The sequence below is a fragment of the Ceratotherium simum genome, chromosome 3 (genome assembly GCF_057802395.1).
Source record: "Ceratotherium simum simum isolate JZ-2026a chromosome 3, ASM5780239v1, whole genome shotgun sequence".
NCBI classification, from domain to species: domain Eukaryota; kingdom Metazoa; phylum Chordata; class Mammalia; order Perissodactyla; family Rhinocerotidae; genus Ceratotherium; species Ceratotherium simum.
In genome coordinates this window covers 10,712,781-10,778,135 of record NC_141902.1, presented here as the reverse complement: position 1 = coordinate 10,778,135, position 65,355 = coordinate 10,712,781, and the positions used below count along the sequence as shown (strand labels likewise).

Genomic DNA, 65,355 nt, shown 5'->3' with positions numbered 1-65,355 from the left:
TCTGATTTACCATACTTACTTTACTGTTAATTTTTTAAAATAAATTATTTTTTAATTGAGGTATGATTGACATATAACATTACATTAATTTCAGATGTACTTACTTTTTTATTTTTTTTTTATTTTTTCTAGCTTTATTGAGATATAATTGACATACAACATGTGTAAGTTTAAGGTGGACAATGTGATTATTTGATGCAAGTATATATTATGAAATGTTTACCACAGTAAAGTAAGTTAGTTAACACATTCTTTACATAATTATAAAAATTTTTGTTGTTGTTATTGTGGTGAGAACATATAAGATTTACTCTTTTATCAACTTTCTTTTTTTTTTTTTTTTTAATTGCAGTAACATTGGTTTATAACATTGCAAAAATTTCAGGTGTACATCATTGTACTTCTATTTCTGCATGGACTACATCATGTTCACCACCAAAATACTAATTACAACCCATCACCACACACATGTACCGAATTATCCCTTTAACCCTCCACCCTCCCCCCTTCCCCTCTGGTAACCACCAATCCAATCTCTGTCCCTATGTGTTTGTTTATTGTTGTTATTATCTACTACTTAATGAAGGAAATCATACGGTATTTGGCCTTCTCCCTCTGACTTATTTCACTTTGCATTATACCCTCAATGTCCATCCATGTTGTCACAAATGGCTGGATTTCGTCGTTTCTTATGGCTGAGTAGTATTCCATTGTGTATATATACCACAGCTTCTTTATCCATTCGTCCCCTGATGGGCACTTAGGTTGCTTCCAAGTCTTGGCTATCGTGAATAAGGCTGCAATGAACACAGGGGTGCATGTACCTTTGCAAATTGGTGTTTTCAAGTTCTTTGGATAAATACCCAACAGTGGAATAGCTGGATCATATGGTAGTTCTATCTTTGATTTTTTGAGGAATCTCCATACTGTTTTCCATAGTGGCTGCACCAGTTTGCACTCCCACCAGCAGTGTATGAGAGTTCCCTTCTCTCCACATCCTCTCCAACACATGTTGTTTCCTGTCTTGTTAATTATAGCCATTCTGACAGGCGTGAGGTGATATCTCATTGTAGTTTTGATTTGCATTTCCCTGATAGTTAGTGATTTTGAACATCTTTTCATGTGTCTGTTGGCCATCTGTATATCTTCTTTGGAGAAATGTCTGTTCAGGTCTTTTGCCCATTTTTTAATTGGATTGGTAGTTTTTTTGTTGTTGAGATGCATGAGTTCTTTATATATTTTGGAGATTAAGCCCTTATCAGATGTATGGTTTGCAAATATCTTCTCCCAATTGTTAGGTTGTCTTTTCGTTTTGTTGATGGTTTCCTTTGCTGTGCAGAAGCTTTTTAGTTTGATGTAGTCCCATTTGTTTATTTTTTCTATTGTTTCTCTTGCCCGGTCAGATGTGGTGTTTGAAAAGATGTTGCTAAGACCGATGTCGAAGAGCGTACTGCCTATGTTTTCTTCTAGAAGTGTCACAGTTTCAGGTCTTACATTCAAGTCTTTAATCCATTTGGAGTTAATTTTTGTGTATGGTGTAAGGTAAGGATCTACTTTCATTTTTTTGCATATGGCTATCCAGTTTTCCCAACACCATTTGTTGAAGAGACTTTCTTTTCCCCATTGTATGTTCTTGGCTCCTTTGTCAAAGATTAGCTGTCCATAGATGTGTGGGTTTATTTCTGGGCTTTCGATTCTATTCCATTGATCTGTGTGTCTGTTTTTGTGCCAGTACCATGCTGTTTTGGTTACTATAGCTTTGTAGTATATTTTGATATCAGGGAGTGTGATACCTCCAGCTTTGTTCTTTTTTCTCAGGATTCCTTTAGCTATTTGGGGTCTTTTGTTGTTCCATATGAATTTTAGGATTCTTTGTTCTATTTCTGTGAAAAATGTTGTTGGAACTTTGATAGGGATTGCATTGAATCTATAGATTGCTTTAGGAAGTATGGACATCTTAACTATGTTAATTCTTCCAATCCAAGAGCACGGAATATCTTTCCATTTCTTTGTGTCTTCTTCAATTTCTTTCAGAAATGTTTTATAGTTTTCGGTGTACAGATCTTTCACCTCTTTGGTTAAATTTATTCCTAGGTATTTTATTCTTTTTGTTGCAATTGTAAATGGGATGGTATTCTTAATTTCTCTTTCTGCTACTTCGTTGTTAGTGTACAGAAATGCAACTGATTTTTGTATGTTGATTTTGTATCCTGCAACTTTACCATATTCGTTTATTACTTCTAAAAGTTTTCTGGTGGATTCTTTAGGGTTTTCTATATATAAAATCATGTCATCTGCAAATAGTGACAGTTTCACTTCTTCCTTTCCAATTTGGATCCCTTTTATTTCTTTCTCTTGCCTGATTGCTCTGGCTAGGACTTCCAGTACTATGTTAAATAGGAGTGGTGAGAGTGGGCATCCTTGTCTGGTTCCTGTTCTTAGAGGGATAGCTTTCAGTTTTTCACCATTGAGGATGATATTAGCTGTGGGTTTCTCATATATGGTCTTTATTATGTTGAGGTACTTTCCTTCTATACCCATTTTATTCAGAGTTTTTATCATAAATGGATGCTGTATCTTGTCAAATGCTTTCTCTGCATCTATTGAGATGATCATGTGATTTTTGTTCTTCATTTTATTAATGTGGTGTATTATGTTGATTGATTTGCGAATGTTAAACCATCCCTGCATCCCTGGAATAAATCCCACTTGATCATGGTGTATAATCTTTTTAACGTATTGTTGTATGCGATTTGCTAGTATTTTGTTGAGGATTTTCGCATCGATGTTCATCAGTGATATTGGCCTGTAATTTTCTTTTTTTGTGTTGTCCTTGTCTGGTTTTGGTATCAGGGTAATGTCAGCTTCGTAGAATGAGTCAGGGAGCTTCCCCCCCTCCTCAATTTTTTGGAAGAGTTTGAGAAGGATAGGTATTAAGTCTTCTTTGAATGTTTGGTAGAATTCACCAGGGAAGCCGTCTGGTCCTGGACTTTTATTTTTGGGGAGGTTTGTGATTACTGTTTCGATCTCCTTACTGGTGATTGGTCTATTCAAATTCTCCACTTCTTCTTGATCCAATTTTGGAAGGTTGTGTGATTCTAAGAATTTATCCATTTCTTCCAGATTGTCGAATTGGTTGGCATATAGTTTTTCATAGTATTCTCTTATAATCTTTTGTATTTCTGAGGTGTCTGTTGTAACCTCTCCTCTTTCATTTCTGATTTTACTTATTTGTGCCTTCTCTCTTTTTTTCTTGGTGAGTCTAGCTAAAGGTTTGTCTATTTTGTTGATCTTTTCAAAGAACCAGCTCGTGGTTTTATTAATTTTTCTATTGTTTTTGGTCTCTATTTCATTTATTTCTGCTCTGATTTTTATTATTTCCCTTCTTCTACTGATTTTGGGCTTTGTTTGTTCTTCTTTTTCCAGTTCCTTTAGGTGCGTTTTTAGATTGTTTATTTGAGATTTTTCTTGTTTGTTGAGATAGGCCTGTATCGCTATAAACTTCCCTCTTAGAACCGCTTTTGCTGTATCCCATAAATTCTGGCATGTCGTATTTTCATTTTCATTTGTCTCCAGGTATTTTTTGATTTCTTCTTTGATTTCTTCGTTAACCCAGTCGTTGTTCAGTAGCATTTTGTTTAATCTCCATGTATTTGTGGCTTTTCTGATTTTCTTCCTATAGTTGATTTCTAGTTTCATACCGTTGTGGTCAGAAAAAGATGCTTGGTATTATTTCAATCTTCTTAAATTTATGGAGACTTGTTTTGTGGCCTAATATGTGATCAATCTTGGAGAATGTTCCATGTGCATTTGAAAAGAACGTGTATTCTTCGGTTTTTGGATGGAATGCTCTGTATATATCTACTAGGTCCATCTGTTCTAAGGTGTCGTTTAAGGCCAATGTTTCCTTATTGATCTTCTGTTTGGATGATCTATCTGTTGGTGTAAGTGGAGTGTTAAAGTCCCCTACTATTATTGTGTTACTGTCTATTTCTGTTTTTATGTCTGTTAATAATTGCTTTATATATTTAGGTGCACCTACATTGGGTGCGTAGATATTTACAAGTGTTATATCCTCTTGTTGGATTGTTCCCTTGATCATTATGTAATGCCCTTCTTTGTCTCTTTTTACAGTTTTTGTTTTAAAGTCTATTTTGTCTGATATGAGTACTGCTACCCCAGCTTTCTTTTCATTGCCATTTGCATGGAGTATCTTTTTCCATCCCTTCACTTTCAGTTTGTGAGTGTCTTTAGGTCTGAAGTGTGCCTCTTGGATGCAGCATATATATGGGTCTTGTTTTTTTATCCAGTCAGCCACCCTATGCCTTTTAATTGGGGCATTTAGTCCATTGACGTTTAAAGTAGCTATTGATAAGTATGTACTTACTGCCATTTCTTAACTTTTTTATTTTTTTTTCCTCAGTGTTTAAGTAGTCCTTCTCTGTTCCTTACTTCTTCTATACAGAATTGATGGTCACTTTAGTTTGACCTCTGTCTGAAAGCTGTACTCTTTAACTACCCTCCTCCCTCCTTTTATGTTTTTGATATCATATCTAACCTCTTTTTTCTGTATTTGTATCCATTACGTTCTAATCGTGGAAATAGACAATTTTTCCTATTTGTGGTCTTCTCTTTTCCCCTTAAATCAGTCCCTTTAACATTTCTTGTAACACTGGTTTCTTGGTGACAAACTCCTTTAATTTTTGCTTATCTGGGAAAATTTTGATCTCTCCTTCCATTTTGAACGATAACCTTGCCGGGTAGAGTATTCTTGGCTGTAAGTTTTTTCCTTTTAGCACTTTAAATATATCGTGCCATTCTCTTCTAGCCTGTAAGGTTTCTGCTGAGAAGTCAGCTGATAGCCTTATGGGGTTTCCTTTGTATGTAACTTGACATTCTCTTGCGGCTTTTAGGATTCTCTCTTTATCTTTAATTCTGGACATTTTGATTATGATGTGTCTTGGTGTGGGCCTCTTTGGGTTTATCTTGTTTGGGGCTCTCTGTGCCTCCTGTACCTGGATGTCTGTTTCCTTCCTTAGGTTAGGGAAGTTTTCATCTATTATTTCTTGAAATAGATTCTCTGCCCCCTTGTCTCGCTCTTCTCCTTCCGGGACACCTATAACACGGATGTTAGTGCGCTTGATGTTGTCCCAGAGGTCCCTCAGACTGTCCTCACTCTTTTTAATTCTTTTCTCTTTTACCTGTTCACCTTGGGTAATTTCTTCTAGTCTTTCGTCCAGCTCACAGATCCGTTCTTCTGTATCCTCTACTCTGCTTTTGAGTCCCTCTAATGAGTTTTTCATTTCCAGTATTGTATTCTTCATTTCTGATTGGTTCTTTTTTATATCTTCCATTTCTTTGTTGACATTCTCACTGAGTTCATCTATTCTTCTCCCCAGATCAGTGAGCATCCTTAACACTCTTAGTTTGAACTCTCTGTCAGGTAGGTTGCTCATTTCTGTTTCACTAAGTTCCTTTTCTGGGGTTTTGTCCTGTTCCCTTACTTGGAATGTATTCTTTTGCCTCCTCATTTTGCCTCTTTCCCTGTGCTTGTGTCTATGTATTAGGTAGGTCAGCTACGTCTCCTGCTCTTGGATAGGTGACCTTATGTAAGTGATGCCTTAGGAGGCTTCCAGTGTGCTTCCCTCAGTTCTCAATGTTCCAGGGGTGGCCCCTATGTGGGCTACGTGTGTCCCTCTATTGTGGCCTGTTAGCTCTCCCTGTAGGCGCCCAGGGAGGCTGAGTTATGCTCCTGGCCAGCTGTTGTAATGCTCAGCTGCTTGTAGTTGTTGTGGGCCCTTCAGTCTCTTTATCAGGTGTGGGGAGCCCCAGCACAGTTGGCTGTAAGTTCTAATACCACATTTGTGTTGCAGTATTTCTTTTAAGTGAGTAGGCCCCCAGTGTGGCAGGTTGTTAGGCTCAGGGCCTTAGAATTGCTGTAAACCTCTAGCCTATTAGGTCTCTTGTCAGCTCTCTGAGGATTGCAGCTGGGTGGGGCTGGCCTCAGGCACAGGAGCACCCAATTGTTTCAGGCTTTGGAAGGTGGGGCAAACCTCCTATGTGGGTCTTTGAGAAGCACAAGTCTTTTGCAGCTGACAAGCCCTGTTGCCCACAGGTCCACACACACAGTCAACACAGTCCTGCCCCGTGTGAGCGCCCCGACCTCCCCAAGCGGACCCAGTCTCTCCACGGCGGGAGCCCCACACACTCCGCCACCACCCCACACTCTCCACCCGCTCCTTGTGCACACCCTGCCCCGCTCAAGTCAGCTCAGTTGCCAGGCTGCAGAAAATCCAGTCACCAATCTATGCAGGCCCACACGTTGCCTGAGGGCTTGTTGTTAGGTGGGGCCAGTCTCTAGGGTGGGCTGCCTGCCTTGGCTGAGCTGGATTAAATCGGTGCTCTAGCGGGTGGAGCAGACCCTGGGCTAGCAGGTCTCAGGGAAAACTCCAATGGCGTCTGTGTCAGCACGCTCACACCAGGCCACAACAATGGCCGCCGCCAATGTCCCAGTCCCTGGAGAGGTCTCACCCCTCACCGAGATGCACTCAGGGCCTATTAGGTGAGTCTCTTGTCACCAAAGCACTGTGCACCTTTCTTTCTGGTGATTTTAGGATGCTTTCTGGAACGGGTGAGTTTGTGCGTGGGCCCTTTAAGAGCCAGTTTTAGTTTCTTTGTGAACCGGGTTTTCTGGGGGTGCTCCCCAATGCTTTAGTAGCAGGCAAGGTCAGATATTATGCCACTGGTGTCAATTGTGCTGGATCCACAAAATGCCCACAGAGGGGGCGCTCCCCGGCTCAGGGCCCCGCGCCTCCAGGGAGGCTGCGTACCTGTGAGCTGCTCCCGGCGGCCGTGACGCTGGCGGCTTGTGAAGGCGGCGTTTTTCCTCTCCGGAAGGGAGTCTCTGCCTGTTCCACCCCAGTTAGGATTGTCCGTTGTTGCAGGAGTTCCTCTCATCCAGTTTTCAGTTCTGTCTCAGGGGTAATTTTTCCACGAGTAGTTGTAAATTGGCTGTGTCCACGGGAGGAGGTGAGTTCAGAGTCTGCCTACGCCGCCATCTTGACTCTGCCTCTGTACTTACTTTTAAAAAGCATTTAATGTCTGCATATTTTTATTCTGAGTCATTTTGTTTTGAATGTTTCTTGGATAGATAGCTTATAGCTGGGTGTAATAAAGCAATATGAATTTCTATTCTTAATAGAAATTCTTAATAGGTGAACCCCAGGCCGCTGCAGCAGAGCACGCGCGCTTAATTGCTTGCGCCACCGGGCGGGCCTTCAGATTCCACTTCTTGATGGGAGGAGCTGCCACATCACATTGCAAGGGTGGAAATGCAGGGAGGGGAAAGATTTGTGACCATCTTGACAATCTGCCCAGAGTTGCTGACCCACCTGGCTGCACTAAGTGTGGTTCTCCTAAAAATAAGCTGAGCAGTTTCCAGGCCCTCTTCTCCCACCACTGTTTGCCACTTCAGAGCTTGGAGTAGCCCCAGCATCTCTCTTTGTTGTTTCGGCTTCTGTTTTGCTGTGTTTGGACCATGCTTTCCATCATACTTCCAACTCCAGCTGCCTTCTGTCTTTTAGGGTTTCTTTGTTATTTCAGATATACTGTGAGCACTTGTTCTTATTCTCTATACCTCATATGGATTTTTTATTTTTTTAAAATGAACTATTAAATATTAATTCTAGGTATATTTCAGACAGGAATAGGAATCAAGTGCATATTCTTGGCCTGCCTTCTTATTTGTCTTACTTTTATAAACAGAATTATAAATTTAAAATATAGACCTAAAGTGCTTTTACTGTTGTATCACCCATTTCTACTGTCTCCTCTGGGATGACCACCTACAGAGCTCACCTAAGACGACTGTGTTACACTATGAAAATTTTGTCTTAATTAAGAAATTTTATCTGAATAAGTAGAGTTTCCTTTGGAAGAATAAAAGGGCAAAAATTGAACACTTTAAAAACTGCCATATTGTATGGAGCGGATGAAAAGTTTGAAAATAATCAACCCCGAAAGGCTTTCACCTTCAGCTGCTTTTACCCCTGCTACCTAAAGCAGGTTTTTCACAAGAGGAAACAATTATTATTTCTATTTTTCATTCATCACATTAGCCATTGTAGTCTCCTTGGTCCTATGGTTTAATATTAAAAGTCTTTCCCTGAACGTACAGCCCTTTCAACATAAAATTGTTCTTTGAGAGTCAGAGAGATTGAATTTGCCTGGTAAACTGCTGTCCGATTGAGGGCTCATGACAAAAGTTCCGCTTGCTTATTCACTTCTCTGCGTTCGTAAACGGCGCCGTCACACAAATATCTTGGTTATCGAAACAATTTCCCACAGCATGTGCTTTTCCTAAAGAGTGTATGCTAGTCATTTTATTAGTTTCACTTGGTTCCCTAAACCCAAGAGAATGAGTGAATGGATGAGCTAAGAATAACAGCTGAGAATTGTCTGAATCCTGAGTTCTTCCCCGCCTATCAGCATTTAAATGTCCTCATCTGCTCATCTTTAAAGAGCCTCCCTGTATCTACCTCACCCTTCCAACAATTCCCCATCGCAATTGCACCTCTCTAAAGAACTACACCCTCTGGGGGCCGACCCTGTGGCCTAGCAGTTAAGTTTGGCAGGCTCCGCTTTGGTGGCCCAGGTTCAGTTCCTGGGTGGGGACCTACACCGCTCGTCTGTGGCCGGGCTGTGGCAGAGCCCCACATACAAAATAGAGGAAGATTGGCACAGATGTTAGCTCAGGGTGAATCTTCCTCAAGCAAAAAGAGGAAGATTGGCAACAGATGTTAATTCAGGGTGAATCTTCCTCAGCAAAAATAAAAAGAACTATACTCTGTGGGTCCATTTTCTCACTTCCCATCCTCTCCGATTAGGCTTCTTCATCAGAACTCTATTGAAATTGCTAGGTCACTCATCACCTGTTTGCCACTAAACCCAATGGGAAAATTTCAATCTTTTGTTATTCATCAAAGATTAGTAGAGTTCCTATTGTGTTCTGAGGACTGTTCTAGGTATTGGGATACAGTGTTGAACAAGACAGATAAAATTCCTGGTGTCATGGAGCTCACATGAACAAGAATATCAAGTAGTGATAGTGTTATGATGAAAATAAAAGAGGGAGGGGGAGGGGGGAGAGAGAGACAGAGAGAGAGAGCTTTGACACTTGAATGACAAGAAGGAGCCACTGTGGCTACTGCTGTGGTATCTCTGATGAAGGCCATGCTGAAGCTCTCCTGGGTGAGACGGGCAGTGGTGTTAGGTGATGAGAAGATGGGGGCTGGTGGGTGGCTGGGTGCTCCTTGAACAAGCATCCAAGAGGCCCAGGAGATGGTGAGGTGGAGCAAATATGGAGAGGTGCATAAACAGCCTAATGGAGTAACCATGAGAGTAGCCACCTATTATGGGTCTAATGCAGCAAAACAACTTCTCTTTCTTTACAGCTCAAAAGAAAAAAAAAGTCAAATATATGCGTTAATAGTCTGATTTTCAAGAACTTGAATAGCCTTACCAACGGTGTTAGGGCTCCATTTGATCTATGGTTTTTGCTATCACACCAATAATGCCCTTTGCTGGAGGTTTTGAAAGTCTTTGCTGTAAATTTTCTAAGGGATTGTGACTGTTTATTAGACATTTAGTTTGTCGTGGTGTTAGACCGACCAAGCAATTGCTCATGTTGGGATTTGTAGGTTATGATTTGATAAATTAGATGACTGCTGCTACATAGGGAGCAGTTCGTGTTTGCCTCTTCTTTGGTAATTCACTGGAAAACTGTGAATAATAATATTGCATATAAAAGAGACAAGGATTGATAAAGGTGTAAGGGAATAAATTTTCTCTGTAAGTAGCAAACAGCCATGAATCTCTTATTAAATTTTCCAGGCAGGGAGCCTGTCACTTGAAGCATGAGTTCTTATTGTAAGGAAAATTTAGACCAGTTATGGACTTATTGTTCGAAAGCAATCAAACAGAGTTGAAATGTTTTACTTTCTGACCACATTTTTTTGGGGGCTAGGGGCAGGGTCAAGGGTAAAATAAAAAGCCATTATTGAAATTTCTAAGCATACAAGTTCTTAGTTGTAAGCAACAGAAACCAAATTTGGCTGATTTGAGAAGAAAATTGTTTATTCAAAGGACATTGAGCTAGAGAACCAGTCTTGGGCCTATGTAGATGGCAACAACCATCCAAATCATGCTACAGAATGAGACATTGCAGATGCGGCTGCTAGGAACCGCAGCTTGCACTGTTGACATCCCTAGCAATGGACTCTGGAAGCTGCCATTAGCTCTGCTACCCCTGCTACCTAAAGAACTTGATTTTTGTGACAGCCACCTCCATCACCACAGATAATTTATTCCTTCTGCGCCTCACCTGACAAGGGGAGTGATACTTCCTTGGTCACAAGGGCCTGTCATGGGATTTGGTGTGTTTGGGGTACATATGACATCCAAATTCATCCATTTTCCCCCATTCCATATCTCAGTTTTGTTCTATGCCTTGACTTACACATAAGTGATCGCAGTGGGCTGTGAATTCAACTGACATTATAGCTTAGAGACCTGCAGGATCAAAGTTTGAGTTTGATTTTCAGTTATCTCAGCCCTGCGGCTGAAAGTGATGAGATTCTTTTAGCAGTCAGAGGAACTCAGGATTTCACTTCATGCCTTTAGCCAAGAATTTGTGATTTCAGCTTGTCATTCTTTTCCTTTCAACAGTGTGGCGCTGTTAGAAGCAGCTTCCACGCCCCACGGTTCTTGAATTCCTCACGCCTGTCATTCACTGCTGTGGTAGTGGGTTATGTGGTCCTTACTAGCCTTGCCTTCAATGAGGACTTCTTTAAGGTGATAATTCGGTAATTTGTGCCATGAGCTTCCAGATACCCATCTCTTAATACTGACTGGATTTCCATTGTTTTTATTTCCAACCAGGCCAGATATCCAACTCTATTTTTCTGATGGACCATTGCCTGCAGCTGCAACTGGTACCAATTTATGTGTTAGTTAGTGTTCTTAGTTAAAGCAACTCTATGCAGTGTAAGCAGAAAATGAATTAATTATTAGGACATTTGGTTGGTCAGAATATCCAGGGCTACAGAGCCAGGAACAATGCTCCAAATCATAAGGACACCATTGCTGCTGCTGCAGAGACTGGGTGCTGTACTTTGCATCGCTGACAGCAGTAATAATGGACCTTGGACTGGGGCCACTAGCACTGCTGCCATTGCCACCCTAGGAATATTACCACGCTCCATCGCTTGTCATTACCAGAGTAAATTGCTCACCTTCTCCTCTTCTTTGCATCACTGGTTCACAATTCAAAATCTAGAGTGGATACATCTGATTGGTGGAACTTAGGTCATGGGCCCATGTTTCAGCTGTGAGGGCCACTACGAAAGTGAGTATCTGGCATTTTCTTTTCTATAGTTTGTGGCAGGCTCTGCCACTTACCAATACTCCTAAGGTGGGGAATCTTCAAAATATAGGGAGTAGGTTGTGGTGAATACTATGGGTCGGCTCACTCAACACCTGTTCCAACCCTCTTCTACATAGTCTCTGTCTGGGAAGCGACAGATTACATTCCCAGGCTCATTGCCACCGTAGAGCACATGTACAAGACTGGGATAGAAAGTCAAATCATGTTAGATGGTGGCAGCATACAGGGAGACTTGACCTTCTACAAGCATGATTGTGAAGGAGGTGATTTTTTTCAGAGTGGCTATGGGGGAATTTTGGCATTCAAAACCAAATGTACTAACTTGTGAGTGGGGCTGTCAATGGAGTGTCTTAGGACAGACCCACAGGGTAGCTGTGCCTTGTTTCTTACTGTGTTGTTCTTGGCTTACTGATTCTGTCTGTGAACCTCCAAGCCTTGGTCTTTGGCCCTCTCAGGGATTCTGTGAGCTAGCTAATATTCTTCTATAAGTCCCTTTCTGCTAAAACTAGCTTGATTCAATACTATTGTTTGCAAGTGAAAGCCCTGACTAATAGAGAGTTTAAGGTGGTAGGTGGCCCAAAAGAATGATAAATACCCCTGATGCTAAAATATACGTGTAAACATTGGAGGTGTTGATCTTCACTCAGTATTTGTAAGAAAAAAAATTGATTAATATACCTAGAGGATGTGCAAAGCAAAGCATTCTACTAGACTAAATCAACTTGTGAGTTTCAAGTCTCAAATTCTATCATCAATAAAGATGTGAGTATATATTAGATGCATTGTAGATGCTGCGGCATTGTGATAATATTAATAACTAGCGTTTTTTGAGTGTTCGTCAGGTAATGCCACATGGATTATCTTACGTAATCCTCAAAATAAACTTTTGAAGTATTTACTATTGTCATCTCTATTTTACAGATGAGGAAATTGAGGTTTAGACTGGTTAAAATGCTTTCCCAAGGTCACTCAGCAAGGTAGGCAGGAGTGGAATTTGGACTTATAGCTGTCTGACTGTAGATTCCTCGTTGATGCCATTAAGTAACACTGCCTCTTGTCATTGAATGTAGATTTAACTGCTCTGCTCAGAGCATAGAATTTGATGAGGAAGTTACGATGGAGGATGCACATTTAACGAAGAAAGCCAGAGAAACAACATGAGTGCTCCATAAGGGAGTCATGGGCTAGAGGCTAATGAGTCTCCTGGGTGGATCTCTTCTATATAGGAATTAGGGAGATCTTCCTAAGACAGGTGAATTATGCTCATTATGCTGGAAAGCCTTGATCCTCCAAGTATGGTCCATGGACCAGCAGTGTTGGCATCATCTGGGAGCTTGTTAGAAGTGGCTTTGTTTGTGAAAGAATGAAATAGGAATAGCAAATGAACGATGTTGAGGAGCTCTCTGGATGAAGTCTTGCATATTATTGTATAGAAGAGGTTTTTGTGTCCTAATGGAAATACTTGTATGTCTAGGCAAGAGTGCAGTATAGACTAGATAAACAATTAAGTTTTTTCTAATGTATTTTCCTTCTGTTCTCTTCTTTTAATTACATTATAAGTAACAAGAATCATATATGTATACCTATATAAGTCAAAGATACTGGTACTAAAGGACCTCGCTATGAGCCCAGGTTTCCTCACTGCTGTCTCTTTAGTATTTACTGTGCTATTCGTTTATTCTTCCATGTTATTCAGATTCCAAGTAGTATTATAGAGTTTGCAAGACACATGGTACCTAAGAGATAGTTCAATCATAGCTATCACTGACTTGGACCAATATCTCGCCTTCTTTGTTCTTCTTTATCATGACTCCAGGTGTGGGCTTTCCCAGCAAAGATCACTTAAATTCTCATTTCAGGAGGCACCTGCCTGTCACAGATGGAGTCATGAGGAAAAAACCCATAACGTTTTCCTGCTGGAACCAAAAATCTTTCTGCAGCCCAGGTGGCTCTCATAGCCCTAACCAGATGTCTGTCCAGACCTATTAAGTCTTGGCACACATGCAGTTGGAAGAGGACTAAGACCATTTCACCCATGAAGAAGTGCTGAATGAATGGAAGTTTCCAGCTGTGTGCCCAGAAAGACTGTTTAATGAAGACAACAAATGTCTCTGAATGGTTTATCTTCCCTGTTGTTTTTAAGGCTGTAAACTTACTGATATACTTACTGATAAACACTGCTAAGGCACTAAGTATGCAAAGAAGGCATTTAAAATGATGAAACTTTTTCCATTTATTAGGATATTATCCTCATTTTCATCTTCTCATTTATTTTACTGTTAAATTTTTGGGAATGATTTATCAAGATTCATTTTTTCTGGGGCTGGCCCCGTGGCTTAGTGGTTAAGTGCTCGCTCTGCACTACTGGCAGCCCTAGTTCGGATTCCGGGCGCGCAGCGACTCAGCTTCTCCGGCCATGCTGAGGCGGCGTCCCACATACAGCAACTAGAAGGATGTGCAATTATGACATACAACTATCTACTGGGGCTTTTGGGGGTAAAAAAAAAAAGGAGGAGGATTGGCAATACATGTTAGCTCAGGGCTGGTCTTCCTCAGCAAAAAGAGGAGGATTGGCATGGATGTTAGCTCAGGGCTGATCTTCCTCACGAAAAAAATTAAAAAAAGATTCATTTTTTTTTATTATGTATTATTTTCCTCTTTTCCCAAATCAGTGGGAGGAAATCTACAACCCTTTACTTGTGAGTAAATATGATTGAGAAGGTTTCTCTAGTCTCATACCTAAAAATCAAAACAACAAAAAATAGGTATACAGTTGATATTGATGTCATACCGACCCTTCTGGGATCTGACTCCTGCGTCCCCCTCAGCACCATCTGTCACTCCTTCCCTCCTCATGTCCCATGCTCAGCTGTAGCGAACTAGATTTCCCTAACATGCCATGTTGTTTTATAGCTCTTCCTCTCGCTTCTTTTTTTACATAAAATGCCAGCCTCCCCTGTGTCCACATTTTGAATGCCTTCTCATTTTCAAAGGCATCCCATTTTCCTTCTGAATAGAGCCTTTCCTAATTTCCCTATAGGAAACTGACTTGGTGCCTATTCTGTACTCAAAATGCCCATAAAACAATTTTTACATGGATATTGAGTAAATAGTGACAAAGAATGAAACAATGAAAAGCAAAGAACCAAGAAGATTCCTTAACTCTTAAACCAGTGATGCAGGACCAGAAAATCACAGGCAAGAATAATTTTTTTCTTTTGCATATGTTTATGTCCTATTTGTCTATTGAAAACTCTATGGTGCAGAGTCCATGACTTATCTTTGTACATATCCAGTGTGCTCTCCAGTGGCAATTTTGATCATCTGCTTGATGATGCTATTTTTGGAGATTAAATGATCAAATAATGATTTCACTGAGAAACGTTACTTCATGGGCTTGGGACATTCATCATGACCTTAGATTCCTGAACTATACTGCCTCTATTGGATACCTGAGAAAATTTGTTTTTGTATAAAGGTTCTTCATAAATTTTCTTCCAATGTCAGGATTAAGAGCATAGGCACATTTATTCCTGAATTATAAGAATTTATCCTATTCTTCACTGATGATCAGTTTAGAATGTGTCTGTTCAGGCAGGAATAGACCGAGCAAATGATCTCTTTCTCCCATATGAGCTCTTGAATTTCACTTTTCCCTAGAATGAAAACTGTTCTTGTCAATAGAGGATTTTTTATACTGTGATCTTAAAAATGGATTTTCTTTTATCAAACCAATAACTTTCGTGTATGCATTGCTTTCTCGCATGTGGAACATTGAGATCAGCTTCCACAGATTCTGTTTTGTGGCAGGAGGTCACTTGTCCTGCTTTAGACTGAATAGTGCCCTTTCCTTCTTAAACCAAATAAGAAAAACAAACTCCTCTCTGCCCAAATAAGACAAATGTACTGGCGACACTTATTCTTTCCTGTGCTTTTCCGGTCCTGTATCACTGGCTTAAGAATTAAAGAATCTTCTTGGTACTTTACTTTCCATTGTTTCACAGCTCTTTGTCACTATTTACTCGGTCTCCATGTGAAGGTTGTTTTATAGGCGCTTTGGGAATCGAGCACAATTGTAAAGCACTTCAGGTCTGTCTGTGGTGCTATCTTACCTCTCTTTTCTGTGATGTTTTCCCTCCTTCTGACCCTTGACCAAGTACTTAGTGTCCTTATTCCCTGATGACTCAGTTTTCCCCACACCCTGCCTGCCCTCTTGGGCCAGTGTCCCAACAACAAAACCATCCTCCTTTCTCCTCCAACTAAAACACTTACCAGTTTGCTGTCAAACAGAAAATTGATCTGATTAACTCGCTCCCTCCAGGGAGCTATTGATCGTTAGTGGCCCCATGTCTTATTCTTCTAGGGTGAAAATGAGTATTGTGGAACAGATAAGAACTTCACAAAAAATTCATTAACCAAAAAATTCACAGAAGTGACTCTGTAATTGTGGTATTTCAGCAATCATGAGGTGGGATGCTGGGATGTCGCACGTCCAGGAAGGATGCATACGCTGTTGCCTACACCTCTTGTTTGTAAGATGGTACTGATGGTGGTGAAAGCAACCTAAGGATTTCCAGTTCTAAAACTGTGCATTTCTGTTCTTCTTCCATAGAGGAATCTAAATGCTATGTCATGATAACTGCCTTATGCATCATATAATATCATAGAAATTAAAGGTAATTTTATTTAATTAATTTTTTTTTGCTGAGGAAGATTCTCCTTGAGCTAACATCTCTTGCCAATCTTCCTCTATTTTGTATGTGAGCCGCTGCCACAGCATGGCCACTACGAGTGGTGTAGGTCTGTGCCTGGGAACCGAACCCAGGCTGCAGAAGTGGAGCATGCCAAACTTAACTACTAGGCCACCAGGGCAGCCCTATTTTGTTTTTTAAAAAACATTACTGGTGGAACATAAAAAATAGCAGCAATAAGGCTTGCTTCTGTTAACTGTTAATATAACTTCTCAATAGTTCGTGGATATCATTATTATACATTCTAAATTTTGGTGAAATCTCTGATCAGAGTGTTTAAAGGTGTGTGTATTTACATATCCATGACACAGATCAGATGTTCAAAAATAGTTTGCTTCCAATTATTCTCTGGGAACAAATCCACGGAGTAGACAGGATGTGCTTAGTCATCAAAGCATTTCTTACATTGTAGATATGACAATGATAAATATAAAAGAAAATTGAAGGAAAAAATTTGAAGTGTAAAGGATAAGTTTAAGGAAACTATAAAAACAGACAGCAGATGTCGCTGTTGCTTTTCCGTTACCCCTAACCTCATTTTTGGGCGGTTTTGTTCTTAGTTAATGACATTTTTCATTTTATTTGAGAATTCTAATAGGTTAAACAAGTTCACATATTTAAACTTATGTTTTGAATTTTGTATGTATTAAAGTTATGACTATAAATCTTGCATATAGTATTTATAAAGAAGATACTTGTTACATTTTATAGGCTTAGGCTCATTAATACAATATTGTAAGTTGACAAAATAAATTTTATAATTATCATCTGATTCAAAATGGATTCTTGTTAAAATGAGGCGTTATCTACTTTGAAGATAAACTCGTCCTGATTGTATTTTAAATGACCAATCGTATTGTTTGTTCTCTTCATGTAAGTACTCAAGCACGTAGCATCAAATCTTACCTGTGATGATGATTTAAGAAAATTTTTACCATGTTGACACACCAGCCAGTTTCATGTAGAAAATATCTGGGGAAAATGTTCCACATCAACTTTCAATATACTAATATTTTCTACATCCTGTATTCTCTCCTTCATCAGTTCAACTCTTGTTTCCTATTATTTCCTATCTTCTTCAAGCTACTGTCTAGGATGTACAAACCTCAATTTCTCATCTCCTCCTCAGTTGCCAGATCTTGTTGATTCTAGCTTCTGTGTATATTTCTTAAAATCAACCCTCTTCTTTCCATCACAAACTTTAAATGTCATAGTACACAACTGAAATATGTGACACACACACATTTTTGTAAGAAGAACTTGGATAATTTTACAGTTTCAATGAAAAGTTCCATTATTTCATCAGAAAGAAATGATGCAACCTTGGTTTTAATGTGGGAAAAATGCAGTGAGAAGTAGTAATGGTACAATTAAAACTTACAAAGATTTCTTTTTTACAAAATCTAATCTTATTGTCATCTTTTATGCAGAAAGCTGAAGCTTTACCATTATATTCTTAGACATGTTGAGCCTGTATTTTTTTAAACCTGTAGAATTAAGGAACTTGGATAAAATATTCCTAATGTGCTTTCCATTGATAAAATTCTATGATTCAATAGGAATTTCTGAAAAAAAAGATACTTAGAGCATTGCTTTTTATTTCTCTTATAAAAATCTTATCAGTAGGTAATTTTGGTAGCATTTGTGCTACTGATATATGTTCCATGCTTTCATAAAAATGCATCACAAGGTTACTATTTTCTAGAACTAAAATGAAAGTATATATTGAGCACTTATTGGGAAATTAAGATTTTTATAATCATAGTAATGAAAATGTAGTTCACTCTTTAGTTAGAATCTGCTATAACTGATTATCAATTCAAGGAATTTATGGGCCGGCCCCATGGCTTAGCGGTTAAGTGCGCACGCTCTGCTACTGGCGGCCCCAGTGCGGGTTTGGATCCCGGGCGCGCACGGAGGCACCGCTTCTCCCACCATGCTGAGGCCGTGTCCCACATACAGCAACTAGAAGGACGTGCAACTATGATGTACAACTATCTACTGGGGCTTTGGGGGGGAGGAAAAAAAGGAGGAGGATTGGCAACAGATGTTAGCTCAGAGCCGGTCTTCCTCAGCAAAAAAAAGAGGAGGATTAGCATGGATGTTAGCTCAGGGCTGGTCTTCCTCACACACACACACAAAAAAGTTAAAAAAAAAAAAAAAGGAATTTAATGACATTTATCTACAAATTCGAGGATAAGCCTATGAATGTGAATATGATGGGAATGTTAGAATAAATGACAACAAACAATTTATATTTTAGAATTTGTTATCTTGATTCTTTATTGAAAAATGTGATTAATGATAATATTGACAAGAATGAGGAGAGGAAGGAGATAGGCCATCAGAACACTGTTCTGAGTTCTAATGAGTCAGAACTGCAAACTGGTGCCATGTTCAAATAAACTATAAGGGATATATTTAGAATTGCTATCATAAATAATTTTAATCACCAGTGAATTGGAATGTGGTTCTTTGTTTCTGGTTCATGTATTATTTAGTTTGGCAAGGGTTCTGAAGAGGAATTTAGAAACAGGGTACTTTATTTACCGGTAAGAACTTAGGTGCTTAGAGACATATTATTGCTGTGGCCTATCCTGGAATATTATGTTTTGAACACACTGCATCTTCAATACAGACCTTGGTTTGAAACTTGACTTTTCCATTTTTAATCTATGTCACCTTGGTCGAAAATGTAGCCTTTCATAAATGCAGTTTCCTTATAAAGAGAGACTAATGCTATCTATATTTTTCAGGGTTGTTGTGAAGATTAGAGTTGATGCATTTAAAGTACTCAACACAAATATATGTGTAAGGTGTACCATAAATTATTCAAGCATATATATCGTCATAATCACTAATAGCAAATGTTTCTCAATGGCCTGTTGAGTACAAGGCTTTCTGTTGGTTCTGGGAATATAAAAGGGTAGGATTTGTAGTCTTCACACTGAGAAGCAATGCTGAAGTAATGTATTAACTAATTGGTAAAGTAATTCTTTACCTGACATCTTTAAAAATTGTTTTAAAATTTGTGTTAGGTTTTAATTTCAAAGTCTTATTAACTTTCCCTTAGTAGTAACTCCCTGACTATCCCTACTCTTTTACCAACCAGGCTAGTAAAGTTGAACCACCAGTTTTACTGTTCCACTTGCTTTTTATCTTTATACCTAGACACTCAAATGATGGAGGAGATGATGGGATTTCAGAGTTAACCTGCTCACCACTGACATTCTGGTTGGGGTATGAAGCGACCCAGGTGAGTGGATGGTGGGGGTGCTCCTCATAAAACACCAAGTTAGAAAGTGGACTGTACACCTGGTGCCTCTTGGCGTGACTTGCTTATAGCTTTTATTCTTGTAAAAAGGTAGATGTATGGCATGGAAATCGATAGTCATAAGTTTAGAATATGGATCCAAGCTGTCAGACCCTCCAGTGAGGGTGGGTAGGCTCCTCATTGGTCTTGTGGCATCTCACCTTCTCTGTTCTCTGGGCCCCCAATGCTTCATAAAACTACAGATGATTTACCCCTTGAATTCCTATCTCTGCCTTCCAACTCCTTCACCATTTTAGCTAATATGTTCTCTGCTATCATCTTGGACAGAATTCAGAAATGAAATGATCATGTATGTCATATATATGTACATTATTGTCTATAATCCATTCTCACTAGTATGAATAACTTCCTGGACAATAATCCGTACTCTGAATATTTTTGTAGCAATTCTGAACTGGAGGCGAAGTCATTATCAAGTACTGTATTGTGTGTTTGTGAGATGGAGGACTGTTGACATATGAGAATATTCCTCCTAATCACTCCCTACCACAATGTTCATGATTCCAACAAATTTGCTGAGCATTTACAATGTGCTAAATACTGATTTAAGTGATTTACATATAACAATTTTTATGATAATCTAGGTGGGTAATATTATCATCCCTATTTTGGGGATGAGAAAACTAAGGCACACAGGGTCCTATAGCTAGTCCCACCTGAGGCCGAAGGTCTCACAGCTAGGAAGTGGCAGAGATAGGTCTACAATCCATCTTCCAGGTACAGAGTCCAGGCTCTTGGTACTTATGCTGCTAGTCTTCTGGGAGGGTTTGGCTTTGCTATTTTGCATTGCTAGAAGAGAGTGGGACGGAAAAGATGACTTCCATGAATCATGCCAGGCTTTCAGAGTGAGAGAATTTTTTTCCCAGTGCATAGTTGTGAATGGGGCTTGTGAATCACGAAGCACCTTTGAGCAACTTGTAATTATGGTACAATAGTCCCAGTATGATTCCATATTTTGGATGAATGCTGTTCTTGTAATCTAACCTCAGGTTGGAAAATGAATTGGCACTATCAAACATTATAAGCTGTACACTGAAGGTTAGGAAACTAGAAGTAAGACCTGGAATTCTCTCTCTAGCTCAAGTTTGTTACTCACAAAATTCAATTCATATACGTTATAAACATCGGGAGTAATGCATGCCATTATCTGTCTTTAACTGAAGTCCTCAAGCAATGGCTCTCTCCTGTTTTTCTGCAGCACTTAGGCGTGATTCTGATCACCTCATTGAATGTCATGAAATTAATAAGATTAAAAGTTCCTACCATTACATAAAATACCGAAGATATGATGGCACTTTTTGTTGGGTGGGAATGAGGGTTATGGGTGTGATATAATTCCACAAAGAGTGTTAATAACTATGTAAGAATGTGGAGAATATTTTTATTTACTTTGCTATGTATCTATCTTCCTTAATGCCAAGTGTGAATAGATATTTGATAAGAATGGAAGAGAAACACGAGACTGAAGTTGAATAGGCCAGGTGAGGAGACTAACACAAATGGTGAGGTGGAAAGATTTGGTTTTTCCAGGAACAATGATCTGGGCTGGTGGGATATATTGTTGGGGGTGGAGCAGGGAGAGGAGGCTGAAATATGAGGAGAGAAAAAGACAGAAATATTCCTCTTTAGAATCAGTGCTGTCTGCCTAAAAGAACCACCTCAGTGTCTCAAGGCAGCAGCACGATGCCTTCTGGTCTAGCTTTAACGCAAGGGATCACGAAGCCAAGGATCACGCCATTTCTACCTCCTAGAACAGGGCTATGGGAATTTGATGGATGCCTAAGGATTTCACTGAATCAGCCAGGGTCCTGGCTTTGCACTGTGACTACTCCCCATCACCCCATCCTGTTGATGCAGTTTGGGGAAATACTTATCACCCTATGGCAATGGCCAGTGGTGTGGCATCCCACCGGCCAGCACACTGGCAATCCGAGTATTTTTGTCTTCTCTTCTATTCTCTGTACTTAGAGTTAAGGGAGTTCAAACACTATAAAGAGAAGATATAATACTTCCAGGCTTTTAAAATGTAAGTGACTATTTTTGGCATATATGGTGGAGAAAGCAGATAGTCATGTGACAAGAGACCAATGTCTCCTATGACACTAATAAGAAGGTATCTGGTGGTTTTTAAATTATTATTATTTCAATCCATAAAATCATGGAGTTGTATTAGGTAATCCTTCAGGTTTCTTTCATACCTGAAGTTTTAGAGTACTTCACACAGTGATTTTTTTTCTATATAGTCTGTGATTATCACTTCTTTTTACCCTTAGACATAAGCTTTTACAGTTGTCTTTGTAGTCTTTTTTGGTATTGATAGTTTAGACTGAATTTTTGGCTTCTGGCATTTGGTTCACATAATGATTTTTTTTCCATCTTGTGCCTTAAGAGCTTTCTTAAAATAAAATTCAGTCTCCCTTTTGTTTTCAGGATGATTGCATCTAATTATGTACTTAGTATAAATATATGCAATCAGAAGCAAGTAATAAATATTAGGTTCTTACTCTGTAAATTTTATTTTTGATAGTAAATGCCTCAGGGGCAGAGCTTTCTTATTTATGCCTGCCAATACCTTGCATAGTGTTGTGCATGCACCAGGAATTTAATAGTTACTTGTTGAATTAATGAAGTATTTTTAAGATGCTGTGCAAGTCTCATCTAAAAATATGCAAATTCTCTAAAAGACTAAAAGTATTTTTCAAAGTTATTTAAAGCCATATTATGTTTGGACCGTATATCAGTTTGGAATAAATTGATTTATCAAGCTGCTGGTTTTGGCACAGTGGTTGACTACTAGTACATTAGTTGTCTTTGGAAGAAAAATGATTTTTATAGGTCATAAGTTAGGTCAGTTAGTCATCATAGATCTACTGTGTTTCTGAGCTGTTTCCTTAGATTTGATCTGGCTTCTCTCTTGTATATTTGAAGTTAAGCTTATTTAGGAATGTGTCAGAACAAGCTGTCTCTCCAGCCTGAATTGTTAGCCTTGAGGGCAGGGATCACATTGTTATATTATGTTCAGAGCAGGGCACAGGAGAGAGATGCCCAGATAATAAAGGATGATGATGAGCTCAAGCGAGTGACCCAGCTCCTCTGTCTGCACACCACGGCTGGAGAGCACGTGCATCTTTCTCAAGGTTTTTTCCTTGACAACCCCTCTGAAGCTACTCTTCACCTTGAGATGAAGTCTTAATTATTTTACTTTCTTGGAAAAATACATGCCTGTAACATAACTTATCTACTTCCATTTTGCAGGCTTTTCAGTTTTATAAGCACTTAAAATCATCTTTTTTGTCATTATACTTAATACTTAGCAGAGTTCCTGCCATATATAGGAGTTTGATAAATGCATGTTGACTCAAGTTGAGTTGGTACCTTTGACAGTGGGTAATCAGGCAGTTGAGAGCAGATTAAGATCTAGAATTCAGATCTCCTGTTTCCTTTCAGGGGAATAGTGGATTCTGATGGCTTTTTGACCCTCACCCAGAATCCAGCTTGGTTTAGAGTTGCCATAGGTCTTAAAGCCGTGGGGTTGATAGAAACAACAGACTTGGAAAAGATAGTGAAGTTTATAATTGAGTTTGGTGTCACCTTGGGTTTGTAACGTTAGCAGTCTGGGGAATGCCTGGTTCTCCTCCACTTGGAGAAGTTTGTGTTGCTAAAGGGGTCCAGAGGAGCTGGGAAGCTGGGAGCAGGAACACTTATACTTCTTATTAAAAATGAACTTTCCTAGTGATGGCATGTTGAAACTTTATAAAATTAAAATTAAAGAGCCTTAAGAGCACCTATTTTGGTGCTTTTACTGGACTTGTTTAAACCGATATTGCTCAATGCCAATATAACGGGAATAAGAAACCGTGTTCTGACAGTAAAACATCCATTTGAAAAAGATGGTAAATTTATTGGGAACATTTCAGGGCTGAAGCATATTTGTAACTGTGAGATATGGCCTCAATTATTAATCATCATGAGAAACTGAATAGAACTGACTCTGATATGCTAGATTAATGGCACTTGATTTTATTACCCCAAACTGAAATCATCACCTACAAAGAGATTTGCAGTCTTCTCAGTGATTCAGTCCTGGCTGTGTTACAGCCCCAGAACTGTGGCTTTTAATTACTGCTGATTTCATTTTGCCTTCTCCTAGTGATGTCACTTTGAAGTGTGGTGAGAGGATTCAAATCACTCCAAATTTGACACTTTGAACTAAAGTTAAGCCAGAGCTGTGGTTAATTTCTTTGGTCTTTTTTTAGACCAGTATGAAATGGAGGAGGGAAGGTACTATTTTTTAAGCACTTAGTATGTTTTAGGAATATTAGCCAAATGTAGGTATTATTCCCATTTTACACGTGAGAAATCTGAGACCTAGAGTAGTTAAATGTTTTTCCCATGGCTGCACCATTTATATGGAGTCAGCCAGAATCCAAACCAGCCTGAATGACTTCCAAGTCCATATGCTTCTTTCTCCTTTATAGAGATTTCCCCTGAGTTTTGCACTTATTTAAGTCTTCACAGCAGTTTTTTCCTCATATGGCACTTATATTGGTATTACAGTTATGTCAAATTTTGTTTTATCTCATTAGTCTATGTTCTTCTTAATGAGTAGGTTGTGTCTTTGTATTTCCTAAGTGCCTGGCATAGTACCTCTTGAACTTAGTAGATGCTTTATAAATATTTATTGAATAAAATTATTTAATAATCTGACATTGTTTACTACTTGATATAGATTTAGGGTTCAAAACTATTCTTCCCCAAAATAATGCTAGTGGTTGGTAATTAAAATGTGAAATCTCAGTTGGAATATTATAATTTTCACTTCTATCAATGTTTTTTCTTTTTTTTTTAAAGAGAGAAAATAACAGCTTACGTCTAGTAATTTCTTTTTCCTAAAGGGTAGGAAAAAATAGTCAGAGGGGGTACAAATAAATAAGCTGAGGTCCCTATTCTTTGGGAGTTCACAGCCAAGTGGCAGTGATGGGACATATTCATGGTATTTAAAATATAGGGTAGAATGTTCTAATGCCTTAATAAAATATTTAAGCAGAGTTGTAAAAGTTTAGAGGAAAGATGATTTTTAATTTGTAAGGATCAGGGAAGTGTTAATGAAAGAGGGGACATTTGACCTGGAACTTAGAAAGATGAGACCATTTTGACAGATAGATTTCAGGGAAAGGGACTCCAGGCAGAGGAAACAATTTGAGAATAGTCGTGGAGGCATAAATGTCAAATAAATGATAATCAGTTTAATCTGACTAGAGTGTAGGACATGTTAAAGGTAGTGAAAAAGAGAAGGCAGGAAAGGATACTGGAGGATAGAGCTTGGGGTGTCTTGTACAAGATGAAACTTAAGTTCCTTTTTAACAATGTTATGATTCTATAGTTGTCTGAATGCCATGAGAAGGCATTTGGATTTTATGAAGTAAGCAATGTGAGTTTCAAGAATATTTTGAATTGTGACATCTTATCTTCATTTGATATTCTTACAAGTGTCATGGAGTGACACAATCAGAATTGTGCTTTGTAGGCGCAGAGTTAAGATTATTCTGGTGGCAATGTGTAGCATTGAATGAAATGGAAAAGGACTGAAGTTTAGAAGTTAGAAGGCTGTTGCAATAATATAGATTAAAAAATTGTATATACTATTAGACAGTAGTATAGATTAGAAGAAAGTATAGTGTAGATTAGAAAAAATTGTATAGATTAGAAACAAAGACCTGAACTATGATGGCATCAATGGAAGTAAAGAATTAGAGACAAATTTAAGGTGAGTTTTAGATCTATATTTGATAGGGCCGGGCAATTGATTGAAAGTGTCTATGTGTATTAGTAGTGTTGGAGAGGGAGAGCTTAAAGATAATTTCAGAGTTTGGAGGCTGGATTATAAGAAGATTAAGAACGTAATAGAACTAGAGGTATCAGCTGGTGAAGCCTATTTAAGGAAGAGGAGAAATTTTTGGTTGTGTTGAGCTAATGGCAAGGAATTTAGGGCAATGGATTAGGTTAGACATGGAGAAAGAAATAAAAAGGCTGATATTTCTATAGGTGCAAAGCTTTGGTGAGGAAGATTTAGGACAAAGTATAACAGGGAACATTATTTAATTTTCAATACATCTATTAATCATAGATCTTGAATGACTATAATTAATAAATAGATACACTCTAATAATAAACAGACACATAGACATAGAAACATATAAGCCCGTACAAATATTCCTGCACAGGTAAATCATAATAGTTACCACAATGAATTTAGAGTAGCCATCTCTGGTATTAGTAAAGAATGAGACAGCTGTAACATCAGAATTGATTTGGATAAAGTGGCCCCAGGAAATTCCATTATAGTGTTTCTGTTATTTGAAGTCCAAGACCCTTCCTCAGACTCCTTTGGTTGCTTAATTTTCTTATTGTTAACAATCTCTTATAAGGAGATGTGGCTAGAACAAGATTTGTGATATCTTGGGGCCATTTTTATCAATTGGTGCTTGAAGGAGACAGATTGATCTTCTAGAAGTTAGGTTTCATTTTATTAATTGACATCCACCAGCTCTAGAATTTGCTTAATTTCGGAGCACAGTTGTTAGGCCATTAACTCTTCAGCTACCTTTGTCTTCCATTAATCACATTGAAATTCAGTTTCTAAGATAGGTTTTTCAAAACTACCTATCTTCCTCCTTTTCTTTCCTCCTTCTCTTTCTTTTAAAGAAATGTATTTATTAAATGCCTATTTCATGCCAGACATTATGTTGCATGCTAGGAATGGATTGATTAATAAGTTCCTGTTTTTAGGGATCTCATAGGCTAGGGGAGTGGAATCATAAATGTTCTTATATAGGAGCACAGAAAAGGGAACTAAATCAGACCTGGAAGTGGAGGGGTAAATTAGAAATGGTTTCCTGGAAGTGGTGACATCTGAGCAAAGTTTTGCAGATAAGTAGGAAGTAACTAGACAAAAAAGGGAGTTTTGGGATGAAGGAGTCCCTTCTAGGCAGAGGCTTAAAGACACAGTCAAAGATTTAGCAATAGTTTGTGTAGTTAGAAAGAGGGGTCAAGTTTGGGCCTTGGAGCCTGATTTCATGGAGTAAGTGACAGACAGGGATAAACTCTCAAATATTTGGTTTGAATATTTGAGTCTTTAGTGGGATCATTCACTGAGGATACAGAAGTGAGATCTGATTTTGGGAAATAGAGATTTCAGATTTTGGCATGTGGGAGTTGAGATTCTCTTTGGTTATTCAAGAACTGTCCATTAGACAACTCAGCTGAATGTTTCGAGCAAGAGACATAGAGTATAGAGTTATCCTGTGAGCTGAGGTCATAGGCATGGATGCTGAAACGCAAAGGTGATAAGGTGAGGACAGAAGTTAGAGCTCTTGGGAAGACATTTAATTGATAATCAGAAGAACACATAGGGGAGAGAGAGAAGCAGGAGAAGTAAGAGGTAGGAGGGAAACCAGAGAGGAGCAATAATGGAAACAGAGACAGAATTTAAAGAAGGAGGAAATGTTGTTAGTGTCAAAACTGCAAACAGGTATACTAAGAACTACAGAAAATTTTTTATTGTATTTGGCATAAAGATATAATCAGTGACCTTTGACCTGAGGAGTTTCAGTAGAGCAGAATGGGCAAGGCTGAGTTTGGGACAGAATTGTGTCTAGTTATAATTGGAACAGCTGAGTTAGGAATGAAAAAATGAAATAGCAGGATGAGAACAGACAAAAGTCTGTTCAAAAGTCCTGGGAGCAAAACCAAGTTGGGGGCCAAAATGAGCAGCAGGTGTTCCCAGGCAGGAACAGGGAGGGAATGAACATGAAACTCATAAAGATTCTATTGAAATGTGATATGGTTTTAGCTGGCATGGCTTTAGTTGAGATACCTTAAATACCTATGCAATTTCTGACACCACGTTTCTGAGACGTGTTTTCTACTGACCAACCATTTCACATCCGGGGGCAAATCAGAAATCCTGACCAGTTATATGCAACTGCCCATCTGGTATTAAACAGCCGAAACCTGTTCCAACACAGTAAGGTAAAGTGTCCGTGGGAAGAAGAATCCTTTATCGTAGGCTACACAGACTCAGAAATCAATAAGTGCTTGACAATCTGGAAAGCATCCTTTTCATGATGGATCCAATGCCACTGGAAGTACTTAAACGCCTCAGCAATGTTTGTCGTTTATAAAAGAAAAACATGGTTGTAAACTAAATGCTCTGAGAAGGCTTGAAGCTTCTGCTTTGTTTTCAGGGTGGGCACGCCGTGGATATCACGTACCGCATTTTGAGGGATGCGAATCCAGCAGCCTTGGGGAGGTAGCTAAGGAAGGTGTTCCCAGGAATTCTAGTTTGTCGAGGGAAGGACTAGAGACAGAGCTGCTGTGTGTGGATGTCCAGCTGGGCAGACTGTTCGCTGTTCAAGGAGTTGCTTAACCTGATAAAAGTAGCTTTGGAGCAAAGGCAAACAGGCTGACCTCATACTTGGTTCACACTTGAGTCTGCTTCCCACCTACTTGCTCCCCTTAGTCACCCACTTTCTCTAGTTACTGATCTTCACCTTTGCTGTTGGCTATATCCCTGGATCCTACGCCACCTGGGTGTATTGTGTTTTCCAGTGAGTTATTGATAGCTGACTCTGTCTCATCTTCTTGGGTCATGCTATGTCTTATAAAGTATACTCACCTGGGCAGATATACAACATTGTTAAAACAGACTTGAATAAAGGGTTTCACCCATTCTAATCACCAGCATGTTGATTGTAAGAATCTTGAGGCTCTATCAATCTAGTTGTCTGTCTATAACAATATGAGGAGCTCTCTAATTCAGAACTTTATTAAGCAACAAAAGAATTTGCGGACAATGTCTGCTTCCCCATTCTGGAAGGATTACTTTAGTTCATATAGTTCAATACTACAAAGTATAAAACTGGACAATGGCTTTTGATATAAATTTCCAGTTTCTTGGTGAAAACCCTTATCCAGAGAAGTAGTTTTGGTTTGGTTTGTTCTGGTCTGGCTTGACTTTTCTTATGTTGTCCAAGTTTACTGACCCTCCTCTTCTGTGTGTCACACGCTATTTTTGCCCACTGTCTTCTGCCCAGGGATATAACTTCTTTGCTTAAAGATCAGTTTTAGAATGAATTTTTTTCCATTGATGCTGTGAAAAATGTATAATTCATTTTGTTCTGCAAAATGTTGGTACATGCTTTCTGCTTACCCCTGAAATGGCTGGTTGTGTTTGCCTGGTGTCTGCCTCTGCATTATCCCACTCATCTCTATCCTTGGGTCCTGGCTCACCTTTCCCGTGCAGCATTTGATCTGCTTTGATCTGCAATCTCTTCCCTGTGGTGATGGTTAATAGCTAAGACCTTGGAATGAGACAGGCTGGAGTTTAATTTTAGCACCATCTATTATTTGCTGTGTGGTATTGGACAAATCATTTGACATTTACATGCTTTAATTTTCTCATCTCTGAGTTGAAGTCATAATGGAACCTACCTCATACGTGTGTGGATTAAATGAGACAGTACATGCAGAGCACTTAGCACAGCATTGGCACATAGTAAGGGTTTCATTATTATTAGTGTTTACTGGTTAAGTCCTAGACTGAGTATATATTTACTCCCCACTATTTAGTAGAAACAAAATTCCATGGTACTTCCTGTTTTACACCATTAAAGCTCTCCTTTTCCAGCAGCAGCACCTCAGAGGGAATTCCTTTTCAACTATTCATGTTCAGTATTTGTGTCAGTGATTGATTCTCTTGCAGAGGATCCTATATTTCTACTGCTTTTGTCTCTGGTAAGATACAGATCCATATCTTTCACCCTTCCCTTCCCCTTTTTCGTCCTTGCCTTTGGTTTCCTTCTTTCTTTCTTTCTAATCCAATGTGTTAGTTTTCTATTGCTGCATAATGAATTACACAAACTTGGCTTAAAACAATACACATTTATTATCTAACAGTTTCAATGGATCAGGAGTTTGGGCATGACTTAGCTGGACCTTCTGCCCAGGGTTTCACAAGGCTGCAACCAAGGTGTTGGCTAGGCTGCATTCTCATCTGGAGACTCAACTGGAGAAGAATTTACTTCCAAGCTCATTCAAGTTGGCAGGATTAATTTCCTTGAGGATGTATTATGGAAGGCCCAGGCTTCTTACTGGTTGCTGCTGGAGGCCTCCTACAGTTCCTTGCCATATGGCTTCCTCAACATGGCTGCTCGCTTTATCAAGACAGCAAGGAGAATCTCTGGGTCTGCTAATATGGAGTCTTAGTGATATAATGTACACACGGGAGTGATATCCCATCACCTTTGCCATGTTCTGTTTGTTAGAAGCAAGTCACAGGTCTCTGTTGCACTGAAGAGGAGGGGATTACACAAAGGTGTGAACACTAGGAAGTGGGCAATCTTTGGGGGAGGGCTCACCTTAGGGTCTGTGTGCCATATCCAGATGCTTGACAAATTGTAATGTCATAGGACATACTGAATTCTTCCATATCCTTAATCTTGTTAATTCTATGAGCAAGATATCAAAACATGGTACTACATTTGGAAAAATCTAACTGCAATAGAAAGTATGAACTGAAGTTATTTCCCTTGAAAAGCCCCCTTGAAGCTAAGAAGCTTAGGAAAGGTGAACAAGTTCTGCAAAGATCTTTCAGGAAATGAGGTAAGAAGTGTTGAAGTCTGAGCAAAGTAGAAAGAGTTTGCGATGGTCCAAGTGGGTAATATGATAATAGTGGATTAAAGTGGAGAGATAAAACAAATTGCTAAGTAACAGTGAGTGTCTATCTTAGATTGGTTGAAGTGATGGAACCAACTAACGGTTTCATATTGGTGTGCAGCAATAGTGGGCAATCTGGAAGCAGGACTAGAAAAAAAAGGTGACTTTTAATCAGGGATGGGGATTGGCAAAGCAAAAACAGTAGAGATTTAGAGGGTGGGAAATTCTAAATCTTATTACTATTTCAATTTGGCTTGTCTAGCTGAAGACAGGTAATTTCTTTTCTTAAATCTTAAGTTATGATCTATCCTAAACATAAAGAAAAAACCAGAAAATAATGTAATAGGCAACCACCTATTCCCAATCATATTCAATAGATGTTAAAATTTCACATATTTCCTTCGAAAATTCTTCTCTTTTTTTAAACAGCTGAAACTACACTTCCTATCTATCCTGTCTCTCTCCCTTTTTTCTTCCCTAATGAAGATTTGAGGTTTGCAGTTATTATCTTATCTGTTTAACTGGGTCAGTATGTATAATCTTAGAATGTCATTTTAAAGAAGGAAATTCTTTCACACGCTCATTAGCAACTAATAGATATAATGCAAGGAGAAGAGAATTGGAAAAATCTTTGAGGGCAACGACTAACGGCCAGATGTTTTGTTGCAACATTAATGTGCCAGATTTCAGAGAAAGCATTAAAATGCTTTAATATCCATTTGGCTTAAAAGGTTAAGGGCAGAAAAACAAATGTACTCTTGTGTGGAGGAGTTAAACTGGAAGGCAAAGGGAGCTCTTGTCTAGCACGAGCTATAAGAGATAATTGTTCTTTAGAGAGTGTGAAGTCTGTTGTAAGCACAACCACATTCATTAGCCAGTTCCCTGCTTCCTGTCTATAATGGGCATTATGTTTCCCTCTGTTCAATTAGAATGAATTCTGCCTTTGCGCTACAGATCCTTTCCTGGGTTTTTAATATTCTGACATTTGGTCTTTTTTCTTTTTGGATTTTCACTGAGTATGTGTAACCTCAAGGTAGAGTATAAATTATTTCTTAAGTAATATACTCCAAATGTATGATACGTTCTCAGAGAATATAGAGTGTACATAGACATGAAGCAAAAACACCCCAAACCTAAAACATCTATATAAAAGATACCTAAAATATATTTAGACTGATTTATAATATTATATTTTGTTAATAAGCATAACCAAAAGCCAGAAACATAGGACATCAACAAAATTACTAAGTTTGTTGTGTTTTGGAGACATGTCTAGAACTTAACTTACTTAAAGGTCACAGTATTTTGACAGATAAAGATTCTTTATTGCTAGGTGTCAGGGTCACCTCCAGATTTAACCTTAGGGCCAGCACAGTCTGAACAACACAGTTTGGATTTGTTTTCTTGGGTCACAAATAGCCTAGCCTTCCCTCTTGATTACACCTAATAGGTATTTAAACGCCTGTAACAACAAGCAACCTAACCATCTAAAAGGGTGCACTGGTAGGTGGTAGTTAGTGGGAATGGGTTACAAATGCACTTGCAGTGTTATGTAATGGAACTTCAAAGTTCATTCTATTCAAACCACATGTATACTGAAGTTACTGTGCTACCTGAAGAGGAGAGGCAAACGTGAAAATTCTTATTCTTATAGTATTAATGCGGTTGGAGTAAGCCCTTTAAGATGATAAGGAGCTTCATTCTTGTAGTAGAGTGGTGAATCTGATTCACTGGGTGATAGGTTGGATACTCTGAGGTATGATTATGCCATTGAGAGACCTATAGAGCCTCTTGATAATTGATCAGGTAAAGAGGGTGTAAGAAACATATTTGACATATTGAAAGACTCGTTAGTGATTTTCCTGGAGGTCAACCCTGTGTGGGCTACATGACATTGAAAAGCAAATGCCACACCCTAGGAGAATTTCTATGAGATTGGACTTCCGTCAGGGAAATTCTGTGTGAAGATGCTCTGACAGCTGCAGAATCTGATATACTAATGTTGTGATATCATCTGTTCAACAGGCAGGGAAGGAAAAGGCTCTCAACCTTAGTTTTTCCCTGGAATATGTAAGTTACAACTTTGAGAGTGTCCTCTAGCACATGATTTCTGATTAGCTGAATGAAGGTGACACTGGACTGTATAGAAGTTCTCATTCCTCCAGAATGCGCCTGAAACAACCAATGAGTGTGAGGAGTCACTAAAGTTAGGAGCACTAGGCTTTATCTCCATTTAGGATCAAAATGGGGATTCCAGATGGAAACTACACATAAAAACATAGACAAACGTATTTTCTGAAAGATAGAGAATCATATAGCACCCTTGCATCATTCTATTCTCAAAGTGTATATTAAGTTCTTATTGAGTGTGAGGCATGGTTCTGATCATTGGGGATATAAAGATGAATAAGCCATTATTCCTGCCTTCCATGTAAGAGCAGTTACAGCAAAGTGATTAATGCTATAATAGAGGAGTAAGTAAGATGCTGAGAAGGCACGTGAGAGGAAGCACGTAGCTTTTCCTGGAGAGGCTAGAAAGGGCTTTTTGAAGAGGGTAGCATTACAGTAGATTCTTGAAGAATGAATTAGTTTTCAAGGGTAATAAGAAGGAGCATTATAGGCTGAAGAGACTGCATATAAGTAAAGGCAGAAAGGTGTGAAACAACCAGGAGACCAGACTGTGTGCAGGTATAACTTTTAAAGGTAAACAGGAGTAGAAATCCCACAAAGATTTGTATACTGTACTCTGGAGTTTGGACTTTAACCTGTAGACACTGGTGCTCTTTGAAGGGTTTGACTTCAGAAGGATGGAGAATGGAGGGTACAGGGAGTGCGTGATGCCAGATTCTGGATGGCTGGTTAGGAACTTATCATAGCCATTTTGATGAGAAATGATGTAGGCCTGGGCAGAGAAACAGTCTGAGATTAATCTCAGCTTTCTGACTTTGTGGATCATTGTTTCATTAATCAAAAGAGAAGAGCCTGCTTTTAGGAAGAGAAAGCTAGATTCAGTTTGGACATCTTGAGTTTGAGATTCTGTGGAACATCTGGATGAAGATGAACATGAAGCAGTTGGTAAAGTAAGCTTGAAGTTCAAGAGAGGAAGATTCCGGTTGGAGATAATAGATTTTAGAGTCATCAATGTATAGAATTTTTTGAAGCCATGAATGTGAATAAAATTGCTCAGCAAGAGTGTGTCAAATCAGAGGAGAGGAGCAAAGGCCAACCCAGGGTATCCTAACAATTAAGGTGGTAGGGAGAGGAGCCAGTAGACAGGGCTGAGAAGGAATTACAGGGGAAATAAAAGAAAAATCAGGAGGAAGTGATGCCAGGGAAAAGAAGAAGTGGATAACTTCAAGAAGGAGATACTGGTTAACAGTATCAAATGCTGTTGTTGATCAAGTTTGAAAATGACACTGGATTAGGCCATCACAGGCCAAGAGAAGAGCAAGAACCGTTTTATTGGAATGGTTAAAGCAGAATAAGATAATAGTGGGTTGAGGATTGAATGGGAGGTGAGGAAATGAAGTCATCAAGTGCTCATTATGATTTTAACCTTTCCTTGAAGGCAAGAAAAAAGAGATATTTGTAGCCCGGGGGTGCTTAAGAGTCTCGGAATTATACTTTTTAAAATAATAGAGGAAACTTGATATTTGGTGAGTTCAAGAACCTGGTCTGATGGCTACTGAGTTAGGTTAAAAAATTTTTTTTGCTTCCTTTTTGAGTGTTGGTTTAAGGGTGTTTTAAAAGTAGGTGAACTCTGAAATGTCTAAACCTGCCCAGAAGTGCCTTGAGAAACACTTGAGACAAAGGGCAATTTAGGAAAGAATCCCCACTGCTGCCGCATGCCGAATGTGCTGGATGTCTGAGATGAGGAGGTTTAAATAATGGCAAAGAAAGTGGAAAAGCTTTCAGCATCTTTGCTGACACCAAGAAGCGAAAAACAACCTGCCCTCCAGCAAATACATTTTCCCTTCTGAAATTCTGTCAAATAAATTCAGAGGGACATGAAAAAAGTAGAAATAAATCTTGTGCTGATATGGTCACATAGCCCCTATTTCCTAGATTGTGCGTGATGAATTTCAACACTATATCTGATTTCTCTGGCAAGTACATTGTGTAAAAGAGATTGTAGAGGTATAACTTCATAATAATTCCAGGGAACTTGAGAAGGCATTGCACCAAAATGAGACTACAGATACAATATAAGCAAGAAGAATTCTTTCCCTCAAAAATGAAGGCACTCCATAATAACATTCAGGGAAAACTGTATCCTTTGAGGGATTCTATACATGCATTCTTACCGATGACAAGAAATGCAGCCTAGGTTTAGCATTTCATTTGGAGTATCACAATCCTAGCTACCTTTGAATGGGCTTATTTTTCCAGAACTGAGGTAATAGCTCATCGTGTATTTCTCAGCTTCTGAAATGATGGGTATTCCTCTCCTATCTAGCAGCTGTTGGAAGATTTTTTATTTAGCCAATGAAGAGTTCCAATATAGAAGTGTTGTCCTGGATGTATTTTAAAAACACACATTTCAGGCCTTTCCTCTTTAACTTGAAGTAGTAGATAAAAATCCCAAAGTGAAAATGACAAGATAGCATTGTGACATTGACTCAGAAAGGCATACGGCATCTATAGATGCCCCTACATGTCAGCTCCCAAGGCAAACACTGCAACTGTCATATCCAACATCCAAGAGCTGAGTAGATTAAGTCAAAACCTCGATTCACTGCAATGCTTATGGAATCAGGTGTTCTGGGTAACTAAATTCTCTAGTTGTTAGATAGCTAAATGGAATGCCCATTTTATTTGACTTTTTGTTGCCACAGATTTTTAGAAATGTTTTGCCATATTTTATTAATTTAGTGGTTTTCCTATTGACGTAAAAGGTGAGTTTGGTTGTGGATTCCATCCCTGAGGAAGGTGGGAAGGCAGTTATTTTCTTGATATTTTCCTTGGGGTCTGTGTACGGGAGAGAAATGTGGCTGGTGGTGGCCAGCTATTTCTTGTTTTAGATCTTGTGATTAGTCTGTTTAACACGTTCTTGGGCATCTTTCCTCCCCTACCACATCAATTTTATGTCATATGTTATTCTCAGTCTTTTTTTTTTGTTGAGGAAGGTTCACCCTAAGCTAACATCTGTTGCCAATCTTTCTTTCTTTTGTATGTGAGCCGCCGCCACAGCACAGTCACTGACAGAAGAGTGGTGTAGGTCCGTGCCTGGGAACCACTAGGCCACCAGGGCTGGCCCTCAATCTATTTTTTTAATTCTCAGATATTTGATATGGGTTGGGTAGTGAAGTTGCTAAAATGATACAGAATTTGTAAGTAATTTATAACTTAATGAGAAAAGAGACATGTACTGCTGAAAAGCTAACTGCATGGGATTGAATCCTGCCTCTGCTACTTGCTAACTATATGACCTTGAGTAAGAACTGAATGTATTTGTGTCTCAATTTCATCCCCTGTAAAATGGAGATAACATTAATACCTATCTCATAGGGTTGCTCTTAGTATCCTTAAAGTGCTTAGATCAGAGTCACCCACATGTTAGTGGTAATTGTTACCACCCTATATCCTTATTCATGGTGAGGCCCCAGAGTGCATCTCTAACTCCTGTGCCATGGGAGATGTCTTAGTCAGTTCCGACTGCTATAACAGAATACCACAGACTGGGTGGCTGTAATAACAGAAATTTATTTCTCTCAATGGAGGTTGGAAGTCCAAGATCAGGGTGCCAGCATGGTCTGGTGAGGATTCTCTTCCTGGTTTGTCTCCTTCTTGTTGCATCCTCACATGGTGGAGAGAAAGAGAGGGCTCTAGCCTCTTAGTCTTCCTGTAAGGATGCTAATCCCATCATGGGGGCTCTACCCTCATGACCTCAGCTAAACCTTATTACCTCCCAAAGCCCCATCTCCTAATAACATCATATTGGGAGTTAGGGTTTCAGCATAGGATTTTTGGGTCCATAGCAAGAAATGATGGAAATTTCCCTTTGGGAGCATGATCTTCAATCCCCAGAGCTTGGAGAGAGCCATCTCCCCTAAATTTCGTGCTGCCTGGCCTTTTATCTATGAATATTCTTAGATTGGGTTTGTAAGAGATTGTGTGCTTAAAAAATAAATAAATAAATAAATAAATAAATAAATAAATAAATAAAAGAAGATAAAAGAAAAAAGAAACATAAAGAACTCTGATATAGGTTGTTATGTTGTCATTTGCCTTTCTATAGCATTAACGTTTAGAAAACAATTTCTGGTTACTAAATTATAGTAAATTGAGGGTTTCAATGGATTAATCAAGGTTTTCTATAATATGCTATGATAGAAGACAATAAATAATTATATGAATTACCAAACATAAAAGTAAACCAAAATATAATGAGAAAAGGCAGTTTATTAGCGCTTTCTCCGTGCTTCGGTGTACCGCTTGATGTATGCAGAGAATAGCAATCAGATTGGCTTCCCCTCCTCCAGGGGTAGGCAGTAACTGGAGGATTCTTTTGATCATTTTATTCATTTTGTGTTAAAACCATAGCATTTCTAATTTATAGACATATTGTGAATGTCAAGGAAATGTCACCCAAATCATTGAAATAGAGTGAAATTCATCCGTTATATTTAAGTAACAGGTTGCCCTGGGCTCCAAGGGAAGCAAGCTTAAATGGAACTAGGATTTTGACTGTTCAATTTCAGCACTTTAAAGACATAGAATAATCAAGGTGAATTTCTTAAAGGAATAGACTCTGAGGATGGAAAGGTAAGTGAAGTATTTCTGGATAAGCCATTAAGTGACAGACTGGCGTACGGCTACATTTCAGACCCTGATTTGTTTGGTTTAATGTGAACCACTTTTTTTCCCTTTAAATTGAAGCACAAATCCTATAATGGAGATACTTAAATGAAGCCTCTGGGTCACTTAGGCGTCTATTTCAGCATCCCTCTGAGAAATTCAACAGTCTGTTATAAAAATTGAGTTTTATATGTTTCTGTCAATGCCTAAGGGAAAATTTGATTATCCTCCAGATTTTTCCCAATCCTTTAACTAAATTGGATTATTTGCTGATTTACCCTTTACTTTCCAGAGCCATAGTAGTGTCTCAGTTGCAAACTTTATAGTATAAGCTGGCAAGATTATAAAATGTTCATCTTCCTAGGGAAGCAGCATGGTGAACTTTGCCTTTGCGCTTATATGGGTCCACATTCCAACCCTGCTTTGGGTGCCCAATAATTGGGTGACTGTACGCAAATTACATGATTTATGTGGGTTTCTTTCCCTTTTTAAATAGAGTGAGGATACTAATGATAACCTTGCATGGTTTTGGTAAGGATGAGTAGAGACAATGCATGTGGAAATATGGGTCCTGAGTAGGCACTCAATAAATATAACTCACCTTCCATCTGCCCACCCCCTAAATCCTTTTTTATTTATTGAGGAAACATACAACCAAGGATATGTGTAGTCCCAGGATCTTTTATGATGGGAGTCCAAGATAATGCATCTTAAATCAATCTGTATCAGTCAGAGATCAACCAGAGAAGCAGACCAGTAGGAGATATTTATTAAAGATATTTATCACAAGTAATTGGCTAATGCAATGTGTGGGCTGGCTAGCCATGTCTCAGATTCATAGGACAGGCTGTCAAGAAGGGCAGGGGCTAAAGTTGCTGTCTACAAATAGAATTTATTCTTCTTCAGGGAAGCCTTAGCTCTGCTTTTAAGGCTTTTCAACTGATTCGGTAAGGCCCACTCAGATTATCTAGGATAATTTCCCTTACTTAAAATCAACTGCTTATGGACTTTAATCACATCTATAAAATACCTTCACAGAAACACCTAGATTAGTGTTTGTTTGAATAACTGGGGACTGTGGCCTAGTCAAATTGACACATCAAGAAGATCATCACACCATCCATTTGGCCACTCTCTGGATTCTTCTGTTCATAATAACCAGTGACTTTTAAAGAGAAGTTTTATTATGGTAAAATATGAGGCTCAGTATTTTTAAAACCAAATGACAGAAAAAATAATAAGGAAAAATTTGTGGTTTCATTAGTTGAGGTCAAATGTGAAGAACAGTATAAAATTTTTTCTGCTTAGATAATCAGAAATTATCTAATTTTTTCTTGTTTATGGATTTATAGTTCTAGGATGTAAGCTCCGTGGGGACAAGGTTTGTTGCGTTCACTCCTGAATCCCCCACATCTTGAACACTGCTTGATTTAAGACAGACGCTCAGTGAATGTTAATGGGATGAGTCAATAAATAATTTCTTCCAACGAAGAGTTGAGGTACATTTCCTTGTCTGAATAAAGAGTTTTCTGTTATGTTTATTTGGCTCACTTTTGACTTCAGTTGTGTTCTGCACCAAGGCTTAGCGCTCGGGGACAGACTGGGGGATGAAATCTGACCTGCCCTTTGCTCTTCAAGCTGGGTACCTGAGTTAGCGCTGTGTTGGGAGGCAGAGATGTCTTTTCTTCCAATAAAGGGGCCTTATGCACACACCCAGCTGTGTTCCTGGGATGGAGGGCAAGGAGTGTGCTGTCCTCTAGTTCTCGCATAGGTCAGTGGTAACCCTGGCATTCTCCCATTATAACTTTCTAGTGCATGTTGGGGATCAGTGAGGACAAAAAGCAAAAGGAGGACTAAAATGCCCCATCTGCCCTTCACTGGGGGCAAATTCTTCTAGAAGATTATGATCCTACCTCTTCTCCACAGGGAGAAAACCCTGGTATTAGGGCAGTTAAAGAGTAGACTAACAATTTATTGGTGACTTTAAAGTACTTACCCCTTTATCTCCAACATTTTCCAAGAAAAATACACATAACCTTTACAAATTTACAGAAGACTATATGTGACATGTATATATGTTATGAAGTATAGTAACCATACAAACACTCATGAATTCAACCAACCAACTTAAGAAAGAGAATATCACTAATACCGTTGAAAATTCTATTCTGTTCCACACGCTCCCCATCACCCTACTTTTCTCCACCATCACAACTGTCCTGAATGTTGTATTTATCATTTACTTGGTATTCTTTACAGTTCTACCAGATATGTATGTATGCCTAAACAATATATTTCATTTGCTCTTTTTTTGGCTTTATGGTATCACAATATATATATATTTTCACTGATCTGCTTTTCTCATTTAATATGTTTCTAAGATCTATCCAGTGGATATGTATACCCATAATTCATTTACTTTATTCCTATGGACATGGAATATTTCACTCTCTGATTCATACCACAATTTATTTGTCCATTTTCCTGTCAGTGGCCATTCTCTTCCCTTCTTTTTCTTCTGTTATAAACTATGTTGCTGTGACTATTCTTGTACACATATCCTGAAGCATATGTATGGGTAAATGGACTTTAGAGGTTTTCTAACTGAAACCTTTTATTTATGGATAAATAAACTGTGGCCCAGAGCCTCCAAGCAGTTGGTAGTAAGACTAGAAGTGTGATTCCCTTAACTCTCATCTACTATGATTTCATCATTCTGTGCCATTTCCATATGAATATATTGAAGCTTGTTTTGTAAAAAAAAAGTTAGTTTTATAATGGTTAGTAAGGATTTGGCTAATGTAGTCACTCTCTCTCGCTCTCTTTTTTTTTTGATAACTTTAAGAGGAAAGGAAATCAGGCTCATCTCTTGTGCCTGTGAGAAAGAGGAAAGGGATGCTCAGGGAGCTGGCCTAGGATAAGGAGCAAATCTGGGACTCTGGTAAGGCCAACCCTCCCCCTGCCCCATTTTAAAACGTTTTCTCTAGGTATAATATGCATACAGAAAAGTGCACAACCATGCGTATACAGCTTGATGAATTTTTACAAAGTGAACACACTCGTGTAACCAGCACATAGGTCCAGCAGCACATTTTGGAGTGATGCTGCTGTGGTACTGTGGATACAATACTGCTTGTGGAGGCAAAAAATCGGAGTTAAATCCTGGCTCTAGCATTTCCTCACCATGTGACTTTGGGTCCCTTTAACTCTCTGGGCCTCAGTTGCCTTATCTGTGACATGGAGACAATAAGGAATTTTTGGTTTGGCAGGAAATTTAAATGAACTAAGAAAAGTGGAATCTTTTAATAAAGATCCTGGCACAGAGTAGGTGCTCAGTAAATATTGGCCCTGAAAGCTGAGTGTCTCTTTGTGAGTTGGAAGTTATGAGCTCATGGGACATCATATGTAGACTGTACAATCTTTGGACATTAACATTCCCATGTGCGTGTTCTCCTGCCTCTGTTGTCATAGTCCCCCTTTTCAGGCATTTTTCTGTTCTAGGGACAAGCTTTCCCAAGGCATCCTTCACCCTGAAGGAAGTGGAACAAGAGTTCCAGTACGTAGTCTAGTCTCACCTTCCAAGTCCTGGTTTGCTGGCCTTATTGTCACCTGGATATGAGCTTTGATACAATTCTTATTGTGGGGCTGAAGAAAGCAGCGGTGTAGATCTATGGCTTGTCTCAGATTTATGCTTCAGACTTGAAGTGTGTTTGAAGTTACAACACTTGACACCATTGGAATGCAATGCCACTCTCTGAATAACTCCAATTCTGGGCTCTGCTTTTCAGTACTGAACGAAGGTCAGTATTTCTATCTTTAAGTGCTAATGCTTAATGCTCAATTAGGAATACATATAATGTCCTCAACTTTTGGAATTGGAGATAGGTGGTAAAGTCTACATGTTTTCTATGTCATTCCCTTATTTAGAATAATGAACTATTCATTTTGTATGTTCTTGTCTTACAGTTTTTATCTTAGCCCTTATTTACTCAAATCGTTAGATAGATGTGCACCAAATGTATATTTTATATGTTTCTATTTCCCTGAGAAGAGGAAGAAACTTTTTTTTTCTCTTGCTATGGTTTTATTTTCTATGCAGTAAGCACATTTTAATTGTGTCATGAATTTCAGTGCCCGTTAATTTGAGGAAATAGACCATACTTGTGACTTTCAATAAGGCTGTGAAAATTTCATTAGTTTGCATAGATTCACCTGTAAATAAAAATTAGAGCAGAGTAATAAAGTATAAAAAGTGTGGATGGAGAGGGAAAGTGAAACTTACACTTATTGTTTGCATACTGTGTACATGTGTGTAACTATGCTTGTACCTCTTATCTCATTTAATGTCACCATGCCAAATTAAAGGCACCATGAAAATCAAACAACTGTACCGTGGCATCAAGGTGATGGTACCTCTCTATCAGGTATCTTTAGAGTTTCCAGGCACCAAATTTAGGTCCCTCTAAGGAAGTAACAGAATGATCAGCCACATGTCTTGAAAAACTCAGGTGTTTAAGGTTCATTCTTTATTTCATTTTTATTAAAGTCTTATAAGGTTTATATTTTATTGCACTAAAAATGAGAAGTGAAGGAGAGAGGCTCAAATGATTTGTTTGAATTTATTGAGGACAGAATGTCCTTGGAGTCTTGTAGGAAGTCTGGGAAATGAGGTAACATGTTCTAGTTCTTGATCTTGTATCAATGTGACTTAGAGCAATGTTTATTAGTTTAGTAACAAATATTTACTGAGTTCCTACTTTGTGCCAGCCCCTGCTCAATATTGGAAATACGATGGTGAGCAAGATATGGTCTGTCCATGAGATCATAGCCTAGGGAGGAAGCCAGGCATGAAAGCACAATCACAATCCAAAGATGTAAGTGCTGAAAGTAGAGACACTACTAAGCCATGGAGTGACCAACATCAGAACCCGAGTTTATTTTGTGGGTTAACGGGCTTCAGGAGTCTTCCCAGTGGAAGACAAATACAAGTGGAACATGAATCCAAGATGGCTGAGTAGAGGGGCATTATAAGCCAGCAAGAACAGAGGCATAGTGTCCTTCAGGGAAATGCAAGAAAGTTGGTGTCTCGAGTGTTTTGTGCAGATCTCTTTGATGGCAGCCACCAGGCACTGCGGGGGAGTCATGATAATTCTTTCTCTATTCCCACATCCAATAGGCGTCTAAATCCTTTCAGTTCTACCTTCAAGACATTGCTCATGTCCATTCTGTCTGCTCTTTTCCCATTACTAATGTTTATCTCATCGTCTCCTCCCAGATCCATTGCCATTGTCCTCTAAATGATCTGGCTGCCTTCAGTCTTGACTGTCTTGGGTCTCTTCTCCACGGTGCTGCCACAGTAATCGTTCTATACTCAAATATGATCTTTTCCCTGTGTTTAAACCCTTCTAAATCTGCCTTCCCACTGGCAACAAGATAAATCTAGACACTATTTGCATGTTATAGGAAACTCACATGATCTGGCTCCTGTTTGACAAGTTTTTAATATTCATATATACACTTATTTTGAAAGCAAACATGAGGTTTTGGGGACAGAGAAGAGAGTTATTGTTACTTACAGCAATGACTGAACTCATTCCCTATAACCAATAATTCATAAGTGATGCAATGAGAGCCAGATGCTATCCTGCATGTTGGAGGAGGGGAGAGTCTATACTGCAGGAGAAGAACCCTGAAATTATGAATCTGGGAGTTTATATAAACTACATGCTTTTGAGAGAGGGAGAGAAACTTTTACTCTCTAGTCTTCTACAGTCCTTTGGAATGTAAAGGTCCTTTGTAAAGGACTGGCTTCAAGGCTCAGGGTCTCATTCCCCTTAGATAAGGTAACACATAGAGAGATAAGTCTCTAAACTCTCTGGAGGTCTCTGGCTATTCAATTACTCTTTAATTTCCAAGGTTTATCTTTTAGCCCAGGTTCCAATTTTCTTTGGTCAGAAACATGAAAATATTTCCACTCCAGTTTCACACTGCTTAGCTTTCCACGCTCATCCCCTATTGCTTCCTTCCTCAAACACTGTGCTCCACCACTGCTAAACTACTGGCAGTTTTCTGTACTATGCTGTTTCAGCCCTCATGCCTTTTTTTGTTTGTCTCCATATCATCTCATTGATTTTTTGGCTCATTATTTCTATTGAGGAAAAATTTACATACAGTGAAATGCACTGGTCTTAAGTTCACAATTTGGTAAGTTTTGATAAACGTTAAGTACCTGTGTAACACCACCCCAATCAAGATTTAAAACATTTCTATCACACCAGAAGGTTCCCTTTATGTCCTCTTCCAGTCAATTCTCCCATCCTCTCATAGCAACTACTGTTCTGATTTCTGTCACCATTGGTTAATTTTGCCTGTACTTGAACTTCATATAAGTGGAATCATACAGTATGTACTCTTTTGTATCTGGCTTCTTTAGCTCAACATAATGTTTTTGAGATTCATGTAAAGTGTTGTTGAGTGAATCAGTAGTTTATTCTTCTTTACTGTGGAGTAGTTTCCATTGTATGAATATTTCTCAACAAGTTTGTCTTCTTCTTATGTGATGACATTGAGTTGTTTCCAGTTTTTGTCTATTATGAATCAAGCTGCCATAAACACTCTTATTCAAGAACTTTTTGTGGGCCTATCTTTCCATTTCTCTTGGGTAAATATCTAGGGGTAGAATTGCTGGGTTGTAGGCAGAGTGTATGCCTTAACTATACAAGAAACTGCCAAATAATTTTCCAAAATGGTTGTACCTTCAGGCTCCATGCTTTTTGACCATGCTGTTTTCTCTGCCTGGAAGGTTCTTCTGACCCCTTCTTGGTGAAGAAGCTTGGTGAACTCTTTCTTATCTTTCGAGTCATAGCCCAAGCAGCACCTCCTCTGTGGAAGCTTCAGGAGAGTTTAGGCTGCCACTTTGTCTCATTCATTCCTCTCCATTTCTGCTGCTCCCCCTAGTTTGTGGAAAGCAGGAATAGTGTCACATGTACCTTACACACATTACATACATTTCATTAATGAAATGTTGCATTAGGGGAAGCTACCAATGTTGTACATTAGATGTCTTTCATTCATTCTATAAACTTGTACTGAGCAGTTAGTGTGCTAGGCAGAGTATGCGATAAGTTTATAAATAAAGAAAACTTATGACATCTAGATGTCAGTTAATTTTTTTCATTGATTGTTGGAGGAATCTGATTGACGAAAGATGTTATGTTGGGGACGAGGAAGTTATGGCTGTCAAACTGGCTATTTATTCCTCTCTTTGTTTATATAGTAAAAATCCAGGGAAACCTAGCATGAAGTCACATAGGGTTGAAATAAAGCCACTGTTGCCTCAACAAGGCAAGAGGAAATAAACAAGAAGAATGTGTGTGGATTATTTAAAACTTAAGGTTACAAAACATCATTATCCCCTAATTCAAATGTAGGAAGGTGGCACAACAAAGAAAACTATCTTGTTACTACCATCTTCCTTTTCTTTCATGCTATTTTTTTGAATTGTAAAATATTTTGTCTTTAATTCATCAAAGGATCATGACTTTTTCTGTCTCCTGTGAAGCTGATCTAACCACAGAGCTTCCACTGACTAGACAGTGGATGTTGTGGGTTGTGGAGCAAGATGAGAAACAACATCCAAATGACATGTGTGCCTAGCAACAGAAAACAGAAAATGCATTTATTCTAACCTTTCCATGTGCCCTTTAAAAAAAGGATTTCACAACAGACAATATTTTAATAGTTTGTTGTTCAAAATCTTTTAATGTTTCCTCTCCTCCTCCACAATTCCCAGGTAGGGGAGAAGAGTTATCATTACTTAATAATCAGTAAGGTTGGTATTTAATGAGAAAGCATTTCTGAAAAGTGGATGGGTTTTAAACATCTCAGCATGAAGAAGTTGAAATATTAAAGGCAACAGCTGCCTGTAAACGATCGCTGTTAGCTGGAATTTACATATTAAAGAGCAGAAAACTTCTAAGATTTCTTCATTCTTAACATTTTAATGATCAAACTATAAGAAAATGTAACACTTTAAGTTGGTGACTTTTCAGTTTTATTTTTCAGGAATGCACTGAAGGCAGATGAGTAAGCTCTTGTGCTGCCAAAAACACCATAGGAAAATATTTAGGCAGCATCATCTTTAGCTAATGTACCAGTTTTTCTCAGAATACACAATCAGGTGCTATTTCTTCGAGATCTCTAACAGAGAAACAGGTCTCTAACAGGCCTCTAACAGAGGTTGCTTAAAGGGCTCATGGAACACAGTGTATGTTCATTCTTAACATCAACTAGAGGAAAATGATGAGTTGGGGCTGAACTTACCGATACAGTATATGTGGTGTGTATTCATTGAGTGCTCTCTATATTCAAAGTGCTGTGGAGGAAAACACTAAAGGTATGCCCTGGCTTTGAAGAAATTGTAGATTTAGACTATGCTTTGGAACAATCGAGTGGCACATTTACATATCAACATAAATAAATGCAATTTCAACAAAGCAGACTAAGCGAGTTCCTGAAATAACTTGAAACGAAGTCTTTAAGTGTGATTTTATTATGAGCTTAACCTACTTTAAAAATGAAACCAGTGAAAACAGAAAACCTTTCCAGCTCTCAGAATTTTATTTTGGGTCACTGTTAAGGTGTAGATATATTTTCATTAAATTAAAAAATAACTTTATTTTTTATTACGTATACTTTAGAAAAATACATAGAAAAAAAAGAAAAATCACTTATAATTCCAATAACCACAGCAAATCACTTTCATTCTGTCCTTTGTGTGTCTGTATATGTGTTCATGTATATATGTGCACAGTCACACACATATATAATTTACTTCATAAAATGGGACCACACAGTTTTGTAACCAGCTTTTTTAAAACTTAGCAATATATTGTTACCACTGCCGAATTAGCTGAGATAGACATAGTCAATAGTTAACATTAGGGAAGCCATCTTGTAGAAGGAAGCCAGGTTGGGAGTATAAGTGACCCTGACTCACCAGACCCCCGTCCCCCACCTTATTCTTACAGTGTGCTTTGGAGAAACACTTAGAAGTGCAGGTAGGCAAGCTAATTAGTAGACAGTCAGTAACCAGTGGAGAGAATGACTTATTAGCAAAAGATTTAAGTCCTCTGCCCAAACTATTCCTTCTCTCCCTGATAAGAAAATGACTAATGTTTTCTTAGATTCAATTAGGAATGTCACATTCAGCAGATCTGAAACTTTTGTCTACGGAGAGGCAGCCAAGGCTCTGCGACAGCTGGCACTCCTGAACCCCTCCCCTTTCTCTGCTTCTTCAGTCATATTCATGTGTAAATATCGGTTTCTTTGGCCTTTGTGTCCCTGAGCTTCACAAGGTAAATAGAAGTTACAAACTGTTAAAAGCCCAGGTGGCCTCCTGTTGAAGTTTTCGCTAATTACAGGTCCTTGTAAGAAACTGAAGATTCAGACCCCAACTCCTGGGGCTTCCTGGTGCCAGAATCCACCATCCATCACTGAGGCAGACAACCAAGGACACCCACCTGCAGATTCCCTTATCCTGCCATCCGCCTCCCTACAAGCAGCCTCATTCCTCCCAACCTTTAAAAACCCTTGCCTCCCATCCTTCAAGGAGACAAATTTGAGGGCTTACTCTCATCACCTGGCTGACGTCACCCGAAATGAACCCATTTCCTTGCCATAAGCGTGGCGTTCTGGTTTTTATTCGGCCCCTCTTGTGTGGTGGGTAAAAGAACCTGTGTTTGTGGCTGGTAACAATATCACAAACATATTTGTATGTCACAAAATAAAAATTTACACACAATTTCAAATGATGAAATTAAAAACATATACTTATTGAATAGTTGTTCCATAATGTATATAATTAATTCCTTATTGTTGGACATTAGATTGTTTCCAGTGCGGTGATGAACATTCGTGTATTTGTGCTACAGCCTTGGGGGAGATTCTAGACATAGACTTCTTGGGTTGAAGGATACGCCCTTTAAGATTTTTCACGTGTTGCGAAAATATCCTTCATAAAGCTTGTGCAGTTTATATTCCACTGTTCTTTCCCACCAAAGTAAAGGAATGTCCATTTCCATGAAATCTTGACAATAGAGGAAATTGCCATTAAAAAGTATTCAAAATAGCTTATAGAGTATTTGATGAAAAATAACTTTCTTATTGTTCGAATTTTTACTTCTTTGATTAGTAAGGAGGTTGAGATTTATGGTATGTTTTTGATCATTTATATTTATTCTTTTGTATATTGTCTGTTCATGTCATTTGGCCATTTTTTTCTATTTGATATTCATTTTTTCTTATTGATTTATAAGAATACTATGTTAATGATAACTCTTTGTCATGCATGCCCTTATTAGACAAAGAAGTAATGAGATCTCTATTGTATTTTACATACTATTATTTTCACTTAACATTATTTCACATATGCATTTCTGTGAACTGATATAAACACTTTTCCTTTAGAAAGCTATACAATATTCCATCTCACATGACTATTTCCTGTTTTCAAACTTAAGCAATGGACAGTTTTCTAAATTTTCACAGATATCCCCAGTGTTGAAATAGTATTTTTATTTAGAACCTAACTAAAATATATACTAATATCAATTTAGGCTTTCACTCCTTTGTTTATAGGGTCTAGGGAACAATAAAACCAGAATAAATTAACAATTAAAATACAACAGAACTGCAAAACTAATACCATTCATGTTAACAATCAACAATGTTGCTTTGCTAAAATGAAATCATTTTGTAAAACATTAACATGGTGTGGACTGTTAGGGTGCATTTTTGAGTTCTGCATTATTATACTACCTTATGGGGTGTGAGAATTCAATTATTCTACAGCTTTTCTTTATTTGAACTATTGTGAATATTTCATTAACACAGCGAATGAATTTGACCCTTACTTGGAGGGAATAAATTACCCAGTCGTACTAAGTTAAAAGATGGTGATAAATGCTTGAAAATATGCTTATATATATTAATTCTTTGAGATTTTCATTCAAATATAAACCAAAAATTTAAAAATTGTTATGGAAAACACCTGGATGCTGGTTTGAGAACTTCTGTTTCCTTTGTTCTTCCCTTATGCTTGGGCATTTAGATTGATGAAAAAAATTTGCATGCAATAATATAGAAATGTAAGAAGGGGAAATAAATTATGAAAGGTTTTATCTCAATAAAATTATCATTGGAAATCTCCAATTTAGACAAAGCCAATTCATTTCTTAATCCTACAACAATTTGAGCATATTTTTATTACCATACTTTTCATACTGCATTGCAATGTGTTACGTGTGTTCTTGATAGATCATCAACTCCTATAGAAATTACATTTTTTATCCCTATATCTCCAGCACCTAACAATGTCTACCTAGCTCATTTGAAGTGCTCAATAAATGTATATTTTATCGAGCTACTGTACACTTATTGTATTTAAAATAAATGAGTTAAAAATGCAATTGATAAAATGTTTCAAAATAGTGAAATGCATTATTAATTTCACTTCTTATTGTCAACTCAACAAGAGTTCTTAAATTTTTTCTGTAAAGCAAGGTCCAAAATCTTATCATATTCTGGAGGTGATGCTCATAAGGGTACCACAGTTGATTTTTCTCGAATTAATGGAGAAATAAGTACATTTTATTGAGTTAAGTAGTCAACAATTTTTGTTAAATTGTTTGTATTTTGTCTGCTTGACTTACCAATAATTGAGAGAGGTGTTTTGAAATCTTCCACCCTGACGTGAGATTTGTTGATTTATCTTTGTAGCTCTATCAGTTTTTGCTTTGTGTATTTTGAGGCAATTAGGTAGATATAAGTTTGAAATTCTTAAATCTTATAAGCTAATCAAAACTTTACCATTGTGTAATGACTCCTAATACTTTTTGTCTTAAAGTCTATAGCCGTCTCAGCTTTTCTTTTGGTTAATATATGCCTGAGGTACATAGCTGAATTTTTTTTTTTTAATTCAATCCATATCTTTTTGTTTTTTTAATTGGCAAGTTTAAACTACTTACTCGTTTATGACCACCATCCTATATGGACTTGTGACTTTTATTCTACTTTTCCTCTCTGTTTCAGATATCTTTCCTCTTTTTTCTTTTTTTTTTTGGATAGAATGTATTTTAAAAATTTTAAATTTATTTTCTTAATTCTTGTTTTGTCCCTGAGAGAAGTTAGTGTGAAAGTTGTATATTCTATTTCTATTATTTTAAGGTTGCCCTTGGAATTTTACCATACACACTTAACAATTTCTGAAGTTAATATCTAAATCTTTCTTTCAAATGATACAAAATCTTTAGAATAGTTTAATTCTGATCACCTACCTTCCAAATAATATGTCATTTTTTGTCTTGCATTTTTGCTTGGTCTTTCTACTGTGAAAATTATTACTATAATTGTATAGAGTTCTGATCATGCCCTCCAAAATTACATGATATTTTGTACAGTATTTAAATTTGTGCCTTTAAAAAATTATTTTATACAGTGTGTATTCATAATTACCTATTTCCCAATTTATTTGTTCTTCCCATCTTATATCTCAGATCCTCATTCAGGGATTGTTGTTCTTCCTGAAGTATATCCTTTACGAGTTATGTCAGTGAAGTTCTAACGGGGTAAACTCTTGGTTTTAGTTGATCTGGAAATACATATTTTTGATTCCTCATTCTGAAAAGTAGTTTCCCTGGGTTTTATTATTTTCTCTCAGCACTTTGTAGAAATTATTCCACTATCTTCTGGCTTTCATTGTTGCTGTTGGGAAGTCTGTTTTTATTCTATTTGTGGTTTCTTTGTAGGTGGCCTGTCTCAGGTTACTTTTTAAGACCTCCATGATTCCTGTTATCCAAGCATTTATGTTTTTTAGTTATAAAAATTCACAACCATTTTGTCTTCAAATATTTCCTCTCCTCTTTTTCTTTCTCTAAGAATCTCCTATATATATTTAGGTTGATCATAGTCCTGATTTGCCCTGAATAGTCTCGATATACCTACCAGCTGATTCTTAAGAGAGTCCTCTTTTCACTTTCAGAAGTATCTGGATTGGATGATAAATTAGGTTAACCCTTTGTATGTGAGACCTTTGGAGACTCTCTCCTCCATATCTCTTCTCTTTTTTTTTTATATTGTTTATCTCCTTATATTTCTAAGCCATATCAACAACTGTTGTGTTCCCAACCTCACAAACTCCCATTTTAGGTTAGTTTCTTCAGATCTATATTCCAGTTTATTAATTATTATTTCAGCTGTGTCTAGTCTGCTTTTTAACTCATTAATTCAGTTTTTGATTTAAATAATTATGTTTTTCATTTTTAGATGTTCTATCTGGCTGTTTTCTAAATCCACTTGGTAATTTTTAACATTCTTTTTTATTTGCTCATTTTTGTAGCTCATTCTTTTATTAATTCGAACATTTCATGCATAGTAGTTTTTATATTCTGTTATCTGATAATCTCGGTTTTGAAGTCCTTGGTGGTCTAAATCTGTTATTTGTGATTTCTTATGGCTTTCAATTGTGGTAGCTTATTTCCCTCTATATTTCATAATCATATGGATTGTGAGCCTATATTATTCTCAAATACTGAGAATCCAGGAGGCTTAAACAGGAGATGCTTTCCTCCAAAGAGAATTTGTGTATTCATTTGGGAGCCAGGGTTACTACTGACCTGGATCCATGATAACCACCTTCTAGAAAACTTCTTAATGCAAAAAAACTGCAGGTTTAGTATCCCACTGTTGCCACTAGTCCAGAGTAAATTGCCATGTTGTTGTGCTTGTATTGGCGTTTGCCCTGAAGTGTTTGCTTGCTGCTCTTGGCTCGCTGCTTTAGTTTCAACTTCTTCTTTCTTTCTTCTTCTTTTTTGTAAATAAGAGAGTGTCCCTCAGAGAGTTCCTGTGCTTAATTAGAGACTCCAATGGATTTAAAGTCTGTTTTCCTGAGATCTATTTGATTTTAGTGGGAAGGTCTTTCAGAGTATCTTGTCCACCCAAATGCTAGAAGCAGAAGTCTTAGGTTGTTTGTCGTTGTAGTCATTCTCTTTTAAATGGAGCTTGATGAAGAATTCTCAGTTCTTTTAAAACTTTTTAGTAATTTTTTCTTCACATGTGAGAAAGCTAAATTATGGATGTTTTGGCAAATTTTAGAGTTTGCGTGTGAGCTAAAATACTTCACATTTAGTTTTGCATGTTAAGAAATGTTATATTTTATATTTGGTGTTTTTACTAGATTATTTTGGAAAACCGCTGTATATTGTGGATGAGGCAATCAATCTTACAAAGTTCTTCTCCTAATCCAAACTCTTACCTTCTATGCTGTGTGTGTGTGTGTGTGTGTGATATGTTTCTGTGACTGTTGGGTGGGGGAGAGTGGAGGGTGAAAGATGAATGTATGCTTACAATTGGGTGTATGTGGACTTTAGATCTGGGCAAAGTTGGCCTTTGGTGGAGGTGGGAGTTGAGAACACAGCTGTTGTTGATACCTCTAAGGAGGAAGGGAACAGCAGTCTTGAGAAGAAATTGTGCAATAAATAACTACTTTTTATTAAGCCTGTGTAAGTCCTTGTTATTAGGCTCTGTGCTAAGGGTTTCACTTTCATGATTTCAACCAATCCTCATAAGAACCTCATGAAACCTGCAGTAGTATTACCTCATTTTAAAGATGAGGAAACTGAGGCATAGAGAGGTTAACAATCCTTGCCCCAGCTCACATGGTCATTAAGTAGCAGAGTCAAGACTTGAGCCCAGAATTAGTGGCTCTTAAGGCTATACTCTTTTATTGTTCTACACTGCCCAAGGAATGAAGATTAGCCTGTATGTAATCTTCGGCCCCCACCTATGGGTTTCACATTCTTTTTTAGATTGACTAATATAGAAATGAAATAATTCATCATTGGCATTTTAAAATAAATGTTTTTTACCTTTTATTTGAAAATAAGATTTTTTTCCTTCTGTATTTAGGAAAGTGCTTTGAACAAATGGATTTTTAATATTTTTGATATCTAAATTTGGATAGAAAAAAATGGATGTGTTGGTATAGTCAGCAGTGAGCAAAGATCATATATTTTGAAGATTGCGTGCTACTTTAGTCTATACAAAATTTCTGGGAAAATATTTTTATATACTTGAATATCTTTCACTTAAAAATTATAACATATGCTTTCCTATTTTCTTTTTACTCAGAAACACATATTTACAAAAATATTCATAAATTAATTGTTCAAATCAATGACATTGAAGTATTTTACAGCTGTTGGGGAGGCAGTATATTCATACTAAATTATTACTTAAATGTTGAAACTGTGATTTTCATTCTTTTTTACTTATCAGTTAATAAAATGCTAAATTTAATTAATTAAATTTATTAATAAGAATATAAAATGCTAAAGTAATTTATTAGTTAAATTAATTATTATTTCTTTAAAAAACAATGCAATATTGAAAAGGCCGGGCATTTCATAACACTTTTCAATAATGTTTTATATTAAAAGTCACTCCAATTATATTTAATTGTTTGCGGACAAAGCTTTTGAAGAAGCAAACCTTATAGTAAATAGTTTTAATGCTTTTTGGCTTTGGGTTTTTCTTTTGTTTTGGAGAGAGTTGTTACAAAAGAGATTTGATAAGAATAGGTTGATACTGGGGCATATAATAACCTCTTGGGATTCTATTCTGGAGGTCTGTGAGGTGGTATCTGGTACAGTAAATTGACAGTGAACTCCATGCCAGGAAACACTGGCACACACTTCTTTTCTTTTAAGCTATTTTAAAGAATGTGCTTATTGTTTACTTGACTTTTTGAAAGTATAATTTATGGAATGAGGAATCCTTGAGTGATGCTATATGAAAATATTCACTTATATTTTATGAAAGGTTTGAAAGTTTTGGGATTTGATTCTATTTCTTCTTAAGCCTAGAGTTCAAAAGTAATTTAAGAACTAAATAAAAGTCTCTACAGGGACCTTTCAGTTTGTGGGCTTACCAATAACATTTTGAAAAATCCTATTACTATTAAGCACTGCAGTTTTTCATTAGATTTCAATAGCCCTTTTTCTCTTTCTCTGTGACACTTTTATAAGTAACAGATCGGTACAATTGGAACATAACACTTTACTGTGGCTTAATATTAATTGTCTTTCTTAGCACAGCCAAATAGCATTTAAAACAATGCTTTGAAGATTATTAACATGAAGAGCAGCCTTTTCAGTCATGCAGAGAAATGATTTTGAAGTGATATTAACTTTCAAATAAAATTCTGTTGGGAAACCTTATAATGGCTCGTTTTTTTTCTTTGGGGAAAAAGACTTCCAAGCTATACTTTTTGACATTCTTTGAGGGCACTCATGCTTTTAGATTGCTCCATATAAGTCAAAATAACTTGGTATTTTAGAGCCTTAAAGTTTAATATTAGCAGTTTTAAGTAATCCTCTTCCTGAAAATCAAGTTAGACATTTCTATTACTTTTATCATTATATGCCTTGGAGCAGTCTCTTAAAGAGACTTTTGTAAAGTCACAACTTTTCTAATCCATTTTAATGTCTTGCATCTGTAGATTTCATATTTGATTGAACTTTTAATTCAATTCAAATTAAAGTTTACTTTAAAAAATCCTTTTTATTTCTAGAGAAGTTTGTTGTTTATGGTTAATTTTCTTAAAGTAATTTTGAGTTGTCAAATTAACTGAGACAGATTATTGGGAAAAATTTTCTCTGCATCTTTTCTCCTTTTTTGCACGTAGGACTCAACAAAGTCAAAACATCAAGGTATGTTTGCCATTTCTTAAGGAATCTCATATGACTTATCCCTTTCTATAATTTATATCAACATCCAAGTGGGTGAAACACTCATCTAATGTTAGTTTCTTACTGATAAAACTTGCTAATATTTCACTTACCCTACTTGATTGACTTAAAACGACAAGGATTTTTTATTTCTGGGTTGTCTGGAGGATTCTGCTTCATGTGGTATTGGCTAGGGTTCCTCATGTGGGTTTGTTCAGTTGGCAGATGGTCTAGCCTGCATCTGTCACATGTCTGGGGCTTCAGTGTTGACTGCTCGTTGGGTGACTATGTCCTCTTCCACGTTGCCTCTCTGTTCAAGTAGTGTCTATTGAGTGCTAGGCTTCTAACTAGCATAGCATCACTTCTACCACATTCTGTTGGTCAAAGCAAGTCACTCAGTTTTAAGGTGATGGAAATATATCCCACCTCTTGACGAGAGGGATAGCAAGTGCAATTCTAGTCTATTCTAGATACAAGTCCCTCATCAGATTTATGATTTGCAAATTTTTTTGACAATGGTTTCTTAGATATGACAGCAAAAGCACAAGAAGCAAAATGAAAAATTAGATAAAATTGGACTTCACCTAGTTTGAAAACTTTTGTGCATCAAACGACACTAGCAAGAGAGTGAAAAGACAGATGGAGAAAATATTTGCAAATCGTAGATCTGATAAGGTACTTTTTTTTTTTTTTTTTTTTAAAGATTTTATTTATTTATTTTTCCCCAAAGCCCCAGTACATAGTTGTCTGTCATAGCTGCACATCCTTCTAGTTGCTGTATGTGGGACGCGGCCTCAGCATGGCTGGAGGAGTGGTGCCTCGGTGCGCACCCGGGATCCGAACCCGGGCCGCCGGCAGCGGAGCGCACGCACTTAACCACTAAGCCACGGGGCCGGCCCTGATAAGGTACTTTTTATCCAGAATATATAAAGAACTCTTACAACTTAACACCAAAAAGTTAAAACACCCAATTAAAAAATGGGCAAAGGACTTGGATAGACATTCTCCAGAGATGATATACAAATGGCCAATAAGCACATGAGATGATGCTCAACATCATTAGTCATCAGAGAAATACAAATCAAAAGCACAATGAGATACCCCTTCACATACCACATAACAAGTGTCGATGAAGATATGGAGAAATTGGAACCCTCGTACATTACTGGTGTGAATGTAAAATGGGGTAGCTGCTGTGGAAAATAGTTTGGTAGTTCCTCAAAATGTTAAAAACCATATGACCCAGCAATTCCACTTCTAGGTATATACCCCAAAGAATTGAAAGCAGGTGTAGAAACAAAAACATGTACACAAATGTCCATAGCAGTACAGTTTACAACAGCCAAATGTGGAAATAACCCAAATGTCCATCAACGGATTAATGGATAAACTAAATATGGTATATCCATACAATGGAATATTATTCAGTCAAATAATGGTACATGCTACAACATGGATGAACGTTGAAAACATTATGCGGAGTAAAAGAAGCCAGACATAAAAGGCCACATATTATATAGGTTCATATATATGAAATATCCAGAACAGGCAAAAAGTAGACAGAAAGCAGGTTAGTGATTGCCAGGGACTGGGGAGAAGGGAGAAAAGAGGAGTGATTGTTTAGTGGGTATTAGGTTTTCTTTTGGGGTAATGGAAATGTTCTGGAGCTAGAAGTGGTAATGGTTGTCCAACACTGTGATATTACTGAATGTTACTAAGTTGTACACTTTGAAATGGTTGAAATGGTGAATTTTATGTTAATGTATATTTTATTACAAAAAAGAAGCAATTGCACAATTGAATTTGCTTGCTCTTGTGCCTTATCCTTAAGAACATGCTCAGCCTAGCCATTGTGAAGATAAATGGAACAGAATTGAGTCACCCAAATTGTCACAGCCAAAGCAATCCCAAATCACCAGACAACCATTCAACTCCAAAACATATAAGAGTCTAGGCCAAGATCAGTAGAGCCATCTCACCCACCTCTAGCTGACTCTAAGTGTGTCAGCAATAAGTGCTTATCACGTTATGCTTCTGAAGTTTTTGGATTTGTTTTACAGCCTTATTGTGACAGTTTGACTGATGTAGTATCTAATACCATTTCTTGTTAAAAGAAATCAGAGCTTCTTGGAGAAATGGCTGATTTGAAGACTGGGGCAAAGAAGGTAACCATTGGACAGATAATTCTCCATTGAGATGGATAGTCAGTGTTAGACAGGAAGACACTCTCTGCTATTGCCTGAAAGCAGATCAATACGTTCTAGACACCAGGAGCGTAGAGAGTGAAGATGCTGATAGGAGCCTAATTTGTATCACAGGGTTACTTGGGGGCCACCCAACTTTGCCTGCACTTGGCACAGGCAGCAGGAGAAGACTTCTTGGACATTAGCTCTGGATGTATTCAATTGCTAAACAGACCCTTGGTTTAAGGCTGAGAGTTTTTGCCTTAAAGACAGAAGGATATCCTTGCTTGGATACTTTTGAGGGCACAGATGGTTAAACACCCACATTCATCTCTGTAAAACCTTAACGTTGATCCATAAATAACATTTTTTTGGGTAGGATGGCATCTTGATGATTTTTCCTCTAAAAGTATGTCTGTGTAAGGACCAGCCATGTTACGATTACCTGGAAGCTTTTTAGAAACGCAGAATTACACGCATGCCTCAGAGCTATTGAATCTGATCTGCATTTTTTTTTTTTCATTGGTGAGGAAGTTTAGCCCTGAGCTAACATCTGTTGCCAATCCTCCTCTTTTTGCTGAGGAAGATTAGCCCTGGGCTAACATCCGTGCCCATCTTCCTCTACTTTATATGGGATGCTGCCACAGCATGGCTTGATAAGCGGTGTGCAGGTCCAGCCCCAGGATCCAGGCCTGTGAACCCCAGGCTGCTGAAACAAAGCGCAGGAACTTAACCACTACGCCACCGTGCCGGCGTGTGAATCTGCATTTTAAAAAGATCCCCAGGTGTTTTATGAGCATATTAAGTTTTGAGAACCACCACATTAGATGTTAGTAACAGGAGGAACTCTGAGAAAATTCATTGAATTAATTGGTTGAATAGAGATTTCAAAAATATTATCCATCTGGATGACCTAATTCACAATTTTGGTTTTATTATCAATATTTAAATATTTTCCTGTCAATATCTGCCTAGTAGTATAAGCTGCTTTTATAAAAGCATCACAACTCCAAAACAAATACTGTGACTACAAGAAGAGATCACTTTCAGTTTTCCCGGGCTGCCACGAGTCTTATTCAGTGCTTAAAATCTTGCTAAGTCTGGTCTATTAATTTGCTTTTAATTTTTCTATTTTTATTTTTTGTTCCTGTGCTAACTTGCTTACTAATTTGCTGTCAATTTTCTTTTTTCTCCAGTTTTTATTTCTTACTCAGGTGCTAATTTTCATATAAACTTGTGGACCTTCACAAGGTCTTAGAAGAATCTTCTTGTGACATGGAAAGGAAATAGAGATATGAAATGACTTTAAAAACATGCAGAAAATACTAAATGTTTTGACACTTATACTTTTGACAGTTGCCAGATCTACTCCAATATATTCATTAACTACAAGCCAAGATGACAAAAAGTTGAAGGAGGTGACAGGTTTCAAAAAACATGCATTAAAAAAAATTCCCAACACATTTTTTTGGTCTATGAATTATAATTTACAAAATAAAATTTTTGAAAATCTTCAGTATGGTTTTAAGCTGCTTTCTTCCAGTTGATTTTAGAGGATGACATTTTCAGAATCTTTCCTTTTCTGTATCCAAGAACACAATCTATTATGGAATTTGGTTATTGGAGATTTCAAAATTTCATTTGGGTTTAGTGTACCTTGTTCTGAATTGTGTGTGGAATGGGAAACAGGAAATATACTTGCCTGTTGTATTAACTATCATGACACATCTTTCATGATGTTCATTTTGCCAGTAATTTTAAACGATTAATCACTTACATCTTACATCATTAAAATAAAAAGTTTTCAGAATACTTGAACATGCATTATCTTATTAAGTCTTCACTATAACTCTGTGTGGTAGCTTTTATTATCTCCACTCTAGAAATAAGGAGTCTGATCGAGGATGATTAACTGTACTGATCACAGAGGGTAAATGGTGAAGAGCAGAGGCTGGAATCCAGGTTACCTGACTTCTAATTCAATGCTTTCTCCACCACAACAGTTTTTCTTCCCTTCCTGTGGATTTTGTTTATCTCAGAATTTCCTTAAATATCATGTTCTCCAGCATATAGAAGTCAATTGTGTATAATTCAAAGAAATTGATCTTTTACTGTAAACTGTATCTATGTTCTGCTCTAATGCTAATCAAGAAGAAAACTTTAAGTTTAAAGTTTTCTCTTCCAATTTAATTATAATTTGCCTTTCAATTTAATAATTCTAAGATCTTAAAATAAAGCAGAATATGTTACCCTTTATGATTTTTTTTAATGGATTCCTACTTGAAGAACGAGGTAGCACTCACTACAGATTGATTACCATTTTAAACAAGAAGTTTCCCCCTGGTTACAGGGAAATTCAGGAAAATAGATAATAAATAATGGCTATTTGTAGCACTTGAAAGGCTTTATTAATAAGTCACGTCAAACCGTCTAATGCTTTTTCCTCAGAGTTGTTATTCACCAACACTTTATGGATTTCTATTTGTCACGTTGCTTCTAAAATGTGGATAGGATTCTTATATTCAGGGAAATATTCTTTTGTTTCTTTGTTGAGTTTATTTTGAGGATAAAATCTGTTTAGGTATCATTTTCATGTTAGACTTGAGCTTTGAAATTTGTATTTTTCATAAAATAATAGTCTCTATGGTTCCAAACTGCCTCTTTGTTTTTTAGTATTGCTCATTTCATCTCTTTTTATTGCAAACTTAATCCTATATTTTTTAGTATCTAGGCTAATTATTTATCATAAATTGATTTTGGTTCTTCAACTATGATATTTGTTTGCAGTTTAAGAAAATATAAAGACTATATTCTAAGGATCTAATACTATTTTACTTCCCTTGGGATGTTAATTAACTTTTATAGTTTTTATTAGTTCTAAAATAAATGGTCTCCACATTTAGGATATTTTCAGCCTAGACTTTGCCTCCTCTCTATTTGCCTTCATGATATCTCCTGTTAAATGTCCTCTCAATTGAGGTTTGTAGGTTGAAAGTAAAATTCCTCTTCCTAACTAAATGGGTACCGCTTTCTAATTGCCCAGAGTCACCACCTTTACGGGGTCTGACTTCTACTTTTGTGTGATTATGTGCTATTTTCCCTCTTTGCATTTTTCATTCAATTTTTTGCCAGCTCCTATATACTGAGTGTTTGTGTCTCCCCAAAATTCATACGTTGAAGCCCCAACCCCCAATTTGATAGTATTTGCAGGTGGGGCCTTTGGGAGGTAATTAGGTCATGAAGATGGAACCCTCATAAATAGGATTAGTGCCCTTAGGAGAAGAGACACCTAAGAGATAATCTTTCAGACATGTGAGAACACAGCAAGAAGGCAGCTGTCTATAAGCCAGGAAGTGGGCTCTCAGCAGAACCAGACCATGCTGGCACTGTGATCTTGGATTTCCAGCTTTTAGACTGTGAGAAATAAATGTCATTTAAGCCACTCAGTCTATGGTATTTTATTATGGCAGCCCCAAATGACTAAGACACCAACTTTGGTGTCATGGGCTAAATTGTGGACTCCCCTTCTCCTCAAATTCATATGTTGAAGTTCTAAACCCCACTACTAGAGAATTTGACTATATTTAAAGATAGGGTCCTTAAGAGGCAATTAAAGTTAAATGAGGTCATTTGGGTGGGCCCTAATCCTATGTGACGTGTTGTTTTTTTTCCCCCAAAGCCCCAGTGCATAGTTGTGGATCCTAGTTGTACATCTTTCTAGCTCTTCTATGTGGGATGCCACCTCAGCGTGGCTTGATGAGCGGTGCGTAGGTCCCTGCCCATGATCCGAACCAGGCCACTGAAGTGGAGTGTGCGAACTTAACTGCTATGCCACCAGGCCAGCCCCTGACTGGTGTTCTTACAAGATTAGGATACAGATGTGCTCAGAGGGAAGACCAAGTGATGACATAGGGAGAAGATGGCTGTCAACAAGCCAAGGAGAGAGGCTCTCAGAAGAAACTAACCCTGCTGACACCTTGGTCTTGGACTTCTAGCCTCCAGAACTGTGAGGAAATAAATTTCTGTTGTTTAAACCACCCAGTCTGTGTATTTTATTATGGCAGCCCTAGTAAACCAGTACACATTGGCAATTTTCTGCAATGTTTCTTGAATTTTGACCAGTTGAAGAGTACGCATTGGTTCTTTATTGTCACTTTATTTATATATATTATTCTATTTATCTAAAACAGCATTACATTTCCCATACTTTGACTTAATTTGGAGAAATACCAATTATTTTGCAAAATATTCCTATTCATTCTTTCTTTCTCAACTTAGAAGTAACCTCCTCTGGAAGGCATGCCCATGTACCTGTTCTTTGGGCTCCTTTGCACTTAGTGCTTGTCCCAATTACAGCCCTTTTTCATACCATGTTACAGTTGTACATTTGACTAGTTTCCTCTCCCACCTGCAAGATTGTAAATGCCTATGGTCAGGGACTGAGTCTTGAGTATTCTTATATTTCCACTGCCTAGCATAGTGCCTGGCACAAAGAATGTGCTTAGTAAATATTTCTGAGTAAATTACATTGTTTTTTTACTGCAGTAATAATCCCCAAATACCAATGTTTTAAAACAAGAAAAGTTTGTTTCTTGCTTATGACACTGTGCATTGTGATTCTGCTAAGGCTCTGCTCTGTGTCATCTTCACTCCTGGATCCAGGTTAATGGAGTAGCCACCATTTACAGCATTGTCTGTCACTGTGGCAGAGGGGAAAGGAGAGCACGGTGATCCAGTAGTGGCTCATAGATCTTCTGCACAGATATCACTTCTGCTTATATTTCATTGATCATACAAGTCACATAGCCACATATGATGTCAATGTGGGAGAGAATTAGATCTGACCATGTGTTGGAAGGAGAGAAAGCCAGACTACCAAAAAAACTCCTATATTGGTACACAGCATAGTGTTTCATTTATGATTTGGTCTTTTTAGTTTCATGTTTTATCTACTATCATTACCTTAGTGGGCTTGAATTTTGCTAAAATATTAACTTTGAAAGTATTTTTTGGCCCTAGTCAATCTGGATCTTATGACCCATAAGAAACTGTTCTAGTTTTTCTTCTATATTTTGAACCTTATCTTCTTGGAGAGTGATATCAGCTAGTTCTTATAGCTTGTGATCTTATTGTAGTTCCATATTTCGTGCACTACGACCATGGATAGAACATTATAACTTTTTTTTTTTTTGTGAGGAAGATCAGCCCTGAGCTAACATCCATGCCAATCCTCCTCTTTTTGCTGAGGAAGACCGGCTCTGAGCTAACATCTATTGCCAATCCTCCTCCTTTTTTTCCCCCCAAAGCCCCAGTAGATAGTTGTATGTCATAGTTGCACATCCTTCCAGTTGCTGTATGTGGGACGTGGCCTCAGCATGGCCAGAGAAGCGGTGCATCAGTGTGTACCCGGATCCTAACCCGGGCTGCCAGTAGTGGAGCGCGCGCACTTAACCGCTAAGCCACGGCGCAGGCCCTAGAACTTATGACTTTTCGGCTTCTCAATTTCCTTTTCTGTGAAAATATATTATGATGTCTCAAGTTCCTTCTACCTCTTTATTTCACATAGATCATAAATATGTATTATAAGTGACTATAGTGTTCATGGATTTAATTTTTATTTGGTTGGTATCGAAGTACATGGTTGTTGGTTTATGAGTAGATAACTACTTCATTATTTTAGTGTAAACTCTTTACAGGAGATCCTCCTGTTTATGGTCTCAAATATACATTGGTTTTCCTGTCAAAACACAGCTTCTCCCAATGTAGATGACTCTGATGTTGCTGAGCAGAGCAACTTGAACATATCCTGGCCTTTCTAAGCAAACCAGGGCCATAAGAATATACAGTGAAAAAAATCAGTATATTTGATTATGAATACATTTAAAGTTACGGTAAAAATTAACATAAAAATATTTAAACCAAATAAAATTTTGGGAAAAATATTTGCAACACACAAATATAGACAAAGCGTTTTTAACTATTATACAGAGAGATCCCATAAACTAATAAGAAGAAGTATAGTCTACTAGAAAAATGGGGTAAGGATATGAACAGGCAGTTCACACACACACACACACACACATGGCCAATGAACATATGAAAAGATGCTAACTCTCAGTGCTGATGAGAGTGGGGGAATGGGCATTCCTATACACTGCTGGTGAAATGTAGAATGGTACAATTTTTTGTGGGTAAGGTAGTATAACCCTTTGTGGCACATATTTTAAAAATTTTAAATGTTTATGTATTTTAATCCAGCCACCCCAGTTCTTGGAATCTAACCCCCAGAAAGGATAGGGATGCTCATTGCAGCACTGTTTGTAAAAGCAAAAAATTAGAAGCAATTTAAAAGTCTCTCAACAAGGGAAAAGTATATCCATAAAATGGAAAAGTACACATATATTAGAAGAAGGAGGAAAAAATAATAAAACGGTAGCTAAGATTTATTGAGTGCTGACTGTGTTCCAGACTCAATTGTAAATGCTCTTTTAGAGGTAGATTTATAAATATGAACAGAGTAATATATACATGATATATTGAGTGAAAAAAAGTTTCATGACAATATGAAAATAAATGTGAGTATAAATGTATTATTGTAAAGATCCAGATACTTACATTTCTGTATGTACTATATGTAGATATACAGATACAGACATCTTTATGAATACGGAAAAAGTTGGGATGGCTACACTCCAAAGTATTAACAGTTGTTAATAAGGGATTGGGTTAGATGGGGGATGCTTTTGTTTCTTATATAGTCATAAAAACATGGGATTATGGGTAATTTTTACTTTTTTTTCTTGCTTTTCAAATAAAAAGTTAAATAAAAACATGTTGGTGGTGATGGTGCCTGAATAGTTATGTTCTGCTTCATCATTGTAAGTGCAGCTTGGACTCTGAATATAGTTTTTGGTGGAAAAGCTTGGGAGAAGAAGAACATCACTTTCATGGTGCGGTCGTAGAGAACTAGAAGTTTCCCAAAGTGAGGAGCCTTAATTCTATTAGTAATTTATAACTAAGAATACATTTTAAAAATAGATACTAATTATTCCCCTCGTTGAGATCAGAAGCCACTAGGGAAAGGGACATTTTGGTAGTTACACTTCGGGAGGTGAAGGATGGTGAGGTACATTTTGAGAAAGCAGGTGTGGATGGGGTGGTGGTTTGGAGTATTGTAGTGTCACATGGGGGCTCTGGATTCCCAGGGGATGGGATAAAGCAGCAGAGGGTAAAGGTCGTTGGATTATTCTTGCATATTTGCCTTTGGTTCTTCTATTTGCTGTTTTGACATGAAAATGACTTCCAAACTCTAGATTAACAGGAGCTGCATTTGAGTATTAGGTCTGGTTTGGAGGGGGTAAGCCCTTATTATCAGTGGTTCTGCTGCCCCTCATCCAGCATCTCCTTAATGATTCTCTCTTTTCCATTCTTCTTCCAGTGCCATAGAGAAGAGAAGACAGAGCATGCGCAGAAAAGAAGAAAAGGACCAACACGATTTTCAAAACACTCACTGCTAGAAAAGGAGTTCAGCAGAAGGAGTGGTTGCTTTTAGGATCCCTGTGCCCACCACACTCCTCTTATTTTTACATGAGCTCCCTACATCTTTCCAGATTTCAGGATGACTGTCCTGTGACTTTAGTTCTCTGATGGGCTCACAAAAAGTCATTAATTTGCTATCTGTTCAGATTTCTTCTTGTTGCAAATATGAGCGCTACAGTTTGGAGCTGAAACCACAAGTAAGTGATAAGATTTTAAGTGATTAAATTACTAAAGCAATGCAGGTAAACCAAATGTAAATAACGATTAAAGAAAACTTGGCAGAAATCTAAATGATATGTTTAGAAAGGATGTGTGAGCAATATAACTAAGAAAATAGCATCAGCCAAAAGAAAATCCCACCAGTTTTCCAAAAAAATGATTTCTAATTATTTGCAAATACTTATTGAGCATTTATTAAGTGCTTTGCCTACCTTTGAAAATTGAATCTTTTCAGCAACCCTCTGAATTAAGTTCTCTTATTATTCTCATTATGAGGAAACTGAGGCACAAAGAGTTTGAGTGACTTGTCCAAGGTCCTACAATTAATAAAGGTTGGAACTGGGATTCTGATTCAAGAAGTCTGAATCCAGAGTCTGTCTTCATAATATAAATGGAATGAGGCTTTCACTTTTTCAGGTATTAAAAGGATCCCAGTTGAATAAAGAAAGAACACGCTGTAAGAAATAGTTCAATAGCAGAAGATACTATAATAGTATATGAAAGGAGAAATATTCTCAGACTGATGAAAGGAAGAAAAGAAAAGGAAAGCCTGTGAGGATTTTAGAGCATCCTCGCCACGGCAGCATGTCTGACCCAGGCAGACACTTCTAAGAGCTGCATGGAACTGTAGGTAAGGTCGACAGGAATAAAACTATCCATCTTATCTTACTTTCCTTGTATATACCCTCAGACTCCTCTCTATTATTCACTGGCAACCCCAGCTCTCTGAAAATTCCACTGAAAGTATTGAAAGAAGATACTTTTTATTTTAAATTCTGTCTTCCCACTGTTTGTAGATATTATGTGCGTTACATTGCTCAAGATTCATTCTCTTTGCCCGAGGAAAAAGACAGTTTAAAAATAACTTGTGATGTGATCAGAAAAGTCTTTGTATAAAGATACCTGAAAGAGAGAGAACACAGGCATCTGGGTAACACATGATGGGTGACAGTTTTCAACTGTGCTTGGGAGGAAGCAGTTTGTTTTGCATAGAAACAAAGTGTAGACGGGGAAAAAAGGGATATGTTAATGCTAGACATATTTGGCATGTATTTAAATATATCTGTTGCTAACAAGCTGGATAAATCCTCTAAATATAAAATATATAATTTGGGGGGATGCAGTTGGCCATAGGACCTCTTTCTTTTCTTCTCTTTTCGGGGAAGATTGGCCCTGAGCTAACATCTGTTGCCCATCTTCCTCTTTTTCTTTTTTCTCCCCAAAGCCCCAGTACATAGTTGTAGGTCCTTCTAGCTCTTCTATGTGGGACGCCACCTCAGCATGGCTTGATGAGCGGTGAGTAGGTCCATGCCCAGGATCTGAACCAGCGAACCCCAAGCCTCCAAAAAAGCAGAATGCGCGAACTTAACTGCTACGCCACTGGGCCAGCCCCAGACCTCTTTCTTGACTTGTTAGTGGTGGTGGTGGAAGAGGAGGGAGGCAGACAGGAGTGGGGGAAATAGTATTTCTACTAGAAGAATTTTGAACCTAAAGTATAAGAAAATGTTCTCCTTCCTATTGATACTGGTCATGCTTAATCCAGACAATGGGTGATTGTCAAGGCTTATTTGTTAGCCCCTTATATCCT

At 37.7% G+C, this 65,355-nt stretch overlaps 1 long non-coding RNA gene across 1 annotated transcript; it reads left to right on the top strand.

The window, feature by feature from the left end:
• The first annotated feature begins 19,371 nt into the window (after positions 1–19,371).
• Positions 19,372–64,392, top strand: LOC147917416 (uncharacterized). The gene is made up of 3 exons (XR_015551698.1): positions 19,372–19,450; positions 63,448–63,745; positions 64,185–64,392. It is a non-coding gene; the product is annotated as an uncharacterized LOC147917416 (long non-coding RNA).
• Positions 64,393–65,355: the final 963 nt, after the last annotated feature.